This window comes from Vicugna pacos, chromosome 11 (assembly GCF_048564905.1).
Source record: "Vicugna pacos chromosome 11, VicPac4, whole genome shotgun sequence".
NCBI lineage: Eukaryota > Metazoa > Chordata > Mammalia > Artiodactyla > Camelidae > Vicugna > Vicugna pacos.
Genome location: NC_132997.1, coordinates 8948469 through 9020557, shown reverse-complemented (window position 1 = coordinate 9020557; position 72089 = coordinate 8948469). Strand labels below are relative to the sequence as shown.

The 72089-nt window shown below is 39.1% G+C and overlaps 1 long non-coding RNA gene and 1 pseudogene across 1 annotated transcript; both read right to left on the bottom strand.

Annotated features, from left to right (window-relative positions):
- Positions 1 to 55467: 55467 nt before the first annotated feature.
- On the bottom strand, positions 55468 to 64651 carry LOC140699145 (uncharacterized). Its single transcript, XR_012077149.1, has 2 exons — positions 64582 to 64651; positions 55468 to 56817 (listed from the first exon to the last, which is right to left on the bottom strand). It is a non-coding gene; the product is annotated as an uncharacterized lncRNA (long non-coding RNA).
- A 5949-nt stretch (positions 64652 to 70600) lies between these two features.
- Positions 70601 to 71881, bottom strand: LOC140699667 (olfactory receptor 6C75-like; annotated as a pseudogene).
- Between the last annotated feature and the right edge of the window lie 208 nt (positions 71882 to 72089).

The window sequence follows — 72089 nt, the reverse complement described above, 5'->3', positions numbered from 1 at the left end:
TTATGTCAGGTCATGTCAGTCTCTCTACCACGCAGTCATGGTGTCTGCTTCTAACCGGTTCCTTTTTAGGGACCCATTTAGACAAAGTAAAACTCTTTGGAACTCCTTATCCTGGGTGCAGGTGTACCATTATCTTCCGGGTGGCTCCCTCACTGTCCTCTCCCCCCTGCCCAGTGCCCACTTGTATCTGACTGCCCAATGCATGCACTGGAAGAGTCCCAGCCAGGTCAAGGGAGGCAATCCGTTTTCCTCAGTTTTACTGATTCCAATATTAGTCTTCCCCATGGATACCAAGAATAATGTCTGGCAAAATGTCTGGGCATCTCATAGCCCAGTCAACTTGATGCTTAAAATTAACCATCACAGTGTCGTGCCATGTGGGCATTTCTTATTGCTGGACTGTTTTATTTCCCCAAATATATTATCCTTTTAATAAAAAAAAATGGGGTGGGGGGAGATGGATATGACTGATGTGGAAAGTTTATTTAGATGTAACTTGAACTTTTTTTTTCAGGTCTCTGATAATCTAGGTGGCGTTGACTTGCAAAACAATCCTCTTGCCCTGGGCTCTTGTCTTTTTTCCAACAGGGGAACGGCGTTCAGACTTGGTCATGTGACACTTCAGAGAGTCTCAGTTGCAATGGTTTTCCACCATCACATACCTCCTAGGGGTCTTCTGAGAAGATCACAGAACCTGGGTGAACCCCACAGACACATCGACTTCCCCAGGTGCAGATGTGCACTAGATGACCTGTTGTCTTCAGGATCTTCTTCCAAGAAAGGGAGCATGTGAGGGAAGGAAGGAAAGTCTGAGACAAATCCATCCCGAGTGGGAACAGCCCCTACTTGGTACTTGGGGGAGTGAATTCTGACAGTGTTAAAAGCTGACGTTCAAAATGATCATTTAGAGAAACATTTCTTGGTCAACATACACTCTTTTTATCCTCTGTTCTAGTGTTCTTAAATACCAGCTTTTGGAATCTGTCTCCCTATTCCTTAAATTCCTAACAAACACATGAATACAATGTTCTAAAGTGGTCCTCAAGGCATGCAGAAAACAGAGTTTCAATCAGTCATTGAATTTCAAAATATTAGAATTTAGCCTCTAATCAGAATATTTTTTGAACATTTTTTATTGATTTATAATCATTTTACAATGTTGTGTCAAATTTCAGTGCAGAGCACAAATTTTCAGTCATACATGAACATACATACATTCACTGTCACATTCTTTTTCACCGTGAGCTACCATAAGATCTTGTATATATTTCCCTGTGCTCTACAGGATAATCTTGTTTATCTAATCAGAATATTTTTGATTAAATTTCCTGATTTAAGATAATTGGGATTAAACAAAATATTTTCCACCCATGAATAGATGGTGTCTATCCTTAGGCACCCAACATATTTTGGGGAGTGAAAAGGTAAAAAAAAAAATCAGTGTTTATTTGGCTCATGTGATGTTTAAACCATTTATTTTCAGCTTTGAGTAAACATAATTTTGAAACAGGCATTAAGGCCGACCAATTGATTTGATGAGATTTTCAGCCTGATTGCCTGTTCACTGGAATTAATTGACAGGTATGAAAATATGATTAATTTTTAACCCAACATGACTGGGCTATTTATTTTTAAGTATAAATCTTGTCTATGTGTTTATAGGAGGCAAAAATCTTTACTGGTAATAAATTTCCTTATTTTTCCCCATGTAATATGATTAAAATATCAATTTAAATGTCTCACTTTTTTTTATTATTTTTGGTCACAATGAAGTTTTATAAGATTATTTCATTGATAACTTCATAGTTTTTCTTTTGAATATTGATGGAAAGTTTTTATGGACATTTAAGCACATGGGAAGCTAGCAGGTTTCAAGTGGTACCAGCTTTTGAATTACCAAAAAAAAAAAAAAGGCATGAAGCTCAAGCTGCTTCTTTCTGAAAATGTTGCACACAGAGTGACTAAATTTGAAGAAAATGGTTTGTAATTTAAGTTCAGTCTAGAATTCCTAAACTCAAGTGGTTATGAAATTATACTGCACACCTTTAGATCAAATTAACCAAACCAGTGTAGCTGATAAGTCTAGAAAGTTGCCCACTAAGAGTTAAATTATGCTGCCAGCAAATGGAAGAGCTTAACAGATACACACAAACCTTGTACTTGCTTCTGCTAACTTTATAAATGCTTACTGTTTTCCATGAATCTTTCGATATTTTATCTATAATCTGCCTGAAAAGCCAGCATCACAGGTCTTGCCACCCACATATTCCAGGTGGAAAGTAGAAATCTCCAAAAGTAGAGTGAGTTCCATCAAACTCTACAGACAGGGAAATCGTAAAATTGGTACTAAATTTCTTTTATTTGAATTTGTGTTTCTTTCCATTGCAACGTGTGGCTTCTAGAAGGCAGTAAACATTTTACGAGATTATTGTTGTTTTTTATAGAGGTTCCTTATAGTCTTTTAACTTTTTAAAAGCACAGAAATAAAGATCCCACTTGATAAGAAGTCAAACTTCCTTGGTCCCCTATTTGTTCACCACATAAATTTGAATGAGTCGATGTTTTGAGCCATTTGCCTCAACTATAAAGATCGAACAAATGTAGCTCACTGCCTGTCTCGCAGAGATGCTGCGGGACTCATGTTACAAGTCATGCAAAATGCCGGGTGTAACCAAGTATGACACTGTGCACACACCACTTTGGTTTAAGCTTTGATCCCAGAGGTGGTTGGCTAATAACCAGCGATGATTTTGACATCATATCAAAAACGCGACTCCCCGGAGATGCTCAAACAAGAACTTCTCCTGATCAATGTTGAGATCCAACAAAACACTTTGCTAATGTGCATGATGAGAAGCAAAAATGGGTATTCATGGGGAAGGGCAGTAATTTATCAGTTGAAGTGATGAACGCTAAAAGTGGGTTCTCATCGCTGAAATGAAGGCTATTCAAGACACGTGGTTTATTCACTCTAGTTTGGACACATACCCACTCTTGTTGGAACACAATACTGTAGTTTGCTGAGTCCATCCCATGCCCTTGATCAGCCATTGATTGAGTTGGTGGTTGCAAAATATTGTGAAGGAGCTAAATGCTAACTAATGGCTCACTGTAAAATGGTGATTTTTATGTGATGTGCATCTTCCCTAAATTATATGTGCGTGTGTGTGTGTGTGTTTTGTTTGGCCCTAGTTTGGCGCCAGTTTAGGGCAGCTCCCAACACCCCAAATAATATAAAGTGTGTTCAAAACGATTTGCAAAAATTAAAATACTGGGAAGCAGAAAGTAGGGAGATCTTGGTATTTTCCACATTTTCTGATTTACCAGCAATCTAATGCAGATAAAAGTTTGCTTGCCTCTCAATGAGCTGGTCACCTGGCACCACTCAATTAGCACTGCTGGCGTGTTCACGTACTCCTGAACACTTCTGGTCATCCCCATTTGCAGGGGCAAAGAGCTTCTCGTGATTAGCAATGGTCACACGTGCCTCCTTCAGTCCTGCGCGATCCACATTTCTGGAGGAAACAGAGTATGTAGTACCCTTTGTCAGGTACTCACCATGCCCTGGGATCCATCTGAGTCATATTCTTGTTACAAATAACATTCTCATGGAATGGCATCTCATGGTCTTTATTTCACAGATAAGAAAGTCAAAACGCACGCAGATTAAAAAATGAGGGTGCATGCACCGAACCAGAACTCGGATCCAAAAAGGGACGTCTCCAAGCTCCGATGCCAGGTGGCCTCTCGCACAGAGCAATCTCCTCCTAAGTGGTGAGCTCGCCCCCCTGAACCAAGGTGTTCTGCGCTGTAAGAGTTGCTGCTGCACAGGGTACCCGGAGATTTGATGGATGCTCAGTTTAGCTGGAAAACGTTCTTTCTCGTATCCGGTGGCATTTTGAGTTTCCAGATTCTGAGTGCCACTGAAAAGGAAACCAAACATCTGAGAAATGCAGCAAGAACTCTGCTCCACATCCGATGTGCAGTGAACAGTGATGGAATTGTAATGAAGAAAAATATCCAGAATCTTTAAGAAATTAGGACAAATGGCTAGCAAACAGAGGTCCTTCAGTAGGACCAGGCTGTCATCAGCAAATAAAAGAAATGGGCAGATCCAGGGAGTCCGGTGAGCTGGGGCTTGCATCCCAGGACCTCTTACCTGCCCACCATAGATCAGAGATGCTAACAGGATCCAGATTAAAAGATGATGCATGGAAGGTGTAGTAAGTACCACATAGAAAATAGATGAAAAACCAGATTTCTTCTGCAGGGCACAGGGAACGATATTCAATATCTTATAGTAACCTCGAATGAAAAAGAATATGAAAATGAATATATGTATGTATATGTAGGACTGAAACCTGACACAGTACACCAGAAATTGACACACTGTAACTGACTATACTTCAATAAAGAAAAGTTACATTATAAGTACTGACTAATAAATGTATAAATGCTCAATAAACGGCTCTGTTGATGGCGAAGATGGTTTTGAAGCAGTTTGACGTGGCTCTGGGTTGCACAGAGGACTGGAATCTTCAGGACAGAAGTGCGTCCCCAAACCCCCATCTGCTGAAATCCACCAGACCTGAGAAAAGCTGATGGCGTTGGGCCTGGAGGAGGAGGGTGGCCCTTGGAGGAAAAGGAGAATTTTAGACATAGTTCTTTCATACCCCTTTCCTCCTATTCCAAACAACGTCCTGGGGTGAAACAGGAGGCATTCACCCTCTGCATCTGAATCACTCCCGTGTCATTCAACGGAGTCCAGAGTCTGCAGTCCAATTACCTCTCTCAAGGACATACAGGTCAATTGATTCTCCTTCCCCATAAATACCCAAGTCAAACCAAGATGATTTCTTGGAATTTAACTGGAAATATCTCCAGCAAGATTAAGAGTTTCACATCAAGGCTATGACTAATGACATCAATTCATTCTGAGCTCATTACGCCAACCCACATGCAGAAAATTTATCTTTTCTGTAAAGAACAATGAAGTGCCTGGAGGAGAGAGGTCTCTGTGCACACATGGAGATTTACAGAGGAGTGAAGGAAGAAATGGAAACGGCTTTAGCTTTTCCCTTGCATTTGCTGAGGGTGGTTCATAATATAAATACTCCTTTAGCAAAGGCTAATTAATTGTGATGGCTTGCCGGAGAACAACTGAGTGATGGATTGCTTTGCATTGTCAGAGGACAAAATGGTACAGGGAGAGCTGGAGAGTGGCTTTGTTCGAGAATGGATTTCACATCCACCTGCATGGCCGGGCTAGAACGGAAGACACGATGCTCGGCTCGCTCTGCTGTAACTGGGCTCATTTGTTACACAGCATCCACTGGCTTCACAAGCAGATCTCTGTTCCTTCTTGACAGACCCCATAAAGTATTCATTGTCTGGGGTTTTGGAAAATCGTGGCATGAGTTACTCAAATCTATTAATGGCAAAACAGGCCACCTGCACTCCCCTGAAATCACTTCGAGACTTTGACTTGGCAGTGGTTTCTGGGTTAGTGAGGCAAAGGAAGAAACTTATATAAGGGGATGCAGTTAAACGTTTTGTTTTGATCCTAGAGATGTATTGCTTTCTGTTACGCACTGATCCCTTCTCAATCCACAGAGAATATTACCCTTGGAGAAATTTTTCTTTCTTTCTTTCTTTGAACACCCATGAAGCTTACTTATTTCCCCTTCAGTTTACATTTATGCTTATGTATGTTCATCTTCTTAGAAGAAACAGGAGAGGAATGCTTATGGGAAGCATTTGATGGTCTCACATTCAAGATGGTGGTTTTGCCGATTTGCCAAGGACTCTGAGTCACCAGGGTGTGGTGGTCACTGCACCAAGTCTCCAGCGCCTGCACCCCAGCTCAGCGATGGTTTTGTCCCCACCCCTCAGTAAACCACTTATCTGATTATAGTGCAGATATATTGTAACCATCATTTATATTTAACAATCTTATCTTCTTGGTTATTCTATTTTTTCATTCTTCACCTTCGGTCTTGGACCTTCACAATTTTTCTGTAAAAACTGCAGCCAGGGCTCCCAAGTCTGAACTTTTCAAAATGAGGGTCTTTTTTGGAGAAAAATACCAAGAAAAAGCTGAGTTAATTTTGAAAACAAGTAAACACACACACACACACACAAAGTCTTACTTCTTTGAGTTGAAATCATGTATCTAATAACAAGTTCTAAATGAATGGTGACAGCTGAGCCCTTGACAAATCCAGTTTAATTCTTGGTGGCCTCCAGAGAACATTCCAGGGCTCCTTCGGGACACACATAGCAGTGATGCAAAGTCCATGCCTGGTGGGAATTGGGCAGCTATGATTGGCTCCCGTTTTCCAGGAGATGAATTTCACTGAGCTCATTTAAAAACCAAGGGCCAGTAAAGGACCCTCAGATCCATCCTTAGCCCTGGCAAGAGAGGTAAGACCTCACAGGACTTCTCTGGCCCTTCCCTCTGACCTCATCTTTCTTCCCCGAGACAGATCCTGCACGACCAGTGGGATTGAACCATGCAAGGCCCCAAAGTCCACCGTGTGGACCACGCACAGGTCCAGGTGTGCTCCCAACATGGGCAGCTGTGGTGCAGAGGAAGCAGCGAGCATTCATGCCTTGTGGCACCTGCCCAGGTCTCCTTGGGCATTGCCAACCCAAGGAGGTGGGGGGAAACTCGGCTATAAAGGAAGGAAAACTCTGACCACGATCCCTTCCCCTCCATGAATAGGAGGGTATAAATGATGAGGAGGGGCCAAAATCTTCTCCTAAGGAAGGCTGGCATATCTGTGCACCTGTTCAGGAATCAGGCCCTTTCTCCTTTGCATCACTTGGGAATGAGCCTGGCAGCAGACTTGGTGGGCTGTCCACTTCCCACAGACCCCCAGGCTCTCCATCCTGCAGCATCCTGGTACCAACCCGGGTCCCAGGAACCCACGGCCAACATGAAGTTATCAGCATCCCCAAAGGACCTCTAATTGGAGCACTAGGCACCAACTCCCACTCTTCTTTGGGAGTCCAAAGACAAAGTTCTTCTTTCTTGTAAACGGGCCGGAATGATCCCTCTGTTATCATGTCATGTGAACCCGGAGGACCTCACGGCTGGGGGCGCAGTCCTGTCTGCAACTCCCCTCGCATCTCTGATGCTGACCAGTGACAACGGGGTACCACAGCGTCTGGAACCGCAGGAGTGCCCAGTGCCCTCCAGGTCCTCATAGTCTCTCTTGGGACCTCCGTGCTGTTGCCGACCAACACTGGTGGAAATGTGATGCTTGCAAAGTTTTCGCGGTATAACTTCAAAAGGAGTATGACTTTAGGAAAAAAAAATAGAAAACATAAAAGCATTAGAGAAGATACTGGTAGTAACATATTAGTAAGACTATTACCATGGTTACCGAAGGGTAACTGGAATCTACCGCTCAAAAACTAACCTAGAAAGGATATTTTGATGCAATCTTGTAGCTTCTACATTTCACTGATTTTTGAAATTGAATGCATTCTAAATGTTTTAATAAATAATGTTAACTGCAAAATAGCTTTGAAGAATGTCTAGTGACTGAGATAAATTACTTATCATTTTATAATAATGAGAAAACATATCGCAATTATTATGATTAATTTTGTATTCTATTTAATGTATCTTCTCATATTTCAAATCTTGTTTTCAAATTTGATGGAGTTGTTTATGGATTTCTGAAACTTTTTTTTAAGCCAGTATTTTATTTTATTTTATTTTATTTTATTTTATTTTATTTTATTTTATTTTATTTTATTTTATTTTATTTTATTAATTTTTTTCTGTTTGTTTCTGGTGTGTTTGGGGGAGGCAATTAGGTTTACTTATCTCTAGAGGAGGTACTGGGGATTGAACCCAGGACCTTGTGCATACTAAGCATGCACTCTACCCCTTGAGGTATGACATCCCCCCAAATTTCTGAAACTTTGATGCACCTTAGGTATGATGTATATAAGCATGATAATGTAGGGTTTGCTGTTGTTTTTTTAAAAAAAAACTGTATTACAATAGGTATTCAATCTTACACAAATGGAAAAGACGCTAGCTAAAAATTGACATAAGATCACACCCCACATTGCTAAAAGTAGCGTACTTTCATTTTGATTTTTTTTTCTATAAAAGATTGTCAAGAACTACATAGTATTGTGAGTAACCTTTAAACAGTAAAAACAGAAGCTGCCATTTCTCACTGCAGGTTTTCTTTTGGCGGATAATTACATTTCTCAGAATGATAGTTTCTACATGCGGATAAACACTCTTCACTTCTAACGCTGCTCTGAATCACGAGGTTGAAGATCCACTGAAGTCAATCACCCAAGACATTCAGCAAATCCTTCATAAATACATTTTGCTCCTATGCCATTCATCATGTGAAAAATACTGAAAGTCAAGTTGATTTTGTAGTCATTGTGGAAATGGGCATGATGGAAAAGACTTGTTTCTGATAAATTTCTCTGCAGAACTTTCATTATATGTTAGAGGTTTCCATCTTAGAGGCAGTGAAGTTGATGTATTTTGGCAATCTGAGCCGTGTATTAATTAATACAATTTTTCAGTCAGATGGTTAGAAACATTATATTAGTGTTCAAAAGTCAGCTACTGGTACTAACTTTAGCTGAAGCAACTGTCAAATATTCCATTGTCTAACTGGAAAGCAACATGCAATTTGAAGCCCAATGATGTCTTTGTTTAAATGAGTTTATGTTTAAACCTATAAGCAAATGTGAGAGAAAATTTTTATGGGAAATTTTTTTTATTTTTAATGGGAAAAAAGTAGTTAAAGTGAATATTCATTGTGATGCTTTTTTTGGATACGTTAAATGCAAACAACCAAAGTAAAATATGATATTGGATTTCTGAGCTGTAATTCACCAACCTATGCAAGAGATGCCAGTGCATTCAGTCAACAATATTAAAATCACTGTAGTGTAATTTATATCGATGCTCCTTCCTGAACCCTGAGAATTTTCCCTTAGCACAGAGGGGTCTGAGAGGTCGTCTCCTGCAAATTTCTATTCACAATGAACAAACTATAAATCAGGGAAAGGTTAGCACCTTTTAATACCATTCTTTTCATGAAAATATATTTCACATTGTCTGGGGATTAATTAGTTTACTGCTTAGAAAATATATCTCTGCAGGAAGGAGATAAAGGCTGAGCATGAAATACTTATAATCTAGGGTAGGGAAAACGTTAAGTATTTTGGCAAAATGTGGAGTGGAAAAATATTTAAAAAAATCAGCATTTGTTTGAAGTTGAGGCTGACGACAGCACAAACAAAAATTAAATTCTGGAGTCTGAGAATGTATCAGATGTTGTAGCTAAAATTCATGACGATGATAACAGTATTACTAAATTGTCATAAGTTTGAATTATTTTTTCAATTCTCTTTTACAGTAGGCAATGCTAATTTCTCAGTGCCTTCCACTGAAGTTCTTGGAAAAGAAATATATATTTTTGGCTAACGCAGTCTGTGTATATTACTACTGCTAAGGTTGCCACCAAAAGACTAAGCTTCCACTTTTCCTGTAATTCCACAAAGTAAAAATGTATTTCTTCTTCAACTGCTTCCAGATTTGAATGCTTGGCTGATGGAAATGATGGAATATCGTCAAATCAGTCACCGAACCGTGTGCCCACGAAGGATTCTTGATGAATACTTTCAAATTCAAGTTTAAGTTTGCCGACCTCAAATATTTTGATTTCTAACATGATCATGACTGTTTGCTGTTCACAGTCCTCTGAGAACAATTTGGTTTTGGCTCAAGATTTGGACAAACGTCCCAGAGCTATGTGACAGCCTTTCAAGACAACACGGTTATCCGTTACTGCACATCTGAGCTCAGCTACCCTTCCGTGCGTGCTGACTTTAGTAGATGCCTAGAGTGGTTGACAGGTAAGAATCCTAAATTCTCAAAGCATCCAGATTTGGTTCCTTTTTTGTTTGCTTTATATTTTTATTGAGATATCATTCACTTCCCAGACAGTTCATTCTCCCTTTTAAAGTGTACAGTATATTGTTTGAGTATATTTACAAAGTTGTGGAACCATCACCAATATCTAATCACGAAATATTTTCGTAACACAGAAGTCACTCTCCAATTCCTCTTCCCACTGTCCTCTGGCAACCATTTATCTGCTCTCTCTGTGGATCTGCCTGCATTTTATTTAAATGGAGACATAGAATATGTAATGTTTGTGACTGGCTCTTTCTCTTAGCAAGCTCTCAGTGTTCATCTGTGTTGTAGGATGTCTTAGTAAATTATTCCTTTTAATTCTGGAAAAATATTCCATTGTACGGATTCACAAAATTTTGTTGGCTCATCTTTTAGATGATGGCTACTTGAGTTGGCCCCCACACTTTGACTACTATGAAAAACGCTGCCATGCTATCTAATATTCACGTGAAGTGTTTGTTTCTGGCTCTCATTTCTAGATATATTTGTAGGAGAATTGCTACATCATACAGTCACTCAATTTTGAAATTTTCTTGGAATTGCTACGCTATTTTCCTACAGCGTTGCACATGTTATGTTCTCACCAGCAATGCTGAAGGCAATGTCGCCACATCTTCAGAAAGTTTTCTTATTGTTCCTTTTTTAAAATAACTATCTTAGTCACGGTGAAGTGGGAGCGTATTGTGATTTTTAACACTGATTTCTATAATGTTAATGATTTGGAGCATCTTTTCATGTTCGATTAGCCATTTATATCTTATTGGGAAAAATGTCTATTGAGATCATTTGCCTGTTTTTAACTGGGTTGTCATTTAATAGTTAAGTTGAAGACTGTAAGAGTTTTTTTTTTTTTCTGGGTATTTTAGCCACAATTTCTTTACTAGATATGTGAATTTCAAGTATTTTCTCCCGTGTTGTGAATTATTTTTTCAATTCCTCTCTGGTGTCAGTTGCCACACAAGTTTTTAAATTTTTATGAAGTACAAATTATCTATTTTTTTCTTTCTCACCAGCACTTTCAACAGTATGTCTAAGAAACCATTGCCTAATCTAAGGTCCCCAAGACTTAACACCTATGTTTTCTTCTATAAGTTCTTACAGTGTTAGCTCTTATAGTTAGGTTTGTGATCCATTTTGAGTTAGATTTTTTTAACATTTTTTATTTATTTTTTAATCATTTTACAATGTTGTGTCAAAGTCCAGTGTAGAGCACAATTTTTCAGTTATACACGAAGATATATATATTCATTGTCACATTTTTTTCACTGTGAGCTGCCATAAGATCTTGTATATATTTCCCTGTGCTATACAGTATAATCTTGTTTATCTGGTCTACACTTTGAAATCCCAGTCTATCCCTTCCCACCCCCCACCCCTTGGCAACCACAAGTTTGTATTCTATGTCTGTGAGTCTGTTTCTGTTTTGTATTTATGCTTTGTTTTTTATTGGATTCCACATAGGAGCGATCTCATATGGTGTTTTTCTTTCTCTTTCTGGCTTACTTCACTCACAATGACATTCTCCAGGAGCATCCATGTTTTCTTTCTTTCTTTTTTTTTTTAATATGGTGAATTTGAAGGATCTGACTTCTTTATTTTGCATATGTGTCTTAGCATCTTTTGTTGAAAAGCTTACTCTTTCTGCTTTGAACTGTCTTGGCATCTTTGTCTAAAATCAATCAGCTATAAGTGTAAGGATTTATTTATACATTCTCAATTCCATTTCATTCATCTCCCCCCCTCTTTATAGTATCTCACTCTCTTAATTACAGAAGCTTTGCAGTAAGTCTAGAAATAGGCTCTCTCTGTCTCTATTTTTCTAACTAGATGAAATCTAATTAGAAATCTAATTAATATGTTGAAATCTTTCTAGCTTATATGGAAATTATATATATATATATGCACACATATAATATATACAGTTAGCATATATAACATAATATAATATAATATAATATAATATAATATAATATAATATAATATAAATATTAAAGGGAAATTTGGTGAAGTGTGGCATTGTGTTCTAATAATAATTTATCATTAGGTCCTTATTGGATAAATATGAAGTATGTTACTTTGTATTTCTCATCTATGAAATAAAGGCAGAGATTTTAATAATTACTCAGTTTCTTTTAAAGCTCAGATTTTACAAATATTTAAAATTGATATATACTTACTTAGCATTAAGATATTATTATATGTCTATCTTGGACTGAAACAAAAATGTTAACCTTCAGTAATTCAAATTTAGCACTTACCAGGATATTACATTTAGCTGCCGAAGCGTATCAGAGGTTTGTTCCATCTCACACTCATGCATCAGAAATTCTCCACCAGGCAGGTGAGCTGCATCATATGGGAAGGGATACAGAAGTGAATTGGAGGAGGAAATATTTACCCACAGTCCTCAAACATTGGTATAAACAATTTTGTATGTTTACTTTTACCTAAAATTTATCTTTTAGTCTACGTTTAACATTTGGGATAATACGTATAAAATTGATGTGACTAGTGTGTGGAAGTGTTTACTATTTAGCCTTCAGTGAGTCAAAATCTGGATGTTCCAATAAGCCTGTAAGGCTCTCTTTTAATCTCTGTTGCGAAAGTCTCCACTTCTTTTGAATATGATTATTTTTTAAGCTCCTGCATATGGTAATGAGTGTCTGCAGATTCAAGATAAAGCTGATCTCTTAAAATATACAACGGAACATTCCAGTCCTCTAGGCACAGAGAGGAAACTGGGAGGTTCCAGACAGAGCCCTGGCACCCTGCGTACCAGAAATCTGCAGTTGGACATGCAAAGAAGCATTAGCGATGCCTTAATCCAATTTTCCTTTACATCCATCAACGTTTAAAGGTTCAAAGGATCATCGGGACCACTTTATTCAACAGGGGGAAGTGGGCACATGAAGGGATACAGAAGTTTGCGAAGAAAAGCAAATGACTGGATCCTTTATAGATGGAAGATAAGGCTCATATGTTGACTTTCTTATAAGACAAACAGAAAGGGAACACTTTGCTTTTCATTGGGTAAAATATGTTTATATAACTGGGTACTTGGGAGAGGCATTTTTAATGATTCTTCTAAAATGTCACACATATTTCCAAGTAAGTTGTATGAGAAAAACAAATACAGTTACTAAAGTTTTACACATGTAAAGGTCAAAAACAAGGTTAGATTGAAGATTTTTCTTATTAGTTACATGTGACTATTTCTGGTGTTCACAGCAACTTTGCATTCAGTCATGAGTTTAGTATTTATCAATTTGTCGATTATTTGATATCATCAAACCACTAATTGAGTCAGGCGCAAAGGAAGATAATGGCTCAAAAAATGATAATGACTTTTTAGGTCTGCACCCATTTTAATAATTTACAGAAAAAAAAAGACAAAGTACATTGTCTCATTTAATGCTCTAACAATGCAATCACTTAAATATTTATATTTCTGTTTTAACCCATCTGTCTTCAAATCCTTTTTTTTTGGGGGGGGGTCCTACTCCATGGTATGCTGTGTATGCAAAGGAAGAAAACGGGAGAGAAATCTTGCCTGAAATTGAGCAAACCATTCTATAAAAATATGGCCGTGTTGTCGTTCTGGAAATGTTTGAATATGTTCTGCCCAGCTGTTCCACAGAGTAAGATGGCTTAAATTGCTCAGTCCCCCAGGGTATCTTCAGTACCTATTTAAGACTTGGCATATATCATGTAATCAAACACGGTTATTCGGGAATGTGCAAGGAATTGAAGTGTGACCCCAAATGTGGAGTGTGGCAGGCAGGAAGGTATAAAGTCTAGCGTGGTCAGCCCGGCTTGTGCGATGACGGGGCGGGATGGTAGGTAATTTGGTTGAGAGATGACCAGGGCCAGATTCTGCCAGACATGGAGACCATCCTGAATATCTCTCCTTTTACCCAAAGGACATAGGGAGCCATGGCAGGGTTTTGACAGGAGTGACGTCATGTGATTTTGTCATCAAAAGATCACTCTAGCATCTGAGAAAGAACAGGAGAAAGGCAATCCTTTGAGATGAGAAGAAAAATACAAGTTATCCACGCCAGACAGCATTCTGCAAAAACGAACAATTAAAAAAAAGTTTTTTTTTTGAAGCTAGAAACACCATTTCTGTGGGCCAGCAAACTCAGAATAGTTTTTAAAAATGGAACTTTTGTCTCTTAGCTCTCTTGCTTCATTTCGTCCCAAGCCAGGAGCACAGATCAAAAGGAAGACAAGAGAACCAGAGGCAGAAAGTAATAAGAAAAGTTACATTCCAGGCTCGACTACACTTACCCCATGGAAACCTCATAGAAAGTTCACTCAAACCCGCCATCGAAAGAGTGAGAGGCAAGTTCATGTATTCAAGATGGAACTACTTATAATCCTGTTTCCTGGCGGTTGGATTTCTGATCGCCTGTCATTTCACTGTGTTTTCTAAGCAGGTGTGGAACCACTATTTCAAGGGCAGTGAGGCCGACAGTACGTCTGTGACCAGGGGAGGAGATGGAAATACAGTGGGACGGTTTTTAACCATCTCTTGCTAGAAATTCGCAACATGATGGTGACCCCTGCCGCGATGGGGGTTGTGGTCCTGTGTCTGTGAGGTTAGTCACAGAGTATTTTTTCTCAGCCTAAGCCAGGTAGCTAAGGGTGCGGTGGATAAATTGGGAGTTCAAGATTGACAAATATTAACCATTATATATAAAATTAGATTTAAAAAAAGTCTTCTGTAGAGCACAGGGAACTATATCCAATATATTGCAATAGCCTTTAATGAAAAAGAATATGAAAATGAGTATGTGTGTGTATGTGCATGATGGGGACATGATGCTGTGCGCCAGAAATCGACACATTGTAACTGACTCTACTTCAATAAAAAATTAAGAAATAAAAATAAAAAATAAGTGTGACTGAATCCCCACCCTGAAGTGGGCCCCTCTAACTAGGAATGGATTGCCCACATGAGATATTACATTGATTTCATGCCACAAAGCCATCAGGAGCCAATACATCAATGTTCCCCTATAGAGCTCGTGGGAATTTCCTCCGACTCTAGAATTTCAGAATGTAGATCTGTCATCTTGTCTGACATTGGTTGGTTTGCTGCCTGTAAAATTGCAAATACGGAGTCTCAGAATTGGAAGGAGCCATTGCAGGAGTCACTAGCATATGTGGTTCCTTTTCATTTTGTGTTTTATGCCAACTTTATTGAGGTACAATTGATATACATTGAATGTGTACAATTTGATGAGTTTGGACATAAGCCACACCCCTGAAACCATCCCCCCCCCCAAACAAGGAAACAGACATCCAACATCTCCCAAATTATCCTTGGGTCAATTTTTTTTCTTTTTAGTTTGTGATAAGAATACTTAACCTGAGATCCACTCTGAACACACTTTGAGGTGGGCAATACTGCGTTGTGAATGCCAGGCTGTCTCATATGGCCGACTTCTAGAACTTACTCATCCAGAATAAAGGAAACTTTATACTCACTGGTTGCAGGGGGTGTATTTCCCTGGTCTGCACCCTGTCTGCCCTCAGTCTTCAGCTGGTGAGGGGACAGGGGCTTCGTTCCCCACTGTGGGAAGGAAGCACTCCATCTTCAGAGATTCTAGCATTTGGACCCAGTTCTTCGCTGGTCCCAACTCAAGCTTCAAGATCACGTGCAAACATTCAAGTCCTCCTTCTCCCGGAAAGCTCTTCACGTCTTTGTATTAGAACAAGGATGCAGAATGAAATGAGTGAGCTGTCATGGATAGAAATCAACATTTTTTTTCTTTTCCAAATGGTTTCTTCTTTCTGTTCTATCCCATGCCTACACTGTCCTCAGACTCTGGGTCGTATTTTATCTCCCACCTCATGTGGTGTTGGCATTTCTCTTTTGTTTAGGGGCAGATATTTGGTATTGTGCCATTTTTTATATCTTTTGGAAAACAACTGTGTGTATTCTGATTAAAGGGGGGAAAAAAAGCAATACACAGCCATTGCTACACATATGGGAAAAACAGAAAAGTCTGTCTCATTTGGGAGAAGAGACGTTGCTCACCATCTTGGTGTTTCCATCCCCACCTGCTGCCTCCCCTCCTTCCCACCTTCCAATGTCGTCACGGCCACCCCCAAAAGGAGCTGCCCATATTCATCCTTCCCATTAAATCACGCCCCTTAACCACTAATTTCCCCCACTGACATGTTCTAAACTCAATCACAGTCTTTGATTTTTTTTTTAATTGAGGTATAATTGACATGGAACATGACATTGATTTTAGGTGTGCAGCATCATGATTCGATTTTCCGTGTAGATTGCGGAAAGATCACCACCCTGTTTAGTGAACATCCCTCACCAGACACAGTTGCAAAATTTGTCTTTTCAACCACAAGGTGGCTAAAACTTTCTATTCTGGTGACATATGACCTTCCAACTTAAGACACTCTGACCTTTAAAAGACATGGCGTCTTTGGGCTCTGCCTTTTCTTCTGTTTATTTACCTATTCCAGTCTGACTTCTCCTTGAATGCAAACAAAGTCTGTCCGTGGTTCTCCTAAGCATTTCTGGAAGCTGCCCTGGGCTGTCTGGAATGCACATTCTTTGCAATACTTTCAGCTACCCCAGCAACCTGTCCCCAGACAGCAGCTTCCATGAGGATGCTCGAGATCCACTCTTCATCAGAGGCACACGTGGCACACCTTCCCCTAAGCTGGGGGATGTCCCGGCCCCCTCGCTCCACCACAACCAGGTTTTTCCCTCTGCTACTTGGCACACACTCCCTCCCTAGAGGGTCTCCACACCTGCTCCCTGGGGCTCCCTCTGCCTGCATCCTCCCCTCCCCCGTCTTCTCAGCCCTATTTATGCTTCAGATCCCAGCTTCCTTAATTAGTGGAGCCTGCTCTGTGCGACTGGGTGGGACATATCCCTGCCTAGTAGAATGTTCAAAAGTGCCAAGGTCCTTTGATTCATTGGAATTATTCAGTGTGTGAGCTTGACCTTGAGTGTGGTTCCCTAAGACTTTAATTTGCAAATAAATTTAAAAGGAATGTTGCAAAAAAAAGGTAATATAAAAATCACCCATATGCCCTTTGCCAAATACAGCCAATGCTAACATTTTATCTCATTTGTATACACACGTATATACTATGCATCATCTGAGAATATATATTTTGCATGTATCTTGACTCTACGAACTTGAGATGCATTTAAGAACAAGATAAGATCTTCTGTAGCCACAGAGCAGTTATCGATGTCAGTAAATTTAACACTGATACTATAACATTATCTTATCTAATCAGTTTTGTCATTTACTCTTTTGTAATGTCTTTTTCCTGCTGTGCAAAGATCAGTCTAGGGCCTGGTATGGCATTTGGCTGTCAGCTCTTTTTAGTGTCTTTTAACTTGGAACTTTTCCCTGGTCTTTCTTCTTTCTCTCTGTTTCTGTCTTTCTTTCTCCCTTCCATTCTTCCTTCCTTCCTTTCATTCTTTCTCTTTGTCTTTCTCTATTTTCTTTCTTTGTTTCTTCCTTCCTTCCTTCCTTCCTTCCTTCCTTCCTTCCTTCCTTCCTTCCTTCCACTTTGTCTTTCTTTCTTCTTTCTTTCTTCTTTATTTCTCTCTTTCTTTCCTTCTTTTATACATACATTTTTTATTGACGTATAGTCAGTTTACAATGTTGTGTCAATTTCTGGTGTACAGCACAATTCTTCATAGAGGAACATACATATTATCATTTTCATATTCTTTTTCACCATAAGTTGCTACAAGATATTGAATATAGTTCCCAGTTTGATACAGTATAAACTTGTTGTTTATCTATTTTATATATATTTGTATCTGCGAATTACAAACTCCCAATTTATCCCTTCCAACCCCCTTCTCTCCCCAGTGACCACGAGTTTGTTTTCTATGTCTGTAAGTCTGTTTCTGTTTTGTAAATTAACAGGAACAAAATGGAAACCAAATGCCAACTTGAAATATGTAAGCACACTGTTCATATCCTAAGAAGTTAATTACAATTTATACATTAATACAAAATCATTCAATAAAGAATTGCACATCTAAAAAGGACATAAACAATTTCAATTAAAGAAATATATTTAATAAAACTTAAATCAAATACACAAAACTTAGACCAAGAAACATTATAATTTAATTCTTAAATTAGAAAAAAATGAAAAAAATTTTTAACACTTGATGGAAAGTGTTTGGAAGAAACAGATCCTCAGAAGTAAGAGGTGGTTAAGTGCAAACCTTTACAAGGCATAAATGATTTGGCAGTATCTTCACTCTTTAAGGGTATTTCCATCCTTTGACAAATTGTTCAAATTCTATAATTATCAGAGATATGCATGAGGATTTAAGACAATTATATTCATTGCAGTGTTTATTTACTGAATGTTTTATTCTGTTTGATTTTGATTTGGCTTGAGTAGTTTTCATGTTTTTTGATGGAATTAATTCCATCTAGCACAACCTGGGGTCTATACCCTATAGAGAATATTTGAAAATATTTTAATGAACCCATCCGTACCTGGGACAAAAAAAATAGGGAAGGTGATGAAAATATGCCGAGGGCTGTTTGGTAGGGAGAGTGTGTGCAAGGTAACTGCAAATGTCCTTCAATGACATTGCAATGTTGTCTCAAGAATCACGTGATAATTTCCTTATGTAGAGGGACCTAGTGTCCAGCAGTGCTGTAAAAATGCTTTGAGTTCCCCAGCAATTGAATCGCAACCATTTATTAATTTTGAACGTCAGGACAAAAGGAATTATTTCAAGGATATACTAGTGCACTTGAAAAACCGACGGAAGTGTATTATACTCGACGTAACTCACGCGATAGCCTTTATCTCAGTCACTTCCATTGCTTACACACCAGCTTCCAAACTAACTTTAATTCATCCACTCTTTAAAACTGAATGCCTGTAACAATCTGATTTTCTTCTTCTTTTTTTTTTAAGCACAGTAAAATCTGTATCAGGTTTTCCCTTTGCTGTTATTTTTGGAAAGAACTTATAGCAGGAAGAGATGGGGCAGAGACCTCTCATTTCCTTTTATTTTCCGCTAACTCTTTCTTCCTTTGTTTTTAACGAACTCTTCTAAGCAATGCTGATTCATCGTAGATGTGCAAAACTCCTTCAAGTTGCTGTCACTGCTTTAGGATGCTTTAAAATAGATCTTCGTTTTGCTAGAGCTGAAGGGGGGCAGGGATGAGGGATATATATACAGGAATTTATTATCAATAAGATTAGGCAGATTACAGCTATCAAACGCTCTGACAAATAACCAAAAAATCCATATACAAATCATCAGTCATCAAATCAAAGTACTTAAAACTGACGATATATTAGAATTTTTTATTGCAATAACTTTACTTAAAACAAACAAACAAACAAAAAGCCTGCAAGACACAGTGTGACATTGTAGATATTCAAAAAAAATAAGGCTCACTTTTGCCCCTAAAATCTCTGAGCATGTGGAGGAAAAGCAATTTATATTTGACTAGCATGTTGTATTTATCAGACAAGAGGGTTTTTTTGTTCTTGTTGTTCATAATGGTGGTATTATCGATATGATTACTTTGACAGATGAACAAATTGAAACTCAGAGACGTTTTAAGTGATTTAGGGTCACATAGTTAACTAGTATAACCGCTGAAGAAGAAACCTGTATTTTTATTTATTTTTTATTTTTTATTTTTTTAACATTAGTGATTTATAATCAGTTTACAATGTTGTGTCAAATTCCAGTGTAGAGCACAATTTTTCAGTTATATATGAACATATATATATTCACTGTCACATTTTTTTCTCTGTGAGCTATCATAAGATCTTGTGTATATTTCCCTGTGCTACACAGTATAATCTTGTTTATCTATTCTGCATTTTTGAAATCCCATCTATCCCTTCCCACCCTCTGCCCCCTTGGCAACCACAAGTTTGTATTCTATGTCTGTGACTCTATTTCTGTTTTGTATTTATGCTTTGTGTTTTGTTTGTTTGTTTGTTTGTTTTTGCTTTTCAGATTTCACATATGAGCGATCTCATATGGTATTTTTCTTTCTCTTTCTGGCTTACTTCACTTAGAATGACATCCTCCAGGGACACCCATGTTGCTGCAAATGGCGTTATGTTGTCATTTTTAAGGCTGAGTAGTATTCCATTGTATAAATATACCACATCTTCTTTATCCAGTCATCTGCTGATGGACATTTAGGCTGTCTCCATGTCTTGGCTATTGTAAATAATGCTGCTATGAACATTGGGGTGCAGGTGTCATCCTGAAGTAGAAACCTGTATTTTTAGAGCAGTGATATAGTTCCACTTCTGTAGTTGCTTCTTTCAAAAGTTAAACTTATTCACAATATTATTTTTTTAAATTAACACTATGATAATTAGGTATATCTAAATAACTAAAAAATAATTAAATATGCAAATACTCTGATGGGGTGCAGTCCAGTAATGAAATGAGTCATTAATTCAAGGTCCTGAAAGAGAGATTTCCCGACAGTGTTCATGGTGGGGGTGCTTTGAATCTCTGCACTTTGGGGTCAGAGTTCCTTAAAAGGGCTGGTTCTTAAAATAAAATAATTCCTGTTGTACATATTCCCAAAATAATTGTCACCCTCACTAGTGGTTCAATTAGATTCTCCTAGTGACTCCCCAGGTTAATAAAGCTAAACCAGCATGCCTCTGGGAGTTCCACTTTGACAGTAAGTTGTAAGAAGATAAAGATGGTTTCTGATTAAAAAGAAAAAACAAAAAACAGCTCCCCAGCCGTACCTTTCTGATGGGAACACAGGACATGCACCACTGCCTAGCGATTGTCTTTACCATCTTAACAGCCAAAGTGGGTCAGTTCGCAGGTTCCCTGATTGATTGGGTAAGGATTGTTTAAGACAGCCAAAAAGAAACCAATTTGGTCAAAAAGAAAATCAATTTAATGGCCATTGAGCAAGACAGGTGAGAAGGCGGGAGTTCCTGGAAGGTGTGAGACTCACTGCCCTGTAAGGTCGTCCTTTAAATCTTTGTGAGTGTGGTTTTAAATTAGATTCACTGACTTGTTTACTTCTGTCCTGGCGGAGGGTGGAAACTTCCCTGTGTTTCTGTCTGGCTGCAGGATATGGGGTTCTCAGCTGTGGTCTCAGGAGATGGCTCCCAACCACTGAGGTGACACAGGGCAGCGTGAGACGGAGCAGTTACATTTCCCAGTCCCGTGCCCCTCCCACGATGATGGCTGGCATGAAAATGGACATGTGGGTCCACTTTCCTGACCCCAGCTCTGAACCTTTGTTATGCTCTGGATTCCTTTGTTAAAATGTGATTTTTCTCCTTTCAGTGTAAAATTTACATTTCCTCAGGTCTACGTTTTCTTGCCACGCATAAGGGAACCTTTTGTATAATTGTAAGACTGTATGATCTCCAGATTATAGCTACTTTCTGAATATGTATTTGATAAAAACTAGACACTAGTGTAACTGAAGAAAGCAAATTTCTTGGTAATATAGAAATTGAGAAGAATTAGGTTTTTTGTTTTTTGTTTTTTGTTTTTTAGTAAAACTGGACTGTTCTTATGAACAAGGACATGATGTCAATTTAGTAACCTACAAAAATGCTTCAAAAATATTGTCTGTTGCAACAAAACAAGGCAAACATTTTTAGAGACTTCTGAGCTTCAAGAGTAACCTCTTATGGAAAGCATCCTTCAATTTCTAAAGTTCTATTATAATTATCAGTTATTATAAATAGGAATCTTGAAATGCATATTTATAATTTTAGAAGGTATATATTTGGTCACTTTGCTTATCAGCCAGAAAAAAAAATTTTAGAATTTTTCTTCTTCCCTTCTCCCTTTATCATGGAAATAAAGAAGGCAATAAAGTTGGTCAAATTATCTTAAAACGACTTGCAAGTCATTATTTTTATATCACTGCATTATGATTCCAGGAATATAGGTTATATAATATTATAATATAAATTGTATGCATTATAGTATAATACAAATTGTTTAAAAAAACCTTGGTATTTCCTTCTCATCCCATTTACTTTTTTATTCTATTACATTTCTGGTATTAAGCAGACCTGTTTGAGTTTTCAGCGGGTTTGTTGTTCTCTGAATGACCTCCTCACACTGGAAGGAGTGCCACTTTTTCTTCTTATAAATACGAGATGATTCACCAGCAAATAGTTTTACAAATCTATTGTTTGTCCTTTAATTGATTTGTGATGTACTCTGCTTTGGGTTTTGCATTTTTACAGGTTAACATATTCCAACTTTTGGAGGAAGATGTGTGTTACATGCACCCCAAAAAAAAAAAAAAAGGTTCTATTTCAGCTGGACATTGGAAATAGAATGAGTTTACTGGGAAGAAATGGAAAATTCAGAGAAAATATTTTCAAATGTATAGTATGTTTTCAATATTTTTGTATAAAAGGTGTATAAAGATGTATATATATATATGAAATACTTTATGTATACATATGTATAAACATACTTTGTATTTGAACACTTATACATTTGAAAATTATAAAATATGCTTTGTGAAATATAAGCATATTGTGTATGTTCACTTTACATATACTACATACTATACATTTGAACATGTATAAAGTGTACTGAGATATATATAGAGAGAAAGAGAGATATCTCTTAGGAATGTTTTAAAACATAGGGGTAGAGACAAACCCAGGAAAATTCACCCTGTTAACAAGAGTCCAGGCAGGCTTCCTAAGGGGGTGGCATTCAGCTATCAAGGAACTGGGTTCTTGAGTGATGAAGGCATCAGGGGGACCCAGCCACTGAGCAGTTGCCTGAGTCCAGACCTGGGGTTGGGAACTCAGTGCTTGTGCAGAAAAAAAATGATGAACATAGACGCAGAAATCCTTAACAAAATACTAGCAAACTGGCTCCAACAACACACTGCAAGGATCATACGATCTTTAGAAAGCAGAGCAAAGCTGGAAGAATCAAGTTTCTTGACTTCAGACTATACTACAAAGCTACAGTATAGATCAGTGGAACAGGATAGAAAGTCCAGAAATAAGCCCACATACTTATGGTCAAAAAAAGGAGTCAAAAATATACAATGGAGAAAAATCCGTCTCTTCAGTAAGTGGTGCTGGGAAAACTGGACAGCTTCTTGTAAAAAAAAAAAATAAAATAAAATTAGAACATTCTCCAACACCATACACAAAAATAAACTCAAAATGGATTAAAGACCTAAATGTAAGACTGAATAATATAAAACTTCAAGAGAAAAACATAATCAAAATACTTTTGAACATAAATAACAGCAATACTTCTTTTTGATCCATCCCCTCGAGTAATGGAAGCAAAAGCAAAAATAAATAAACGGGACCTAATCAAATTTAAAAGTTTTTGCACATCAAAGGAAACCACAAACAAAACAAAAAAAGACAACCTACGGAATGGAAGTATTTGCAAATGATGAGACCGACACAGGATTAATTTCCAAAATACAAAAACAGCTCATAATATTTAATATCAGAAAAATGAATCCAATCAGACAATAAATAGCAGACCTAACCAGACATTTCTTCAAAGAAGACATACAGGTGGCCAAAAGGCACAAAAAGATGTTCACTATTGCTAATTACTAGAGAAATGCAAATCAAAATTACAGTGAGGTGTCACCTCACAGCTCAGAATGGCCATCATCAAAAAGTCTACAAATAACAAATGCTGGGGAGGATGTGGAGGAAAGGGAGCCCTTGTTCACTGCTGGTGGGAATGTAAATTGGTGCAGCCACTATGGAGGACAGTATGGACGTTCCTTGAAACCCTTAAAATAGAATTACCATGTGATCCAGCAATTCCACTCCTGGGCATCTATCCAAAAAAGACAAAAGGTAATTCAAAAAGATACGTACACTTCAATATTCATAGCAGCACTGTTTACAATAGCCAAGTCATGGAAGCAACCTAAATGTCCATCTACAGATGACTGGGTAAAGAAGATGTGCTATATATGTATACATACATAGAGATACATATAGGAATATTACTCAGCCATAAAAAAATGAAATAATGACATTTACAGCAACACAAATGGATCTAGAGATTATCATATTAATTTAAGTATAGCAGACAGAGAAAGATGAAAATCATATGACATCACTTATATGTGGAATCTAAAAATATGATACAAATGAACTTATTTACAAAACTGAAATAGACTCACAGACATAAAAAACAAGCTTACAGTTACTCAAAGGGAAGGGGAAGGGATAGATTAGGAGTTTGGGACTTGCAGATACACACTATTGTATATAAAAGAGATAAACAACAAGGACCTACTGTACAGCACAGGGAACTAGATTAAATATCTTGTAATAACCTATAATGGAAAAGAACATGAAAAATAATCTACATATATGTATAAATGAATCACTTTACTGTCTACCTGAAACTGACAAAACATCATAAATCAACAACACATCAATTTAAAAAAATAAAAATTTTCTAAACATCAAAAAAAATATTATGCAATCTCTTCTACCCTGATTCACTCTAATGGACAAAATTCACTCTGATGGACAAATATTTTAACCAAATGTATTTTATGTTTCACACTTTTTTAGGACCGTCAAGTCTCTGTTAATAATTCTGCCTCTCAGTCCAAGTGAAAGAAAGATTAATCATTTCACTCTAAATATAACATGGTATCAATCTGGAGCTCAAACAAAATCTAAAATTAGCTTTTAAATTAAAATTTCTCTTGGTTGTCTGCCTTTCTCATGGAAATTAGGTACAATTATTCATATGGTTGTACAGTTAAATCCCCTTCTTCATCTATTTAAGGTTAGCTAATAAAACCAGCATAAAATATAGAAAACAAGGAAAGAACAGAATAAAGGGATCTAAAAATAATTACTTATCAGTAGGTTTTGAGGCAATATTTGCGTCTTAAATTTTTGGTAAATTTTTTCTAAATGTCAAATTTGCTCCCATTAAAATCTATATTCAGACACCCTCACTATAGCATTGCCCTGATGTTTCTTTGCATAGCTAACAGTTGTTTGACAGTGAAATCATCATAAAATGAAATTTCAGTAGTATTTTCTTAACTGTATTTAATCCACCCCACCTTCTGAAAATTGAAAACACAATCTCCACCACCTCTTTAAATGCTCTTTGAAATGCTTAAATAAAGGGTGCCTTTAAAACCCAAATAAAATTAAACTCAAACACATTCACCACCTGGTCCCACTCTCTTCTCCGCCAGGGACAAGGCAATGCTATCAGATCTCTCTTAGTCTGAGAATTAGGCTGAGGGTTGCAGACTAATGAGAGAGAAAGAAATTCAGTTTCTTTAATGCTTGTCCAAGAGGACAATGTCCCTACTTAAGCTGCCAATGTGTGTTCTGTTGTTGACACTTCAACATAACCCTTCCTTCATTTTAAACTCAAGGATGTGACCAGACCCAGGCAACTTCTGTCCTTCAACTCTGCCCCCTCAGTGCAGTGTGCTTGCCCCAGACTTACTGCTTCTGGAAATCAAGGAAACGTTCACAGTCCCAGAAACCAATTTTCTAAAATGATGTTTCTACAATAGGAAGGGAGAAGAGAGAGATAAGTGGGCTTCCTCGTTACTCATCATCCTCTCATTGTGACAAAAAAAAACCTTGCCGGGAATCCCCAGCGATGCCCACTACCTCTTCTTGGCTGGATGTGAACCTTATGGGTACCCCTAGGTGCAAATGATTTGAGAAAACCATTTAGCAGGGTTTTTCAGCCTCCTTAACCTCTACATCAGTGGATGTGAAAGAAAAACGTAAGTTGAGATTATGTCATCATCCAACAAATATTCACATTTTGAAGTTTATAAATTTCCTCTGAAATCATCCATGCTGTGACCATGTTTTACCCTTTCTCTTGCCCTGATGTCAGTTAATTAGTTGTTATTGTCTTGTCAACTATTTTTTATTCTGATGTTGCAAATCTAGCTGAATTAGATGCTGTGGTTACCAGATGTTCGAAGGATGCAGAATAAGTTTATATTTTTGTGCAAGGCCAGATGCTTACCAGGTGCTTCCAAGGTCAAGGGTGTGTCCCTTTAATGCACAGATGTTTCAGAAACAAATTATCACAGGGGACTCAGCTCTGCCAAAGAATGGAACAATGTTGCAATAAACTGGAGGGACCTAGAAACAATTCTTCATTACCTGTCCTTATTTCCAGTGACTAGAGAACCATCAATGATTCAGTCCAACAAAAAGTATTAATGAAATTATGCACAAGGAACAAAAAAATTTTTTTCACGGAGGTACAGACGCTAGAACCCAGGACCTCGTGCATGCTAAGCATGCGCTCTACCATTGAGCTATTACTCTCCCCCTGGAAATTAAAAAAAAAAAACTTGTTTGTTAGTGATGCTTGAAAATGCTGTTTATTTAATGAACAAATCACTCACATGACTCTTTTGTTTAAAATATTGAACTCATAAGATGGACTCAACAATTTTTTTAAATGAAACAATGATCGACTTTGACAATGAAATTTATTTTTTCCTTACATGATTATGGAGTAAAACTGTTCAATAATTGCTCTATAACAGATTAATTTTTGTCAGTGTCTCTGGGTTTATGGACTGTGTGTGTGTGTGTGTGTGTGTGTCCAATGTAACAGTTTATGTTTCTACAACAAAACGTTTCAAATGATCTTCAATCAAAATGTTCGCTTAAGTGTGTTTTCTGGTTGACTTTTCTTTGGGGGAATACCTATTTCAAGAAGTGAGCACAAACTGAGAAAAATGAAACAAAACCCAAGAGTGACAGAATTCTAAGAATAACACAGAAATAAAGGATGTGATCATGTTGGTTCCTGGTCCGGTTCCAGGCAACACGTCTCATCCAAAGAGAGCCAGAGTGATGGTAGACGGCTGACCCAGGACTCAAGGACCTGCCATTTTATTGCTTGGTGGCTTCAGGTGACAAAAGCATGCTGGGCATTGAGGGTGGGGAATCTCCCATTTCTCTGGAAACACTGTGTTGCATAAACTGTTCACTGAGGCTCAAGGGATGTGCTGTTATCATTTTGTAACTCGGACTCTGCAGGTTTGGAGTGTTTTTGGTAAAAGAAACGATTTTCCCCGCCATTGCAAAATGGCTCCACCAAGCGGATCCAACAGTATGGGCCTCAGAAAAGATGCCATGTTGAAAGAACTTGACAAGAGTGGTTGTCAATGTAAAGAGACAACCTCAGCTCTTCCAGAAGCAAAGGGAGGTTCTTTGGTGCACTGTGGTTCAAGTCTGCAGGTGTGAATGCCATGTAGTCAGCGTTGCATCTCTGTTGATTTGCATTCTAAATTTTTCAAACATTTAGAACAGTGCATTAATACCTCAGTGTAAAATTTCCTCTAGTTCTCCATATTTTTCTGATATACGTCGATTTATTTGTTTTGTGCTATGTTGATTGGCCTCCAAATTTCATATCTATTTAATTTCATTGTATGCTCATTATGAGATGCAACCACTGTTTAAAACTCCCGACTCAAACTGCTCCACCCCTGGGAGACCAGCGGGCAGTCACCTCATCTCTCCGTATCTCAGGTCTCCTGTGTATAAAATGGGCATGATACAGACTTCTTCACAAACAAAGAAGGAAGCAAATGCTTCGCACAATTCTTGCAAGGTTTAAACAGAAAAGAGCACTTAACAATTATCAGTACTGCTGTTTTGATTGCTAAGATTGTAGGACAGCAGACATTAGCTCAGGGAAAGCCTTGTGAGTCTTGTTTCAGAGAAAAAATTTCCCACACTGAAACCTGCAAAAAACAAAAACAACAAAAAAAAAAACTCAAATGCTGGCATGAGACCTGCATTGCCTCCTTAAGTGATGAGCCCAGGGGACCACAGTGTACCCAGGTAACCCTCAGGATGGTTCTTGAAAAAGACTCAGTGAGCTGTGTGTGTTGTGCTTGGCCTACAGGCTGTGTGAAGTCCTGCCATTATGGCTGTGAACCACGTTTCCACCACTCCTTCTCTTATGCGGATAGACGTTGCATTTTCTGGAAGAGTGACACTCATTGGTGCAGTGCCAACTGGTGTCTGCCGAGGCCCTGCAACCCCCATTCCCGGGATCACCCACGTCCCTCAAAAAAACCAAAATGCATCCTTTCCTGACGTGCATTTGTCTTAGCAGAATTTACAGCCCTGGGAAATGGCTAATCTCACACTAGCTCAGGCTGACTTGCATCAGCCCCTGTCTTCATCTTATCGGAATCATAAATCCCAGTGTCTCTTCCTGGTCCCCAGCTCTCTTGTCTCACCCACAACCAATCAAGAACTTGTGCACGAGCTGATCGTTCAGTCCCCTCTGCTCAGCAACTGACCCCTGGGGCTCACACAGTCACCTCTCATCTGTGGGGCCTGCTGTCACCTCCTTTGTCTCTGAAACCTTCTTTGTTTCTGCTAAATTCTTTTACCGCCCACGACATCAGCCCGCCACGCTTCCCAACAGCTGGCTTTGTCTGCCCTCTTTCATGTTCTGGAGGGTGATCAACTATTGATCAAGGAGCCATCCGATTAGTGATCTCAAGTTCAACCATTCACACAAGATGAGCTGCAATGGCCTTTCGTTCAGAGCCTTAAAGCTTGTGACCTGAGAGCCTTAAAGCTTGTTACCTGAGAGCTATTCTGATGAACAGAAACAATTCAACAGTGCACATTTCCAACAGATGAAACAAGCTATAGGTCAACATTGAAGAAGAATTCCATCTTCTTGTAGTTCTCATACAGGGTGGAAAAAGAGCCCGTGAGAGTGTGTAACGGGGAAATAAGAGAGAGAGAGACAGACATACAGACACAGAGACAGAAGGAGAGAGAAAGGAAGGAGGAAAGGAAAGGAGGGGTGGGAAGGGAGGGAGGAAGGAAGGGAGGGAGGGAGGGAGGGAGGAAGGAAGGGGAAAGGGAAGAAAGAATAAAGAAATAAAACCAATAGAGCAAACAAGGAAATGATCTGTGTGGGCTGATACGGAGAAACATTCATGACTTTGTGGGAAAGCAGCCAAAGTGGCTTATGCTTCAATGCTTCACGCTGGAACCAGAGAGAATGTGCCAGAAATGCCACTGCAACTGCGAGGAGAGATCTGCGCCATGAGAACCGCAAAAGATAATTGTGATTGAGACACTTAATGGCAATTCAAACAGACTAATTATGAATGAAGGTACTAAAAATGCATGTGATGTCACGTCTGAGACAGCAAGCAGCTGAATTTTTATTTCTAAATGCAATATTTGCTGCTCATCATAGTGTGATTGGGACCATATAATTTTATAGCGTAAGTAATTTTGTGCCGACAATGTGAAAGCTGAATTGTAGAGCCTGCTTATATGCAAAGCATTCAAGCTATGGGTTAGACCCTCTTGTCTCTTTAGCGTGTGTAAGCAAATCACAGGAAGACTTAACGTTTTTCGTGTTTTCCTTATTGTTATTGGACAGCATTATTCACACAAAAGTAAACACACCGGTCTTGACTACGTGCGCATAATGGGTTATGTTCAAATTTAGTTTTCTTTATGGGGAAAATTCCAGAAACAATTGTGACTGAACGAAGCTTAAAGCAAGAACAAAAATTGAAAGTTTAGAAATTCATATTTTTAGATCCCTTGAGATGATTTGTTTTTGTGTAATGTGTCTTTGAGATAAAGAGATGTGCAAATTTACATAGGATGTATTCAGTCTTGTGATTAGCGCAGATTGGTGAGGTAGGAAGTTCCTGTGTTGGATGTATTATGAGTCTGACTGTGACGTGTGCTAATTTTTAAAACTGAATTTTGCCGTCGAGTTCTAAAAATTCTTCCTAGGCTTCATTTAGAAATAATTCTACATATTCTTCTAGTTTTCTCGCTTTATTTGTTTTTATGCACTCATCTAAACATCGCAGGTTTTCCCTTTCTCCTGAGTTACAGAAATGCCCGAATCAAAATGACACTTTATCAGATTTCACCTCCTTACACTTTCAAGACAAATGAATCAAAGCATGTGCAGTTCTAAAGGAAATAAATACAACGAAAGAACTCTGAAATTGGTGTGGAAGGCTGTTTAGAGCTTATATTTTTGCCATTGATTTGAAAATAATTAACTTCAATTTAGTATCATGAGGTCATTTTCAAATTAAATGCTAGAATCTACAAAATCCAATTTTAATAAAGGGACAATAGAATCATTGTTCTCATAAGGGTAACTTTTTTTGTTAAATGACCCCATTAATGAGCCTTTATTTTTAAAAAATATTGAAAATTTTATATAATTTACTGTTCAGGCATTGGTAAACACATCTCTTGTATATCATAAGCTGAAAATAAACATCAAATTGTATAGAGAATTTAAATTCATCTTTCCACGATAAATTAGGAACAGTTTTTGTGTATAGTACATTACATGGTTAACTCCAAACACATATTCAAGTGTCATAATTTCATAGGAATAAATCTAATTACAATGCAATATTTCCCATGAAAACAAAAAATACATTTATTTATGTATGTATAGATTTTGGAACTTTCTGATTCACCCAGTTTTTAAAGAATTTGATAAAATCTAAAAAGACAAAAAATACATTTATTTATGTATAGATTTTGGAACTTTCTGATTCGCCCAGTTTTTAAAGAATCTGATAAAATCTGAACACACAGAAAATCATGAGTGTCTTATGCCAAAATTAATAAATGTTATTATAATAAGTATATTTAAAATAATTATTCTTACCATTACTGTGTAAATGACCATGAAGACTAAAAGAAGCCCCATGGCTCTAAATAGTATGAAACATTTAGCTGCAAATAAAAGAAAAATTACACCAATCAAACATGAGTTAATATTTTCGAGTACCTTTTCATTGACGAAGATGGCTTTTCTCACCAAAAAATATTGACTGTAAGAAAACCAGGTCTCATGGGAGAATTTTTCATCCGTTAATAGGATGATGAAGGAAAGAATTCAAAGCTGTGGGCAGTCGGTTCCGATTAGTGAAGACATCACGGTGCTTTTAAAATTTTGCTCTATTATTTTCCAAATGTACACCCTGAGGCATGCCTCTTGCTAATTAAAATTTCTGAAGTTTTAACATTCTGAACTCCATTCTGAATTCCACTCCTGAAATTTCCCCAAGATGCTGGCTACAACCAGCCAGTTTCCAAGATAATAAAATAGAGTCATGAAAATGGAATGCTTTGGGATCAAAAGACTCCACCTTGACATTTAAGATTCATTCCTTAACAAGACCCTATGGTGGTGGGGGTGGGTGGGGAGACTTTGCACCTTTGCATTTTGTCTGTGTGATGGAATCCTATGGACTCATTCACTGTTTGCTTGAATGCCACTTCCTTGAAGACCCTTTCCCTGACTGCCTCTCCCAGCCTATGCATCAGAAACCTGCAAGTTTGCAAGTCCTGAGAGACCCCGTGGAAGGAATCAACCCATGTGATGCCCTGATCGTGAACATCTAGCTTCAGAACCAGGAGAAAATAAATTTCCATGTCTTAAGCCACCTGGTTGTCTGCGGTCCTTGATTTTGGCAGCCTTGGCAAACACGCAGATTTGGGTATCCGACATTGCGGGGTGTCACTATAACAAATGCCTAAAATAAGTGTGGATGTGGCTTCAGAACTGGGTCACGGGTAAAGGTTGGAAGACTTTGGGTGTGCAAGTTAGAAAATGCCTTGGTTGTCTTGCAGAGAATGTTGGTAGAGATACAGATGCTAAAAGAGTTTCTGTGGGAGCTCAGGCAGAAAGGAGGAGGGTGCACAGACGTCTTCCACCATCTTAGTGACATTCACATGTCATCGTGACCAGACCGTTGGAAGAAATTTGAACCTTACAGTTGCTTCTTGTGAGGTCTCAGATGCAAGGAAAACTGTGTTATGAAGACCCGGAGAATCAGTGGTCCTGGTTATCATGGGGCAAACAACTTGGCCAAATTGTTTTCTGGTGTTTTCATGGAAAGTAAGACTTGTAGATGGCAAAGTGGAATTATCAGTCACCTGAGGAGAATTTCAGCCTGGTTTCTTCGTGCTGCTTAGAGTAAAATGCAAGAGGAGGGAAAGTGAGGAAGAAATCGTTAGGTGAAAAAGAACCAGAACTTGAAGACTTGCGGAATGTTTGGCCTGTTTGTGTTGTAAAAAAATTAACGTGGAAAGGAAACATAAGGGATGTAAAACTGGACAACCTTTTCCTAAAGTGATTATAGTGTGTGATGTGGATACAATCATATACAGAGAAGGTGCATGGAGGACCTTCTTGTCGGATGGCTTGACCCCCTGTGAATTAGACCAACACAGTTTTTGAGAAATTTTTAGCAGCAGAAATGCTGCCCATTGGGACTAAAGGAGACAGAAAATGAAGGCAGGCTGTCGGACCTCCAGGGTTTTACAGATGGGTGGGCCAATAAAACCTGATACAAACATGAGTTATCTCTCAAGGTCAAGGAAGAATGACCCAGAATTTGGCTTAAAGGTTGGCCAGGCTGCCGATCCCACCATAAGCCGGAGGGCACTGGTCCAAGTTCTCAAGACTTACAATCTGATGGAATCTGTCAAGTTCATTTTCAGACTTTGATCTTGAACTTCTAGCTTCCAGAATCCTGGGAAAATAAATCTCTATGTTGCCCAGTTTGTGGTACATTGTCATGGCAGTCCTTGCAAAGTTATTTTCTCCAGGATGCCTACCTCCATACTTCTGTTACATGAAAGAGAAATGCTTGAAGGCACTTGTGTTTGGGATTTCTTCTAAATCAACTCTCATACACTGATGCAAGTTGGAGAATGAGATAAATCATGAAACAATCATGAGATTTCTCAACGGAAACTTAAAGCCAAAAGAAGGATTTATTCAAAATTATGGGGGGAAAACATTTTCAAACTAGAAATCAGTATTAATCAAATTAAGAATCAAGAAAAATAGAAGTGAAAAAAAAAACTGTATGTTTTCAGGTATGGCAAGGAAGCCTTTCTCAAGGACTTGCAGAAGGCGTGGTCCACCAAAACTGGGGTGTTAAATAAGAAACAAGCGGTGGGGTCAAGTAGCAGGAAAAATTTGTTAACTTCAGACTTAGATGAAATCAATTTGTATGGAGTTAATTTTGTTTTTAAGAAAAATTGTTCCATAAGAACCATTAGCTGTCTCTTTATATTAAAATTTATCCTCTCAAGTCATTTATCAGAATGTATTGCAATGTTTCCATGTCACAGAAAAGGACAAATCCAGGGCAAAATGCGAATTAAACTTGCCCAGCATCACAGAGACAGCAACTCAGGACCAGACTCAAATTCACAATGTGGCCCGTGAGTCCATAGTTAAAACAAGTTACCGGGGTTTAATTTTAGACAAAGCCTTTTTATTTTACTGTTTGTGGTTAGAACATCTTCCTGCTAAGAAACACAGGCTCACATGCAAATAACTCAATTAGCATTCTTTGACCCTTTATAATCCCAAATGCATCTCCGTGTCTTGGCTTAGCTAGAGTTTCCATCAACATGTCACAGAATATAGGTCACATGCTAACTGCCACCTTATCTCCTTCTGTCAAACCCACCAGATGTTCACCTTAGTGATTTATCAAGATGTTTTTCATCAATTCCTTTTTTAAAGCTATCAAACCCCTCGAAAATCACTCTCTGTAAAACTGAGGGAGATTGACTTTGTCAAAATAATTACAGAAGCTGAAGGGAGAGAAGGCTGATCCATCTTTCTTTATTTCTTTTCAAAGTGCCAGTTTCACTTGGACCTTTCAACTTCAAGAGAGCCTTTGTTCACCCAGACTTTCTGGCTGGCACAAAATGGGATTCGCAGGCCCCAAATAAGCATCGTGGGAGATAACAGATTCCTCTGTGTCCCTCGTCCTGTGATGGATTTTCAGACGCTCTTCAGCAAACCACTTCCCACTTAATTGGAAAAAAAAAAATTCTCCATTCCTTCAGACTCTGTAAGGTGCAAACTTAGAGACAGGAGACTGTCTCCTGATTAGAAAGAATCAAAATGCATCGGAGAACAGGTGTGAAAAGGAGACAGTGGCTGAATATAAACCATTTAACCCCACTGGGGTAGCCGGTATCATAATTTTCTGTAGCACAGTGGTCTCCAGATTTAGGGACTTACAACCAGGAGAGCTTCAGTGAAATATATGAGGATTAATATAAGGTTGCCAACATTTTATTTCCTAGTGAGAAAATTTCTACCACACACACGTCCACGTGGTCCACCACCCACATACCACAGACACACAAATATTACCATCCACACCCTAGTTCTGAAAATTTCGCTACAACGTTTTGATTTTTCTCATTTCCCCAGGAAAACAAGCAACTGTGGACTGAGAGTGGTCAGAAGAATGATTACTTTGTAGATCACACGCTCAAATGAAGTTTCAACTTCTGCTGACAGGAGCAAGTCGATTCCTGGGTGTTAGATGTTTGGCCATTTCAGACGTCCAGACATTTGGACATCTGTTCGCTCAATAAATGTATGTTCAATTTCTGGTGTGCGTCAGATCTAAGTCAAGACGCGACAGCTCTATTACTCAGTAAGAAGTGCAGAGACCGTGCAATGAGATGGATGGTATATAGTCGAGATCTGCAGAGTTTATCCTGCAACAAAAAACATCCATTCAATGTAAAAAACAAACAAACAAACAAAAAACAAAAAAACGCAATGAGTTTGACAAAGCTCACATGTCATATTTAATTAGAATCCTTTGGATGGAATGAGATACGGGAAAAAAATAGTGGGGAGATAGGATATGGTTTTGTTTAATAACATGTAACTCAGCTGAGAAATGTGTGAGAGCCACGATGTCAGGGGATTCTTGTGCAAAGAACCCCGAGGGTTTATTGGGGGTCAAAGAGAGACAGAGTCCCAGTTATGTCACCTAAATTGACAAGAAGATACAAGGAAAACCTTTCTAATGCTACACCTCAGAGGAGGTCTGATGTAAAGCTAGAGAGATGGGGTGGGGACAGGGGGAGAGACAGAGACAGAGAGAGATGGAGATGTGCACATGTCTGTGTGAAAATTATTGGATTGAGCATCAACAGTTAAGAATTCTGGATCCAGGCGCCTTGTCTGTAAATCACCTGTTCCTCAGTTTTCCTTTCTGCAAAGGGAAACAGTCCATCTCGCAGGGACATCATGTTAATAAAAATGCCTATAAAAAGTATGCACACACACACACACACACACGTGGATCAATGTGTGCTGTGCTCAGAACAGGTGTGGCGAGTGGGCTGCAGGCAGGCACACATCAGCATCCTGGGTAGGTATATGCAGACAGCAATCCAGGACCTAAATCATCAAAAAGCTCAAACTCTTTTTCCCAGGATAACAAAAAGAACGCATCATTGCGGAGTTCGCTGGCAGAGGTCAGTGCCACCCACTTCCAAATGCAAAATCCTTCCCAAGTACGTTCCGTTTGACCTTTCCATGGGTGGTGACAGTTGTGGCTCCTGGCTTGCTTTTTTTGTTTGTTTGTTTTTAATGATGTGATGGAACCCCACTGTCTTCTATTCAGACTTATTCCTCACTGTTTCTTTTGAGCCGCGTACGTGAGATCTGATGGAAGTAGAACCAATCTTGTTGCTAGGGGCAACCGAAAGAAATAGCTTCTACTGTGTGTGAAACAGGCTCTCCCCTCAACAGGACCGTCAGGAGTGATGCCCAGCGATGTCCCTAAGAGGTAGACGGTGGCTCACGGATAGATGTCTGACTCCCGTGTTCTGAGTCTCAGAGCATCTTCAAGCCACAGACAGCTAGCTGCCCGTGAACCCGAATTCCCCTGGATCTCTGCCCTCCCATCCTCTTACTGGTCATTAGATTAATAATTAGGAAACCTCAGTTTGCACCAGGCATCCATCAAGCACTGTACAGGGACTAACCGACAGCTTTGCAAAATAGGGACAATTATTATCTCCAAGTTACGAAGCTGAAGGCAAGAAACACGGTACATAATTTGTCACAATTTGCACTAGAGTTGCGATCTGAACCCAGGTGATCTGTACGTGAATGCTAGAAATGACCGTTGAATGCCGTTAGATGGATGACCGAGATCTGAGGTGAGGACGTGTGCAGGATGGGTGATAAATTCACCTGATTCTATTTTAAAGTGATTTTTATTTCTTTAAATTTGGGGGGAGGGGGTAATTAGGTTTATTTATTTTAGTGGCAGGACTGGGGGTTGAACCCAGGACCCTGGGCATGCATGCCAGGCATGCGCTCTGCCACTGAGCTCCCCTCTCCCCACCTTTTAAAGTGATTTTTAAAATCCTCTGAGGAGATATGTGTCTTCTGTTTTCCTTTTTTGCTTCAGTGTAGCTGTTTTTGATGTAACTACATGGTGTCAAGTCCACAAGGAACAGAGTTTATTGCAGGTTAAGAGAGCGCAGGACCTCATCTGGACACACATCTCTCTAGCTCTGGGTCAGCTTCTAGATTGCCAAGTGACATCCCCGGGGGCTAGATCTGTGCACTGGTGACGGTCATTAAGAATTTCCTTGTGGCTCAAGAGGGACTTGCCAAGGTCTTCTGGCAAAGAGGGACCCACCCCCGCCATCCTTTCATTGCAAGCTGCCTGGATGTGTTGTAACAGTGCTGAAGGCTGAGTGCCTTTTCTGGGACCCCCCCCCAGCCCCACCCTGTGCCTGCCTGTGGCAGGGCTCTCCTGCTGGGCTGCAGGCCATGCTAAGCTTGCCTTTTGTTTACTTCCAGCCAACTGTGATCAAAAGCCCCGAACATAATCTTAAAAAGATAGCTTAGTGGCACCAACAGCTGGAAGATAATGCTAAATTCCCTGCAACCTGCTTTTACATCCTAGTGGGGTAAAAATCGATCTTCCCTTTACTGGGGAGAAACACAATAAAGCTGTAACTTTCCCAGTGTGCGTTTGTGGGTTTCAAACTTTAAAAAAACTAAGTCATGTTTGTTTTTTGCAGAAACGTCTGGTAACTTTTGAAAGGATTTGTCACGTCGTTGGACAATCTGGGTCTATGATGGAAATCTGTCAATATATATATTTTTCTGACTGCTGAATCAAACACGTTTTCAGTTGAGAAACAGGATCTTAATAAACTTTTAAAGCAGCGTGTTTATTTTTATTTCTGAAATGATGAAAATAACACAATAAAAATGAAATGTAAAACAGAATTTATTTCCTAACACTGGTATAGACAGTTGGGTCCAAATTTGACGTTGACAATAAAAAAAAGACAATAAAATTATATTTTATGTGTATTTTCCTGTAATTAAGTGGATTTGAGGCATTTCTTATTTTTAGTGACGTGGACCTTTCCCATTCTAAAATAATTCTGGACAACTGAGTATTATTACTATCGTGGATCACTGCCACTGATGAAATTGTGTGAATTCAGGTGTCTCGAGGTGAAATGATATTTGAGATTACTAACTTGGATAATATTATATGTCTTCACTATAGATCATTGAGGTAACGCTATACAGACTTGATAAATGTATGAATCACGGGAGAAAACGCAGATTGGAAAGAAAATAGAGCCTTAATTAAATAAATATGTTATCTTGATCTTCTATAAGTGTAATCTTGCACTCAGAATTTTACTCAGACGTATATGATTATAAGAGTATACAATTTGGAGTTTGAGTTCCCCCCAAAAATCACCAAACCAAACACTTCTTTTAAGATGCAAGAACTGAAATTAATATAGCATAAAAGGTAAATGGTAGATTAAAAAAAATTAAAACAAATTTATTTCCCCTTTATGACCTCAGTTATAAAATTAAAGCTGGTGGAATGACTACACCGTTCTAGAATATTGTTCCTTTCCAGATGTACGAGGCTCTCTTAAAGGTCCCAACTATATTTTGTTTAAAGATTAACATTCAAGCTTAAACACATAAATATTGTAGATTGATTTCCCTTATGCGTTATTATTCCGAATCTGATCATTAAAGCTTAGCTTACCTCTCTGACAGACACTAATCTCTCTCTCTGAAGTATGTGCACTTATTTGATTTCATATTTACTGGCAAATATATGAGAAATATTTAATTTTATTCTAAAGTCTATAATTCTCACTGTTTGTAAATTTGCTTAAATAATCAGCAGTAGTTCAAATAAGAGTTGATAAGATTCTTCTGTTCAAATTGAACTTTATGTAATTACTATTTCTACCACTGGTTAAGGTAATATTTCTAGCATTTCTGTTGCATAATATAATATCTTGTGGTGAATTTTGATTTCCTGAAATAAAGAATTCTCACATTAAATTTTATGATTTGCATCAAGTGCAATGTGATAAACCTCTTAACGTGGAGACACTGAGACACCTGCCACTGTCCATTTGGTCTTTTCAGAAGCAAAACGGACAGGTGTTGGTTTGACTCTCATGACAAGACAATTATAGACGATTCTGAGAAATAAGACTGCTTTGAAATTTGTTTGAATAGTGCTGAATTCTTGTAAAAAATATTATGAGGTGATCATTAAAATGCAAATTCTCAAATTTTCAGAAACATAAAATGTACATGGCAAATTCTCATGAATTATTTTCCAATTTTCAACATTAGAAGATTTATCTGAAACCAAGGTCTTCACTTTTTCCAGTAACTTCAAGTTCTAAAGATACACAAGTATCTAAATTCAAATAAAATAACGTTTCCCTAAGTCTCTGACATGATGATTATTTTAAGAAATTTATGTCTGTGTTATTTGGTCCATTGTGGACAATGTTGCTATGTATATCCAAGAACACCTTTAAACTGCTATTAAAAAAAAATCAGTCCATAATCCTATACATTGTGAAACCTACTTTAGAAAAGCCAAAGAAAAAAAAAATTCATTCCCAGCAGTTGTAAATTTCAGGATATATTTCAGGAAGGATGTACTGTAGGACAAAGAAAAATTATACCACATGGAAATTTTGATCGAAGCATTTAGTCACCTGTTACTAAAGGTTTTCCAAACTATGAAAGTCGAAAGAGAGTCCTCATGTCATTTCACTCATGGGGATTTTTTTATCTAGTCATGTAGGCCATCCCAGTCTCTGGGAAATTCACCTATATTTGACATTGTTACTCTTTTATCAGAGCACAGACATTGGCTGTGTGGTGTTTTTATCTCATTGAAAAAATAACCCAAGACAACTATTATGGTTTCATTGCCCTGTAGATTATTTACCAGTTTTGTATATAACCAGCAATCTTATTCCTGCTGCCGCCATAACCACAAGTTTGTTTTCTATGTCTGTGAGTCTGTTTCTCTTTTGTGAATAAGTTCATTTGTCTCTCTCTCTTTTTTTTTTTTTAGATTCCACATTTAAGTGTTTTCATACGGTATTTTTCTTTCTCTTTTGGCTTAATTCTCTTAGTATGATGATCTCCAGGTCCATCCATGTTGCTGCAAATAACATTCTTTTATTCTTTTTGATGGCTGAGTAGTATTCCATTGTGTGTATGTATATTCTATATCTCACATCTTCTTTATCCAAGCACCTGTCAATGGACATTTAGGTTGCTTCCATGTCTTGGCTATTGTAAATACTGCTGCTTTTTTACACTAGTTTTAGTTTCACAGTACAATTGAGCAAAAAATAGAGTTCCCATATACCTCCTTACATAGAAGATGTGGAAATCTGAAAAATTCTTTCACAATCTTTGCATTAGATGTGATAAATTGCAAGCCTCTAACACTCCACTATGGATGAAATTTGTAACTGTTCTCGTTACAAATTTAGTTTCTGGGAGCATGAGAAGGAATGTGTATGGAGGGAGCCAAGACCTTTGGAAAATTGTGAAGTGTGTAAATGTGGCTTTTTCTGATGCTGGACGTTGCTATGGAGCAGACAGAAAACAACTGAAAGCCAATTTTCCTAACTTGTTCATCTCAAGAATCCCCCCCTTCATATTTTCTTTTACAGGTTTGTTTTTCCAAACAAGTGACATTTCTCTTTCTGTTCTTATCAGCAGATAATAATCATCTCATCTCATGCAGTGGATTTGAGTCCAGCAGAAAGCACAGACCCATTCCAGCTTCATCAGCCTGTCCTATCTCATTGAGCCTCAATGCATGACTTCAACTTGGCTCGAGCCAAGGAGCTTATGATTGTTCCATCTCCACTTTCTGGGGCTCCTGACAGGCATGGTTTCCTCTTCACGTATTATTTTTCATTCTGAAAAAAAAAATACAATAGATTTTAAACATCTCACTTTGTTCAGAGGTTTAGTCTTCATAAATTCCCCATGAATTCCCTTTTTAAAAAATATTTTACTGAGATAAAATTTACATAAAGCATGTTAGTTTCAGGTACATCCACATAAAGATTTATTTGTATATATTGTGAAATGATTACCACAGTAAGTCTAGTTAACATGTCACCACACACAGTCACAAAATTGTTTTCTCATCATGATAAGAAATTTTCTCTTAGCAACTTTCAGATACACACACAATATTATTAACTGTAATCACCATGCTGTACATGACATTCCCATGACTTTTTTATTTTTTAAGTGGAACCTGTGAATTCTCTTACTTAAGTCTTACATAGTACTATTACAATAGCCCTGGGACAACCTTCTCAGCCTCTCATCATCCAGAGAAAATAAGCAATGTTCTAGTGGAAAGAAAGGACACAGCTAAAGCTTAAGTTCCTTGATTAAAAAATGACTGCACCTTCTACTTTGGGATTTTCAAGCACAAAACACTTAATGGAGCTCCACAGCACAGTGAATCTATTGTATGAATATCTGTGATTGAGTCCATAAAGGCATGGGTGAATCTCTAGCCCTAAGGAAGCCGGGGTGAGGTGAGGGCTACCTTAGAGGTGGGCATCCAACTAGCCTATTTTAAAGTTAGCCAGATGGGAGAACTAGCCTTTCAGGTGAGTTGATGAGAACATCTAAGTCTGAAGGAAGAATACAAGTAAGGCTGAACAGATTTGTTATCCTTTAAGATAAAACCAAACTAGTTAAGAGACTTCAAGAACTGTTTAATTGTGTACAGCAAAAAATAGCCTTGGACACCTGGTTCTTTTCACAGGGGTAGAGCTGTTAGGGAAAAGTCAGTGCTTTGCCATAATTACTGGTTATCCAATACTTTGCAAAAGGCCTTGCTGTTTTCAGTGCCAGAGTCATTCAATATAAAATACAGCTTCGCTCATGCTTTGGTACAGGTGACAAAAAACACAGGTGCTCTTTCAGGCTCCAGCAACACTTCTGCCCTCATCCAAGTCCAGAGCAAAGGAAGAGGGTGACCTAGTGAACTGGTAAGTCCCAGGTCCTTGAAGATCCAAGAATGTGTCCTTCTGAGCCCAGTGACAAGCATCCACACAGAACAGCACCGAGCCCTTTTACAAAAGTTCCACCACCTTCAGCTTTAGCTTAATATTCATCCATCCATATAACATCTCTTGACAAAGAAGGAGAAGCATTACAGTTGAGGGCTTCTGCTTTCTGTCTATCATCCATCAAAATTGCCTTTACTTCTAGCAACAGGCTCATACTTTCCTTGAAATTGAGATGCAGAATATCCCTTTAAAAAAACAAGGAAAGGACTTATTGACATCTTCAATGTAGTGGTCACTGCCTCAAATTATCAAAAGTTCAATACGGCCCATGCCATTCTGGTGGGTCACCCACCTCACAGTTGGTGTCTCATGGAAGAGAATCCCACAGAAGCTCTTTTTCTGTCCACAGCCTCAGCCTTGAGTTCCCAGCCTCCTTCATCTGGCACCATCCTCTCATCCAGTTCTCTTATTTCTCATACCTTCCAGTCTTAACACACTTTTCTTGTGTAAGACTTAGTTCTACCTTCCTACTTAACACCCTCCCAAGACACATGCGTGCACGCTCACATGCACTCACACACACACGCGCGCGCACACACACACACACACAGAGTCCTCTCTGAACCCACCATTTGTGAATGTCCATAAATATCCAGAATGCATTATTATGGTGATGCCTGTTCCTCAGAGAAAGCTGTCACTGGTTTATCCAGGCATCAGATGCAAATCTTGGCCAAGGCATCTTCTTCTCAGGTGGCGCTCCCATACACGGTTCCCTGTACTGAAGACTGGGCCCCAAACAACACAAGCATTGCATGTTACTGATGAGCACAGATTTAGGAGCCAGAGAAGCTTGTGTTCTGATCATGGGAGCACTGCACTGGATCCATGAGACTTCGAATGGTTTCTCAGTCCCCTGGCCCCATTTTTGTTTAACACAAAGACAACTTACTTATCCAAAGTGTTGTTAACAAGGATTAAATGAAATTATCCATGCCAGGACCTGACATGGTTATCCTCCTTTTCCTTCTGTGCAGTCTCAGCCTCCTGTGCCCACAGTCAGTGTGGCACTGCTCAGGGGCAATCTTTTGTGCTTTCTCTTCTCACCCTGTGGTCTTGTCCTGAGTGATGCCATCCAGCCCCACAGCGTCACATACAACCCACAATCAGGTGATTCATGGATGTGAACCTCCAGCCATGCCCCTTCTCTAAGCTCTGTCTCAAGGTATTGTTTAATTTCCTCTTTGATTTCCTTTTTGACCCATTGGATTTTTAGTAGCATGTTATTCAGTCTCCATGCAGCCACTTTTTTTTCTCATTTTTATTTCTGTGGTTGATTTCTAGTTTCATGCCATTGTGGTCAGAAAAAATGCTTGATATAATTTCTATCCTCTTAAATTTGTTGAGGCTTGTTTTCTGTCTGGAGATGTGGTCTATCCTAGAGAATGTTCCATGCACACTTGGAAAGAATGTATATTCTCTTTTGGGGGAATGTAATTTCCTGAAAATATCAACTAAGGCTAACTGTTCTATGGTGTCATTTAGTGCTTCCATTGCCTTATTAATTTTGTCCCCTTCTCTGAGCTCTGGATGTGGACATGGTACCACCACCTTGATGCCTCCTCCCAGATCACCCAAGAGCTGCCAAATCAACATTTCCAACATTGAAGGCAACATCCCCTACTCCTTCCAGTCAGCAGTCTCTCTCTCTCCATGAATGGCAGCACCCTGTACCCACTTCTACAAGGTACAACCCTCATCTCATCACCTGCATTGCTCACTGCCTCTCCAGACACAACTAACACCACCAACTGTGACCTACTGTGATAGCAAAGGAGACCCTCAAGCTGTAAATGGCATCCAGCTCCCCACACTTTTGTTGATTTATTGACTCACTTCATCCACTGATTCTTTGGATACATATTTATTGAGTGTCTACTAGTACACTGTTCTTTTAAAATAAGTGAAGCTATATTTTGTCACTTTGATACTCAGTAGTCTTTAACACTTAATTGAAACATAAATTACATTTGGATAGCATTTTATAGTCTCCAAAGATTTTTTCATTTCTCATAACAACACAGTGGAGTCAGGAAATTCTAGAGACCAATAGACTCATTTTTCATGAGGCAGCTGAATCCAGCCTACTCAGTGTTACACCAGAAATTCCCATCACGTGTAGGATGGAACCCAGATGGCGGGTCTCATGTGCACTGTACTTTCAACTCCACCCTGCTCCCTCCTCCAACTCACCAGGGGCCAAGTTAATGGATCCTCCCTCAGAATCCTGGCCAGTGGTTCTCAAACTGAGCAGACATCAGAGTCACAGGAGTCTAGTCAAGGTGCCGAGTGTTGGGCTTGCCTGGAGTGAGCCTGAGAATCTGCATTTCTAACAAGTTCCCAGTGATCCTGATGCTGCTGGTCTGGGGCCTACACCCTGAAAACCACTGAAGTTGTAACAGGGAAGAACAAATCTGACTCCATGTTGGATCTGTTTCTCTTACTTGAATCTCTGTATTCTATTGCTTTTGCTACAAGCTAATCACTGAAGGGATGTTGTCAATGAGCTTAAATTATACATAATGGCCCCTCAGCTCCCAGGTATGAGTGTTAAGCTAAAATGCCTTTGTTTAGCTCACAGGAAACATCCTGACTAGGCCCACCTGTGGATAACTGCAGGAAGGAAGCAGCGAACACAACCCCTTCGAAGGCTGACCAGAACCAGGAAATATTTGACTTTACTCCCTCCCTCTTTTAGTATAAAAGAAGGCTGAATTCTGCCTTGGGCAACATCATTCTCTGGGACAGTAGTCCACCATCTTCTCAGTTTGCTGGCTTTCTGAATAAAGTTCCTTGGCCCAACAACTTGTCTCTCAATTTATTGGCCTGTCATGTGGCGAACAGTACAAGTCTGGACTCAGTAACAATGTGGGCTAGCTAACTCTTTCACCTGTGTTCTTTACTCTGTTTCTTTCCACTTTCTTTGAGGAGAAATTTGACCCTATGTTTTTCTCCCTTGACTCACTTTTGAACAGAAAGGAGCACATTTCTTCTGTACAAGGACCATCTTTTGCATCCTTGATGTTGACAAGAAGATATGAAATTGTGCCCACATGGAGGCTGCTTGGTTCTCCATGCCTCCATTTGACCACCTAGGTGCCTGTCAAACCGTATGGTTATAACCTCAGTACCTGTCAGAGTCATTCAAAACATGGCTGAGAAGAGCAAAGTTTGTGGAGAATTTAAAGACTCTTGTCCATCTACTTCTCCAGATACTCAAAAGATTCATTCCTGGATTGGGCCAAATCAGCTGACACTCCCCTCTACCACCATCAGCATGGCCCCACCTGCTCCCATTGGTATCTCCTCCTCTTCACAAGGCCCTAAGAAATACTGGTTTAGTGACTCGAGCACTGGGCTGGGCCATGATGCACACCTGGGGCCCTACAGGAAACTGCCTCTGAGAGGTGTGCTACACATGCTGATGGATACAGCCCATAATGATTCATTATAGCCTCGTCGCTGGCATCATGAGGAAAGTCTCCTGTTTGTACCCAGCATTGTAGTGCTTTTTCTGAGCAGACGGCTTGGCTTTGCCTCAGGGACACTGCAGTTCTTGTAACTAGTTGTGATTGAGTCTTCTTTTTGGCTGCTAGGGGACTTCACACCAGCTCTGTGACCCTCCCTGGAGGTCTATGGACCACAAAGTTTCCTGACTTAAATGTCTTAATTTCTCCCATGTTTCATTATCATGCTTATTTGGGATGGGTGGTGTTTTGCTATGCTATAGGACAACATTTGACCCTTCCTGAGGCTTGGCAGATAAAGGAAGGTAGGTGGAAATGTGCACAGATAGCCAGACAGGCAGAGAGATGAGTGCATAGAAGGCTCACTGCTGGTCAATGGCACACACTCTCCCCAAGATGCAGGAGGCAGCACACACAGCAAAGAAGAAAGTAAATGATCCACTGTCTGATTTGGTTTCAGAACTTCAAGATGTCATGTTGCAGGGAGGATATAGCTCAGTGGTAGAGTGTGTGATTAACATGCACAAAATCCTGGGTTCAATTCCCAGAACCATCATTAAAAATTTTAAATTAAAAAAAAAGTGAGTTACCCCCCACAAAAATACATAAAACATACTTTAAAATTTTTAAAAATGATGTTATGTTGGAAGGGGCTTTCAAATGTTACAGACACCAGATATGCATTTTTTTCTAGCTAAAATAGCTTAATAAGTTGTTAATTCATAAATAAACCTAAAACTGGCTCTGAGCTTTGTGTTCTAATATTTTCTGGTAACTTTGTAATTGGTCCAATCTTTTCCTAAAGAAATCTGCCAAAATATATTATAGCAAATACAAAGGTTTCTACTGGCCTTAGCCTCTAATGTAAATATGAAAAAGAAAAGAAATAATTGTATGCTGTTTATCATAGCCATATTTCTCACAATACGATGAAAAGCAGAATAAATAATGACACATACTTACATGGAATATTAGGAAGTAATCAAAAGTATTGGTCAACAAAACTATAGAGCCACATGAAAAATATAATTTAATATTAAATAAAATCAAAGACATAAAACTAATTGTTGGATATGAGAACCACTATGATAAGACAAATTCCTGGAAGAAATGATGATGGTGTTTATTGTGATGAGATTTAGAGTGATAATTTCATCTTACCTCTATTTTCCAAAACATTATGGTATGGGGTTATATTCATTCACTGTAGACAAGTACATTAAATAAAGTTTTAAATGTTACCATTGAGAGCAGAAACTCAAGTTGTTTTAGAGCATAAACAGGCAACCACAGGCCTGGACTCAGGGCACATGCAGGGACGTCAGAGGCAGACAGATGTAAACAAAAGTATAAACTGTGGCTCCTGTGGGCAGCTGCCACCAGGCCCACAGGAGGGTCGGAGGAAATGATTGCCCAGTGTGCCAGAATCTCCAAGTGTTCATGGGTCACATCTCACATAGCAGCTGTCATCACAGTCCATAACCTCACAGAACACTCGGCCCTGCCCTCCAGGCTGTGTTCTATAGACATTTACTGGCTGGAATTCTCCATCTAACACAGAAATCAGCCAATGGCAGCCAAATCACATATTTGAACATGGAGCAGAATTTATCTCATCCCAGGTGGCTTTGATTTTCAGAATTCTGAGAAGTAAACTATGACTGACTAAGAAACATTGTCTGTGTGATGGTCACAGCAAGATCTTGGAGAGCCATCCCAGCCTTCAAAACCATATCCAGGGAGACAGGTGGTGGGCTGGGGCCTCCTTTTCCCCCTTAGGTGTCCTTCTGAAAGTGACATTTTGAGGCCAAGTGATCCTGGGAAGATCACACACTACATGGAACACAGATGTCTTTAGGTTCCCAATGATGTTCATGGACACCTCTCTGAATATTTTCTCCTACTTCTCACCAGTAGGGTAGCCTCTGTTATATTTCATTTTAAAGGGAAGATTTCTGCTCTGTGGAAAACTCAAAGTTGTGAATCGGCTCTCCTGGACAGTCCTGAGTGGGCTGGAATCTGCAGAATCCACTAGGTCCAGCAACGTCCATCCATGTAAGGCAATCAGAGAGCCAAGATTCCTCATCAAGACCTCACTTTTGATGAGCATCCTCGGCTTGGGAGCTCTTGGAAGATCAAGTCAAAGATAAACTCCTAGCAAGGGCTGTGCTTTCCAAGGGGAACCCCTTCTCCTGAAATGAGAAAAGACTTGGAGGCTCAGTCAATCAACATGGGCCTGGTACTGCCTGACCTTGGGAAGGAATGGAGAGAATATTTTCACTAGGACTTTCTGAGCCAAGTCCGGGCTCCATGAGCCTATTTCATTCAGTGTTTACTCAGGTCCTTTGCAACCAGAGGTTTATGTTCCAAGTTAAGAATTTTGAAAGCAAAATATCAAGCATCCACCATCTCTTTCTCATCCTTCCTCTGATCCTCAGAGCCCCATCCCCAGAAGTCAGGTATCAGCAACCCACATTGCCTGTAAAGCAGTTAATACTTAAACCAGAACAAAGGATGGGTATTATTCCTGGTATTCAACACCTGTAGGATACAGCCTTACCTCCTGCCTGCATGCTCCAAGGTCCCTATATCCTCAAACAAACTATGCAGCAACCAATGAACTCTCTGGACAGGGGAACACTGATTGCATTTTAATTCTGAGTTTTCTTGAGGGAGAGTGACTTTCTCCATTGTCCCTAATGAAATTACTGAAACCCTCTTGCTTTTTTTCTAAGCTACATCTTTCCAGGCTCTTAATCATCTCTGGGACCATTCCCAAGAAGATCTCTGGCTTCTCTAAATCTCTCCTAAAAGCCTTCCTTTTGACCTAAATGAAAGCAAGCTGAAACATTCCTTGGACCCAGAAGTCTCTAGCTTTGCATGGCCTACAATTTTTCAAAAATGAAAAAAATTAAAATTAAAAAAAACAGACACACACATTTTTGAGGAATGAGCCAGAGGCATTAAAGTAACTCCCTTTGCAGTAAGTGGATTGTCTCCACAGGATTGATACCTTGGCCCTGCGCTAGACATTTCACATGCTGGGAAAAGGTCTGAAATGTTAATGCCTTGGGACTCTGCCACAGTTTACAAAAAGCACCTTCGCCTTCAAAAGCTTCTGTGTTAACCAAAGGTGATTAAAACCAGGTCCTTGCCAAGGGCATTCTTTCACAGTTCTGAACAAGTAAGGGAAAGCAGAGGTGATTATCTGGCCAGCTCAGTGAAGACTTGCTCCTTTCTATAAAAATATACATGCTGACAGAACAACACTTGTAGATTTACAGTTTGTCTGATTTGATCACCTTTCAGCACAGGAAATCTGGCTTGTATACTCCATTAGAGGGGCTGCTGTGGGAATTGTCATGGGAGACAAGACCCAGCTTGGGACCTGGACCAGAGATCAAGCTGGGGTGTCATCTGGAACATCACCTACAAGATTTGGTTGGAACATCTCAGCCCCTCAGGCAGAAAGGGCCCCTATCCTTTGTGTTCTTGCAGCTCCATGGTGGACTCTTTCACAGCACATTGTGTGCTGTGATGTGTGCATCTGTTCACCTCATCCAATAGTTCATGAGTTCTTTGTATTTCAGTGGGAGTCCCATTAAGCCTTTCCTGAATCACTAATGGGCTTCTCCCTGGAAAACCAAGAGAGCTTCTCTTTCTTTTAAAGAGACATACAATGGGAAGAATAGGTATCTTCATTTCCCTCTAGACACAGCACTGCCTATCCCAGCCACTGACAAGACAGTAATAGGCATGCCTTAAAGATGTTGCAGGTTCAGTTCCAGAAAATGGCAATAAAGTATTACAACAAAACAAGTCACACAAATTTTTGGTCCCTGAGTAACATATGTTTATGTATGTTTATATTATACTGAAGTTTATTAAGTGTGCAATAGCATTAGCTGTAAGAAAAACTCAGTTGAAAAATACTTTATGGTTAAAAAATGCTAATAATCATTTGAACCCTTGGCAAATTGTAACATTGTAACTTTTTTGCAACAGTAACATCAAAGATCATCAATCACAGATCACCATAACAAATACATACTACTACTATTACTACTACTACTACTACTAATTATTATTATTATTATTTTGAAATATTGTGAAAATTACCAAAATGTGACACAGAGACACAAAGTGAGCAAACGTTACTGGAAAAATGGTGCCAAAAGACTTGCTCAATGTAAGGTTGCTACAAACCTTTAATCTATTTTTTTAAGTATATCTGTGAAGCACAATAAAGAAAAATCCCAATTAAATGAGGAACACCTGTAATTATAAGACACATCCAAAGACATTTCTCTTTATGGGCAGAGTTCAACTAATGGAATCTAAGCTCACAGATATGGAAGATACACAAACACCAGCAGGGTGAGAAGATGCTCTTGCCCAGGACCTTCAGTCATCCAGTAGCACCAACCTTCCCCAGAGAGGCTTTAGGAAAAGGATCTTAGCCAGATTAGAAATCAAAAACATGCAAATTAAAACAATGAGATGCTATTTACAATCTATAAAACTAACATAATTTTAAAAAATAACAATTTTCATATAGCCAAGTTCTAATGGATACTCTTATACTACTTTATGTGGGGAGGAGGGGGCAGGGAGGAGGTGTACTGGTCCACATTTTCCAAAAATCAGAACATATATTCAATGATTTTGGTCAGAGATATAAACAAAAATATTTGCTTTAATATGTTCAGAGGAGCTCTACTGCAAAATAAGACACTGAAAACGAACTCAGCTATGTAATAAATGTGGCGGTTTATTAGTATATGCTAAGTTCTGCAGAAGTAACAAGTACATGCTTACTTTTTAGTGGCTCAATGCAACAAATATTTATTTCTTACTCAGAGCCTGATGTTATGTTGAGCCTCTCCAAGCAGTTTGTCCCCCAAGCAACAACTCTCAGATCCAGGCTGCTTCCATCTGCCATCTGCCATCCACCGTCACTGATGAGGGGACAGATCAGCCTGGGGAGCACATTTCATGGCTGCATGATGTTCCCTCATCTAAACATGTGATGTTTCACTAAGCCATTTGTGGCAAGGCCAAGTCATGGGTTCTCCACAACATTTCTTCTGCCTGAGCATTTCGGAGATGGGTTTCCAGAACTCCTCTGCAGTTTGATTTTAGACAAGCAGGTCGAATCTCAGACAATGGGATGTGGGCAGAAATGAGGATGGTGATTTGTCCCTGGGACAGCACTACATGATGATCTGTCTGTCCCACTGCACCCTGAATTTCATGTTTTTAAAATGAGTTTCCTCTTGCTCACCAAGCCCTCAGAGTTATTTTTTATTTCTCTATTTCACATTCCACATAGTCCACTGGCATAGCCTCTCACATTTATTTCCAAAATACCTCCTGCATCTCACCCTTTGTCATCACCTCTACTCCGGTCCAGATACTGCCACCTCTTCCTGGATTTCTGCAGTAGCCTCCTAACTGGTATCCCTGCCCTTTGCCCCCTATGCTCTAATCCCACACAGCAGGCAGAGTGAACTTGTTAAAACAAGAACCTGGCCATGTCACTCCTCATTCAAAAGTCTTCAGTGGCTCCTCATTAGATGCAGAATAAATGTCAAAGTCATTATAGTTTCTGAGTTGTTCACTGATGTATTTCCAAACCAAAGGGGAGAGAGAGAGAGAGGGAGACCTGTGGAAGGAGTGGAGGGGAATAAATAAGCAAATTTTCAACAGTGTGCTTAATCACTGAATGAGAACACATAAAATGGTCCAAAGGATAAAGTTCTAGTCACAGACAAATCACAGTGAGATAGCTCAGAGGGGAGGAATCAGGCAGAGGGAAAGTGGCATTTTTCCTGATGTGAAACTGTCTTGTTCACAACCCTCCATCTGAGTGTCCCCCTCACAGCTCTGCAATCAACTGAGATTCTCCTACTGTGAAATCAGAGGGTGGATATCATAAAATATGAAGATTTTAAAATTCTTCAGGAACTAAATTTTATATATATAAGTGAGATACTTCTATTTGGAAAATGGACTCCATGGAGATGAAGCAGATGCATTGCACTAAAGCACATTTTGGGAGCAGTCTCTTGTATACTGCATTCAACACAAAAATTACATCAGACAAGCAAGATGGATATCACAAACCCTTTGCTGATGCTGGGATACTTTTCAATATGATTTCTTAGTTAATCTTGAATTGTTGACAACAAATTCTTGAGAAGGACATTGGGGGACAGAAAGGCTAAGTAAGCCTTTGGAGTTAGATGGGGTACACACCTAGCTAATATTCAATTCCTTGCATCCTGATCTAACGTGAGTGAATATTGGACTTGTGAGGCATGGCCTCTTGGGAGGTCATGCTCCTTCAGAAAAAAACAAAATGAAAAAGTGCCACAAGTCTTTGCTTTTCTTCACCAACTATGGCCTAAATACAAGGGTTCTTTAGAAGACAACAGGAATGACAGACAAGAACCAAATGGAAACAATTAACCCAATATCCTATCAGACCAGGTGGCTCCAGGCCCAGACACTCCATCTCCATCCACCAAACCATTATGATGGATAAAGAAGGCCAGTCACCAAAAGATGGACCTTTGAGATTCTCTGAGATTCTAGGTCATGACTTCATGTCACCTTTTAAAAAGAACCAACTTGAGACCAGAGGGTCTGAAATTAAGTTTCTGTCCAAAGTGGAAATTAAGTTTCCTGTCCAAAGTGGACTCTCCAGGCTTCTGGTGGGGGCTGTGATCAGCAGGTTCATTGAATACAGAACAGAATCAGATGATGATGGTGTGAGGTTTTAGTGCTGCCATTGCCTTAAGAGGTGGGACCTGTCATCCCACCCAGAGAAGACAGCTACATCCGAAGACCCCTAGAGTCAGTGTGGGCCAGCTCCTCTGCATCCTGCCTCCACAACTTAGCTTTCTGATGTTCTCTCAGAGAGACTGAAGAATGCAGACCTGCTCCAAAGAACTGATGGAGAAGCCACAGCCTCTGTGCTCCTAGATGAAAGCTGCCCCAGGATCTCAAAATCTCACAGATCAGTAGAACTCTGCACACATTAGCTGTGGAACCCTTCAGAGGAGAAGCCACTTCGAGTGCAATGGAGGTGCATAAGGGAATATCCAAGGTAGAGAGACTCAGGCACAGGGCAGAAGAATAAAACTTTACCTGACTAGATCAACACACTAAGGAAAGACAAAAAATCATGACTAAGTACAAAGGTAGTAAGCAAAATTGAAGAAATTGATTGATCAGTATCTGTCTTTGAAATCAATGTTAATGAGCTGCAACTCCTTAACCAAGCATAAAGACATTAGGATAGTATAAAATTAAAATTGAGCAGTAAGCTATTTAGGAAAAAAAACATTAAAAGCAAAATAACAGAGGACTTCCATTTCCACAATGATAAATATATTTATTCCTATTCCTCCTGCTGAGTACAGCTAAAAATCTGGTCATTATAAAAACAAGCATAAGAAGTAGAGAGAAAAAGGCAAATTGCCTAGAAACCTCAGAACCCAAAATATGATTTGGTGGTGAGTTTCTTGGGTCTTCTTTTGGTTTCACATATCCCAGACTAAGTTTTAGAGAAGGCAGCAATCTGGAAATGCCAATAGGTGCAGAAAGCAAGGGAATCCCAAGGAAAGCCTTTTTATAGCCAAAGGACCAGAATTGAGGTAGCATCCCAAGAAAGAAAAGTTTTTGACAATAACTGTTTTACTCCAGACAAACACCATAGAAAAGACTGCAGCTCTAATCCATGCCAGCACAGGCTAAGTGGACAGCCAACATACCCACTCTCACTCGAGTGTAATAAGGCTCCTCCCCAACCCCCTAAGATGATGGCAAAGTAAACTAAGTAGGGAGCATGGAATTTCATCTTTGCTGAGCAATAATGAGCTCCTTCCCACTCCCTAGAGTCCGTGGACACTACATCAGAGCCTGAACTTTAATGCCCACCCAGCAATAGAGGCACCCGTCCCAGTCATGACTGGGATGGTGTCAGAGGATGCCTACAAAAACACAAGATTTAACACATATCCAGAGTTGCATAACACAATAGCTAAAATGCCCAGGATTTGATCAAGTACACCAAGATTCAGGAAGACCTGAACTTAAATGAGAAAAGACAATCAACAAACACCAACTTTAAGATGACACAAATGTTGGAATATTCGGATGAGGATTTCATAGCAGCCCTCATTAAAATGCTTCAAGGAGCAATTACAAAGATGCTTGAAACAAATGAAAATGCATACATGAAGTCTCAGTGAAAACTAAAAGATGTAAAGAGGAACAAAATGGAAATTTTAGAACTGAAAAATACATAAACAGAAACAAAAATACAACAGATGAGCTCAACAGCAGAGTAGACAAGACAGAGGAAAGAATCAGTGAATTTGAAGGTAAATAAAAACTATCAAATCTGAACAACAGAAAGAAAATACATTGAAAAAAATAAGAAAAGAGATCCTGGGACAGGTGTGTCTATAACTGAAGAGTTAGTATTTATGTCAATAGAGTCAAAGAAGGAGAGGAGGAAAGGGTTGGGACTGAAAAAATATTCAAGGAATAATGGAAGAATATTTCCTAAATATGGAAAATATATAAACTTGCATATCTAAGAAGCTGAGCAAACACAAACAGAATAAAACCAAAGAAATTCATAGCAAGATACACCATGGCCAAATTTCTGAAACTTAAAGAAAAAGTCTTAAAAGCAACCAGAGAGGAAGAATGAGTGAGCTGGAGGGGAAAAACAATTCAAATGGTAGCAAATTTCTCATCAGAAACCACTGAGGCCAGAAGGAAGTGGCATATAATATAATGTAATAACTAAGCAATCACTAAAACAATCTGCATATAAGATACACTGAAACCCACTTTAGAAAAGTCAAATGGAATTATAAAAAATGTCAACTCTCCCACAGAAAATAAATACAAAAAAAAGAACAATCATAAAATTAAAAAATAAAGCGACAAACTTAAGTCCTAAGATATCGATAGTTATCATAAATATAAGCAGTCTAAATACAACAATTAAAAATAGATTTGCAGGGTGGATTAAACAAAAAATATGATTTATACACCATCTACAAAATAACTCACTTCAGATACGACATAGGTAGTTTGAAAGTAAAGGGTGACCTGAGCAGGTTCTCAAATGTTAACAGTCTATTTGTTGAAGAAAAGTGCTGCCTTGAACACTGTGCTTCCTGAGGATTCAGAAGATTCTGAGTTGGAAGAGGAAGTGGAAGATGAAATGAAGGAGGTAGAATGACCACTTGAACTGAGTCCTCTGACATCTTTGAAAGGAAGGTATTATCAGGATGCTGGAAGAATAATCAGGATGCCAGCTGAGAGCTGTGTCCCTCCCAAGCTTATTGTCTGGCCCACCAGAAGTAAGTACAAGTTAAAGCACAGTGAGTATGAGCACATCCTTGTGGTTTACAAGGTGAAATGACAGGATGGCCGTGACAGCACTGGTGGCAGGCTCTGAAGCAAACACACCATGACCAAGCAGGAGGCACTGGAATCTAAAAGAGTCTCTCATAAATCAGCAAAATGCCTCTGACCTCATCCATCAAGAGAAGGAGCACTCTGGCCAGACTTCCAATAGTGGGTGCTTAGCAGACTGTCAGCTGTGGGGATATGGAAAGATCTGACTCACTTATCAACATCCTTCAAGGATGTCACCAACTGAGTAACTGGATCCTGGAGGTTTTACCATTGACAGTGCTGAATACTACCTGAAAAGAAGGAGGGTAGAGAAATCTCCTTTCATGACCTGGAAAACAGCTTACAACAATAAAACACCCTTCCCCAAATGACTAAGGTAACACTCAAGGATGCCCCATTGTTGACCAAAGACAAGGCTAGACATTGATCCTACAAAGTCTCATTCTTTGCCTCAAATGATTAGCTGAACTGTTTCAGCCCCGTTGATCAGTTAGACAAAATGCTTGCTAACCAAAGTGTAGTTAAGCTTCTCTCCTTCCTCTAGGCCTCTGAACATTGGCCCCCTCTCAACCTGAGCCAGCATACAGCCTCTCCTGAAAATTGCCTGGGCTCAGGGTAAAAAATTCTCTAGCCTTGTTACTCCTCTATCAAATAAGCACTTTTTGCCTAACTCTACACACTTGCATGCTTCCTATGGCAATTATCCCTTTCCCCTTGCAACAATCCTTTCAAATAAAGTCTCTTCTTGAATGAATGAATGAATGAAAAAGAAAGAAAGAAAGAAAAGAAAGAAAAGAAAGAAAGAGAGAAAGAAAGAAAGGAAGGAAAGAAAGGAAAGAAGGAAAGAAAGAGAGAAAGAGAGAGAGAGAGATGGGGAAAAAATGTATCATGCATATATCAATCCAAAGAAATCAGGAATGATTACATTAATACCAGACAAAGCAGACTTTAGAGAATGAAAATTCAAGGGACAGAAAGATACATTACATAATAATAAAAGAGTCAACCCACCAAGAATATCTAGCAATCCTAAAGTGTACATACCAAATCACAGAGCTGCAAAACATATGAAGCAAAGGCTGATATAACTAAAAGGAGAAATTGACAAGTCTACAGTTATAGTTGCAGGCTTCAACAGACCCCCACCGGTCTCAACAACTGACAGAAAAATTAGACAGAAAATCATCAAGAATATAGAAGAACTCAACAGCATGATCAATCAACAGAATCTAATTGACATATGTATAGAACACTTCACCCCAAAATAGCAGAATATACTTTCTTAAACTTCTTTTTTTATTGAGTTACAGTCATTTTACAATGTTGTGTCAAATCCCAGTGTAGGGCAAAAAAGTATACATTCTTTTCAAGAATCCAAAGATCTTATACCAAGATAGACCATAGCCTGATCCATCAAACATAATAAACAAATGTAAAAGAATTTAAATTATGCAGAGATTATTGTCTGATGTCAATGGAATCAAAGTAGAATTCAATTTAAAAGAAGATAAGAAAATCTCCAAACACTTGCAAACTAAACAGCATACATCTAATTAATCCATGAGTCAAACAAAATAACACAAAATTTTGGAATAAGTGAGCTCAACAAGGTCACGAGGATAAAAGATAAACACAAAAAATTAGTCATATTTCTAGAGACAAGCAATGAATACATGGAAGCAAAAGTTACAAATACAATACAATTTACAATGGCTTCCCCCAAAATGAAATACTTAGATGTAAATCTAACAAATCATGCACAGGACTTGCATGCTGTAAACTACAAAACACTAATTAACATAATTTTTAAAATGAGCTAAATATATAGAGAAACACAATCTGTCATGGATTGAATGACTACATAGTAAAGATATCAATTCTCCCCAAACTGATAAACAAGGTTAATAAAATCCCTACCAAATTCCAACAAGAGTTTTTGTAGATAGAGACAACCATATTCAAAAGTTTATATGAAACGCAAAGGAACCAGAATAACTAAAACAAATTTGAAAAAGGAGAATCAATGGGAGAAATTTCTCTACATATGATATAGCCTTATTACACAAGAACATGTTGTATTTTCAGAAGGACTGACACATCAGTAAATGGAACAAGATAAGAAGACCAAAAATAGGCTAACAGTGCAGCCAACACATTTTTGACAAAACTAAAAAGGAATTCAATGGAGGAAAAATCATCTTTGAAATAAACGCTGCTGGAACAATTAGGCATCCTAGGCATAAAGTTAACTTCAACTTAAATCTCACACCTTATACAAAATTAACTCAAAATTCATCATAGATTTAAATGTGAAATGTAAAACTATAAAACTTAAAGAAGGTGGAATAGAAAAAAAAAATCAGTTCCTGATCATGGTGAAGAGTTCTTAGATATGACAACAAAAGCATAATCCATAGAAGAAAAGAATCAATAAATTGTTTTTTTTTTCTTATTAAGTCATATGAGCTGCTTATATATTCTGGAGATCAAGCCTTTGTCGGTTTCATTTGCAAAAATTTTCTCCCATTCCGTAGGTTGTCTTTTTGCTTTACTTACGATTTCCTTTGCTGTGCAGAAGCTTTTAAGTTTCATTAGGTCCCATTACCAGAATTAAACAGTTTAGCTCTGTAAAAGAATGAAAGGACAAGATATAGACTTGGAGAAAATATTTTGAAACTGCATATCTGACAAAGGTATCATATCTGGAATTTATAAAGAACTCTCAAAACTCAACAGTAATTAAAAATTTTTTTTTACAATTCAAACACAGGCAAAAGACAAGACATTTATCAAAGATACATGGCAAGCAAACAAGCACATGATAAGATATTCAACATCTCTAGTCCTAGCAGAATGCAAATTAATACCATTTCAAAACATACAGCACACCTCTGAGAACAGTTAAAACAAAAAATAATAGCAATACCAAATGGTGGCAAGGTTGCAGAGAAACTCTCTCACACATTGCTAATGGAAATGTAGGAATGTGCAGCCACTCTGGAAAACTGTTCAGCAGTTTAAAGAAAAAAACTAAACATACCCATTTCACATAATCTAGCAATTGCACTTCCGAGCACTTATCTCAATGAAATACATACTTATGTTCACACAAGTATTTATACATGATTGTTTATAGTGGCTTTATTTGTAATAGCCCCAATGTCCTGCAGTCAGTGAATGATTAAACAAATTGTGGAACACCCATACCATGGAATTCTATGCAGGGAAAAAAAAACTATTTATACATGCATAACTTGTATCTCAAGGGAATTCTGGAAAAAAAAAGTCAATCTGAAAAGGTCATATACTGTAAGATTTCATTTATTTAACAACCTTGAAATAACAAAATTATAGAAATGGAAAACACACTAGTGGCTGCCAGGGGTTAGGGCTGGTGGGGCAGAGGGCAGCAGTGATGAGTACAGAGGTTCAACATAGGGGTGATTTTTATGGTAATGAACTGTACCTGCCATAAAGTGACATAAAACCATACACACACATTGTATCAATGTCAATTTCCTGATGTAAACATTGTGAGAAACTGGATGAAGGGTACAAAGAACCTCACTGTATTATCTGCAAATTCCAATGAATTTATGATTCTCTCAAAACAAAATGTTAAAAATAGCAAAAAAAAATAACCCAAAAACAAAGGTGGATTGAAAATGAGGGGATAAGCAAAACCATAACAAGTAGACTACAACACAAAAGAAACAGGTTACTCAATGTTAAAATCAGATAAAGTAGAAGTTAAAGGCAAAACCTTTAAATTGATAAAATTAATAACAGCACCAATCATAAAATATATAATCCCTAAAAATGTATACTGGTCATTAACCTTTTTATACCAAACAAACCAGGAGTTAAATAAATAAATTAAATAACACTTTATGTAAACAATTTTAAAACATTTAAAAGTAGTTCAATCATACGAGATTTTGATATATTTCTTTCTGTTCAGGTAAAGAAGATTTTAATAATAATCAAGGAAATTTGATTATGAATATATAGAATGGTGTCTGTCAGAGTCCTACAGAGAATGTTTACTTATCTATTTTCATGAAATATTTACAAAAGCAAACCAGGCAATTGATCACAAAGAAAATCTCAATGAATTTCCAGAAGTAGGGGTTGCACAGTAGTGTTCATAGTCATTATTCAACAAAATCAAATACAACCAAAAGATGACTAAAATACCATCTGAAAATTCAAAAAGAGGCCCTTAAGCTATCCCCTGAATCAAAGAGGGAAATTACATATAGATGATTACCTATAATTCAGTGAAAAGGAGACTGTTTCATACCAATGTCTACGTCTCACAACTAACACCATATTCAAGTACAATGCTTGGCTTTAAATATTTTTATAGTTTTAATAGGCTGACTAAAAACAATTCAACCACAAAATATCATTCTGTATCTATATGAAAAGGTCTAGAAGGGAATACACAAAACTCTAACAGTTACCTCCCTGGAGGAAGTTGGGATTGAAATTGATAGTTGAAGAAGACTTTAGCTAATCTACAATGTTTGAAGTTCAACCCTGTGTACCCCCATGATTTATTCAACCAATCCATAGATTTTTTAAATAAGATAAAAGTTGATTAATACATTGCACACTTAAGGGAAATGGAAAATAAAAGATTAAAAAAATTAGAAGGAATACATAAAGCCATAGGTGATATTAAAATAATATAAAAGAATATCAAATATAGGTGAAATCAATCATAGTCAAGTAGAGTGTGGTGGCAGTAGAGCCTGGTGTGTCTCCCTAGTCCTTTGTCCATGTTTGCCAAGGTTTTTCTTAATTCCAGTAACCTGAGGACCCTTGTAGTCAAACAATGGAGCTGCAGTGCCATAGGAAAGACAGATAAATTTGGATAACTCCTGGGCATATATCTGGAGGGAACTCAAATTTGGAAAGGTACACACACCCCAGTTCATGGCAGCACTATGTATAATAGCTAAGATAAGGAAACAAACTAAGTGTCCGTCGACAGAGGAATGGATAAAGACGTGATATATTTATATAATGGGAGAGTACTCAGCCATAAAAAGGAATAAAATGTCATTTCCAGGCAACATGGATTAACCCGGAGATCATCATTTTAAGTGAAGCAAGCTAGAAAGAGAAAGAAAAATACCATATGATATCACTCATATGTGGAATCTAAAAAAAAGAAAAGAAAAAAGAAGAGACTAATGAACTTACCGACAAAAAAGAACAGACTCACATAGTAAATAAACTTAAGGTTACCAGGGGGAAGGGATAAATTGGGAGTTTAAGATATGCAAATACTAACTACTATATATAAAATAGTTTAAAAAAGCAAATTTCTCCTATATAGCACAGGTAACTATATTCAATATCTTATAATAAACTATAATGACAAGGAATATGAAAACAAATATATATGTGGATATGTATGAATAAAACATTATACCATACATCAGAAATTAACACATTGTAACTGATTATACTTTGATTTAAAAAAATGGGATAACTCTACCTAGGTTTAAATCCCAGCTCCAACACTTAGCAGTTTTGTGGCCTGGACAAGTCATTAAACACTCTTCATTTCAATTTGCTTTTTTTTTAAATTAAGATAAAAATAATACTTCACAGAATGGCTGTGAGGATGAATTTTGGCCACTTATATGAAACCATAAGGTATATATTTACACACACAAACATGTGTTTACGTGTGTGTATATATATAAGTGCTTCAAGATATACATGAAGGGTTGGCTTGAGACTATTAGTGGTGATCATCTTGGGATGGTGTGAATTCAGGTGTTGCTTACCCCTTTATAGAAAACAGGAGCAGGATAACTTTCTGGTTGTCCCTGTGTCCTCTGAGCAGTAGTTCCCGGAAAGTGATGCCTGCAGTTGTCCTATGGGCTCTTGCGAGTGGAGGATGCTCTAGGGAGAGGCGAGCACACTTTTCTGTTGGCACCACTCAAGCGTCGCTGAACTTGCCCCTGAGAATTGTCCCTGAGAAATGGCATATTTTTTTCCCCACATCTGGGGTCATGTCAGAGGCACCCATGCTGTACTCTAAATACCTCGAAGGCAGCCTGGGACTCAGTCAAGCCAGGCAAATGGTTGTTTTGGTGCCAGTCTCCCTAGGGGTATTCTTGGAAACTCTGGCTGAGTCCTCAGAACCTGGTATCCCCTGTGACCCAGAACCAGGCAGGAAAGACTGTCGTCTGAACCCTGGTACCAGTACAGGCCAGAGGTCATGCAGAGGCTGGAAGAAAGAGGCCAGGATGTGGTGGCTGAGATTGGGTCCTTTTTAACCTTAAAAGAAAATCCAAGTGTCTTTCTGCAGGCCCTTGAAGAAGTAGAAAAAAACCCTAAGAAGCCTTCACTGACACAAGTAATACTTCAGTTAAAATTCAATTGTCAGTCAAATGTTTTTCCAACAAACCAAGTTCAATGAAATGGAAATATCCTACAAACAATCTATTGACTCTTTTGAGAAACCACAGACATCCTAGGAAGCAGACAGGCTGCAGGGCAGGAATGGAACCACCCTGGATGGGGAACAGAGATGTGGAATGTGCTGGCAGAGGACTGGGGATTAGTTTCCTGGAGCATAAACCCACCAGGTGAGTCACAATCAGCCAGCTCCTCAGTAATCAGAGGACCATCACACAGGACAAGAAATAAAACAGCACCTGTAAGAGAATGTCCACTTACTGACTCCTGTGTTCGTGTGGAGGTGACTATTCTTCAAGGGGTGTGCATGATTATGTGTGCACATGTACTATATGTGAATAATTTTTGTGACTCATTTTTTTCACTTAGTAGATCTTAAGTATCTTCCCTTCTGCATAGGTATAGATTAACCCTATCTTCCTCAGCTCCTGGGAGAATTAGGGGTTCCCTGCAGGGCTGAGTCATTGGGTTGGTGTTTCCTGGTTTATGGTGCACACCAGAGTCAGCCAAGATTCCCTGTGTCCCTGTTCACTAGGGCTCAAAGCCTGCAGGCACATCCTCCTCCTCCTCCACACACAAGCTGAACAAAAGGGAAGCTCAGCAAACCATTAGCAGAGTCCCCAAAGTCCTTCCCTCTGACCCTGTTTTCTGCATGGTCCCCAGCACTCCCAGCCTTGTTGCTCTAAGCTGGGTGGTTTATGGGCTCTCTGGGGAAACCCATCCCTTCCCTCTCAGCTTAATCCTGAAAATCTGGAAATCACTGGCTCCAATGCCATCAGTCTCCTATCATCCAAAATTTCCTTGATGTCTTGGGACTATCTACGGCATCATTTTCAGTCTTCAAACTGCTTTGCAGACTTTTTCCAATTTCTTCATCTCAAAGATAAACACATGGACCTAATTTACTGTTACCGAATCCAAGCTCCTACTGCTTTCTGCATGTCAGGCTGATAAGTTGAGAGACAAGTTGTTAGGACAAGGAATAGCGACTTTATTCAGAAAGTCAGCAGTCCAAGAAGATGGTGGACTAGTGTCCCAAAGAACCATCTTGCCTGAGTTAGAATTCAGGATTCTTCTATATTAAAAGAGGAGGGAGTAAAGTCAAACATTTCCTGTTTCCAGGCAGCCTCCAGAGGGGATGTGTTAATTTCTTCCTTCCTGCAGGCATTCACAGGTGGGCCTGGTCAGGATGTTTCCTGTGAGCTAAACAAAGGTATTTTAGCTTAACATCCATTACCTGGGAGGTAGGGTTCCCAGGGATGGGCCATTATGTATAACTTAAGCGTACAGGCAACATCCCTTTAGTGATTAACTTGCAGAAAAAGCAATAGAATACAAAGGTGAAAGTAAAAGAAACATCCAATATGGAGTCAGACTTGTTCTTCCCTGTTACATTACGATTGTGAAACTGGAAAATGTGGATTCTTAAAGCAACATGGGAAGACAGAAGAGCTAGTTCAAAGATTCAAACTCATGAAAGAACATGATGTAGCCAGAGAATCTTAAGAATGTGGGATTTGCAGATACTAACTACTATCTATAAAATAGATAATCAACAAGTTTATACTGTATAGCACAGGGAACCATAGTCAATATCTTGCAGTAACATATAATGAAAATGTGAAAACAAACATATATACATATGTATGACTTAAACATTATCCTATACACCAGAAATTGGCATAACATTGTAAACTGAATACACTTCAATTAAAAAAAAAAGTGGGTGACAGAAAGAGCAGAGGAGACTGGGAATGTTCATTCAATAAGCATTTACAAAGCACCTTGTGGGTGCCAGGCTTCTGCTGCGTAGCAGAGGATGAAGTACAAAGGACAGCCAGGTGTCAGACGGTGTAGGACTTTGCATGAACCAAGTGACATATCTTCTGCGGTGTTAGGGTCTTCTGGAGTGGCCCTTGTGACATGATGATAGATGTCTCTGACCAGACCCTGCAGCACCATGGGGACCAGGTGCTATTCTGGTCCAGCTTTACAAAGTGGGAAAAGCAACCACAGAGGTCACAGTCCTTGGCCAGAGAAAGAGCTCAAATAAGTGAGAAATCTGAGTAAATCTCAACTATTAATTTTTTTTAATTTAAAAAAACTTTCATTTCAGTTTTATTGATATAATTGACATACAGCAGCATATAGATTTATAGATTTAAGGTGTACAGCATAATGATTTGACTTACATACATCATGAAATGATTACCACAATACATTTAGTGAACATCTATCATCTCATGTAGATACAAAATAGAGGAAAAAGAAAAAAATTTTTCCTTGTAATGAAAACTCAGGATTTGCTCTCCTAACAACCTTCATATATAACATATAGCAGTCTTAATTACATTAATCATGTTGTACATCACATTACTATATTTACTTTATAACTGGAACTTTGTACCTTTTGACCACCTTCATCATCAAACAAAGATATCACACTATTATTGCCTGTATTCCCCACACCATATATTTTGCCATTGTGACTCATCAGTAAAACTCAATTTTTAAATAAAATTATCAGATCAGTTCCAAACAGCGAGCACTTAAGAGCAAGAAAGTTGAAATAAGAAAATGCTGCAGTGGGCACTGTTTTGTATGGATGAGAGTTATGGCCATTGTGTTTTTAGTGCCTCAGAAGAATTATCAATAGCCAAGGGGAAGGGATTTTCCCATATGCTCTTTCAAGCACAAACACACACACACACACACACACACACACACACACACTCACACTCATTTTAACACTTGATTTTCAAGATGTCCCAAAATTTAAAACAAAGCAGTTACTTGGATAGAAATGTGGAATGTGCCAAGTTTTCACCAGCAATGAGTTACACCAAAGGAGCCAGAAGTATGAACATGTAAAGCAGCTTCAGGACACAAACCAGGAGTCTGCCCCTTGGTGGAGACAGCAGGTCTCCCTCAGAGTCAGGTGCCTGGGAGGACAGACACGTGAGGGTTCCCATGGAGGAGCCCAGCTTCACTAACTGGACAGAATACTCAGATGCAGGATTATGAACAGCCACCCTTCCTGGTGTGCCCAGATGGCTCCTTCCATGGACAGGCCCCAGTACCCAGCTGTGAGGAGGGGGAGCTCTGGAAAGTCAGGAGGGCATTCTTGTTTCTCATCCAGGCTGGTCTCTGGGGCCTGTGCAGTGGGAGTCAGATCTGGAGGAGCATGTCTTACTTTACCATGAGTCTTAGGAGGAGCCTTCTCCAAAGGAAGGCGAGGATGGTCAGGGCTAGAGACCAAGTCCCTGGAAGGGAAGACAAGAGGCAAATCTGGAGGCAGATCTTGGTGGCTAAGTAGCACGTCCCCTTACTTCATCTGGGATCATTCCTATCGCCACTTACCTCCCCTGGTGTATCACTTGACAAGCTTCCAGGCAGCTCTGGCCTCATGCTTGGCTCTCCCTGAGACCCACTAATTCACAGAATCCCCCAACTGGAGAAAATGCACAGGAGTAGAAAACCTAGTCAGAGGTATGACCAGGTCAGGGATTCATTTTCATTTTCATCTATACCATATACAAGGAAAATCAGAACTTTCTCTCATTCAGGGTCCCCATCCACAGGCTCATTTCAGAAAAAAATAAAACGTCAAGCTAGGAGAGAGTTCAGGATTCCACAGTCATGATGTCTTTTATCTACACATGATTCATTCTTGTTCTGGAGATAATCAAAGGGAACCCACTTATAAACAGTGCTGCCATGGGAGCAGAACCAGGAGGAAGTGTGGGAACAGGTGTTCTTGTGCCCAGGTGCTGCTTCACCATGCTTGGAGGGAATTTGCAGTAGGATGAACAATCAAAATACATACATATTTATCAATTCACTTACATATTTATTGTTCAATCAATAGCTATTTTCCAAGCATGTTGGACACTGAGGGCAAGGGAACAGACAATTAATTCATTTGACAAATACACATTGAGCACTTACTATGTGCCAGGCTCTGTGTTATGGGCTGGGGATCAGAGGTGAGTAAGGCTAACAAGCTTCCTTCCTTCACACAGCCTGCATTCTGTTGGGGAAGACAGGCAATGGAGAAGTGAACACACAACTAAGCAAGATAATGACCAATGGGGAAGTAACAGGGCAGTGAGAGGATATTAACTGGGAGAGGCCACTTTGGAAAGGATGACATTGCCTCTAAAATCTGATGGCTGAGAGGGAAGTAGTCACATAAAGAGCCAAGATGAGCATTTCAAGCCTAGGGAACAGTACAAACAGATGTGGGAAAGGTCACAGTGTGTTCACAGTAATGAAGGGAGCTGGCTGGGTACCAAGCAAGGAAGAATGATGCTTGCATGAGGCTGGAAAGCAAGGGAGTGGCAGGTGTGTAGGTCTACTGTAGGGGCGATGGGCAGTGTGACTGAGCTTTAAACAGTGGAGAAATGGGCCTGGAGGCACGGTGGCAAGGTTGCTCTGCTGTTGTATGGTAAGTGGTTAGAGGAGGAAAACAGAGACAGGCAACTCAAGGGAGAAGGGGAGACAAGGCGGTGCTTTTCCATGGAGGCTGGCGATGAAGGCAGAGACATGGAGGAGCATGGTGGGTATTTGGATCTGACCATGGATTCTTTGTGGAAAGAGAGGTGAAAGAAGACTACGGAGCCAAACTCTTAGATGCTTCTATTGATCAAATAATCGATAGCAGTGACCCTTCCTGAGATAAGGATGCCAGGGGAAGGCTCAGGCTGGAAGGTGGGGAAGGAGAGTTGTCAGTCCCTGCCTTGAAGGAGCTGAAATGTTAAGTTATGGTGCAAGACATCCTCTGTAGGTGGGTGTGAATGTGATGTGAGTAGATATTGGAGGAGCTGTTGTTCATTGGTCCACACAGCTTACATCCTTACTCCCAGTCTGGTTCATTCAGACTCCCACTAAAGACTAGTGGTACTTTCCATAGCCATCTGTCAAAAGCAGTGACAGAGAATATGGAATGGGGCTCTAAGATTCTGCTTCTCAGAGCTTCACCCTGGACTTATGAGTACAGCCAAAGGGAAACTGGAAGAGCAAAGTCTGTACTCCTTGTACAGACTTTGTATTTTCCCATGTATTTTCCCTTAGTTCTCCACAGTAAGAAAAGGACCCACACACTGACTTCTTCCAAGTTAGATCACAGACCCAGCAGCAATAGGATGATTTATGACATTAAGGGGCATTGAAAATGAATATTAACTGTTTTCCAGGAGATGGGGCTGCCCATGCCTCACCCTGCAGAATAAGGTATGGCTTCAGAGGTGGTGATGTCTCCAGAGCCCTGCAGTTAGTATATGAACCCATCCAAGGTTCTGAAGGTCTCTCTGTGGTGAATAGACCACCATATTTTACACAAAGCACAGTGTTTACAAGGGAATCTCAGAATAAATTGTAAAGCATACACTTTTAATATGGGTAGGATCTTGTTTGCTGAGACAAGGGGAAAAAAACAATATTACCAATGTCACTAACACAGGATTACTACACCTCTTTGACCTCCAAAAGCAATTTTGAGTTATCACAAAAAAATGTTCTGGCAACATAAAAGACTTACACTCCCCCATCTCCCATATTTGTGCCCCCAGGAGACACAACCTGCAACTCTATCATGTGAAAATTGGGATGTTTGGAGTCTTTCATTCAGAAAAAATGCAAAGTTGGTATCCATCCTGGTCAGATGATGAGACTCTGTGCATGAAATGTTAACCATGAAGTTCACTTCTTTAGAACTAATTTTAATAAAATTACAAGTAATTTGCATTTCCAAAAAAATTAATTATTATTATGTGTCTTCATTTGGACTCCAGTCACACCTAGGGACTGTCTAATGCTCCAGGTAGTAAAGGTGCACCTGCATTTGTGAGGTTATATCTGGACCCCCAACTTTGGGGGACCTCATGCAGATTTAGCCAACAGTCATTCTTTCATGATAAAGTTATGATGCTATGGAATTAAAAAGCCACTGCTGTGTTGTAATAGCTTGAACAAATTTGATGACAGAGGAACTTCCCACTACAGGGAGCAAATGCTGTGTTTGTTACCTTGCAACAAACAGAGAAAGTGCTATAATCTGCTCAAACACAAAGCACAGTCTCACTTGTGATGCAATTTGGAATTCTGGATCTACTGAACCTTATGTTATGTATGGATGTGTGCCTGCCAAAGAGACAATTTTCAACGTGAAATGGGATCTTGTGTTCTGGACCTGGTGCATTAGTCTTCATGGCCTTATATAAATGCTAGCTAGATTTTAAAATTTGAGGGACAAAGGCAATCATGGGATGTTAAAAAATGCAACCGTCTTTCTAAGCCTCTGATCCTACATCTTTTACTTGGTGCCCAGATGGAAAGCACGTTTTAACAGCCACACATACTCCCCAGTTGTGTGTTCATAATGGGTACAAATTTTGGTATTATGCTAGCCCTATACTGGCAACCACTTTTGGATGGACTATTTCCAATAAAAACAGTTTCAAGCAAATTACCCAGTTAGGAACGTACATTTGCAATGGTTGATAGATTCCCAGCTTTAAGAAATAAACTAATCACCAGTTCCAAGTGGCCTGAGAACAAACCATGCCAGAATAAGAAAATCACAACCAGGAAATGATAAGCCATTATCAAGAATGGCCCTTAAAAAATCAAAAGAAATATGAGGGTAAGAAAACTGCAGAGCAGGAAGCAGGAAGTGACAAGAACCAAGATCTGGCATCCACCCCTGCCCCACGGAGCACACCACAGACAGAACACTGTGTCTCAGTCAACATCTGGAGACTGTGAGACCGATGAAATATTCAAGGTCCTAAAGAAGAGTGGAAAGCAACTGAACCTTGAAAGAACAAGCAGCCACTGAAACAAGTCTAGAAAAACAATGACTTGGAGAAAACTTGAAAAAAAACAAAAATCACCCCTTCTGCAGGAGCTGAAAGATTTGGAATTGGTTACGTTGAAGATTCACAGAAGGCAAGTTGTTAGTGTAAATCAGTGGAAACACATCCTATGTGAAAAACCCAAGGGAGCCCCAAGCGTCACCTGGCCACCACATACCTACACTTACTGCTCATCTATAACTCAACAATTTATCCAAGCTTCAGCATATATCTGAAATTAGTTAATATTGTCCACTAAATTGGCTTTTCCTGTCTCTTAATACATGTTATTAAAAAAAAGATGAGAATTTCTTAGCTGAGCCTGAGAGTCAAATATCTTTACTCAGTATGATTTATCATATATGAATAAAGGCATTTTAAATTTAAATAAACGTACCTATTAGATTGGTTAATAGTAGTGCAAAACAAGCCAACTGAACAAAAGTTTGTTTAACTTTAGAGTGAAACTTAGTTTCTTTCTCCTGAATTTGTACTCAGCTGATCAGCATAAACTCAATAGAGTAATTTTGTAGAAAACTGAATTGTTTTATAGTCCACTTCCTTTGGAAATCTTTAAAGTTTTGATTTTTTAAACCAAGACTCTGGCTTTGCTCAATCCAATGAGGACCCCCAGAAGAGCCTGAATATATACATGCATAGGTGTCATTTCTCCTCACAAAAAGGAATCTAGGTGATCTCTTTGGTGGTCTGGAATGGTCAGAGATGGAGTTGGACAAGGAATTGGTGTATGAAGCCTCCCATTTATTTATGTATCTGTATTTGTGTCTCCCATGAGCTAAGCTTTGTCTAAACATAGTCAAGGTTTATATAAAAAAAATCTCAGAAGGATCTTAATAATATACATTTAAGTTTCTAGTAGGTAAAAGAACTAAAAAACAAACAAAAAATGGAATCCACTTAAAGTAGTAGAACACAGAGAAGAGAATATGATGTGGTAAGATAGGGACACTGGCAGACACTGGGGAAATGGGAGGGAGGGAGGGCTGCCCTCAGCTCGTGACTGGTAATGTCATTTGTAGAGAAAGCCTGAGAGAAGCTGTGTCTCCTCCGGCTTTCTCCAAGTTCACCGTGGTCTGGACAGAGATGCTCTGCAGAAGCACGTCTCTGGGAAGCATCTGGCAGAGGCTGAAGTTTGTGGGGAGGGTACCATCTGCCCGCAGAGTGGTGGGTCATCGGTGGTTTGCCTCTGTTTTCAATTTTTATCTTGAATACAAATTTGCACTGTTGCAGGACACAGGATTTGTTTTTCAAACTTTATGGGGCAGACCCAGGGTACTATCCATGTTGTACCTCATTCTGGAGAATGATGCTACTGTCCCCAGTGGGCAGCAGGAGGCTGTGCTCAAACTTCCTAACACAGAAGCAGACTGTGTTACACTGGAAGTGTGTTCCTACATTCCAGCTCTTCATTGCTGCTTTGATGATGACCAGGCAAACAGGATGCTGATGCCACAGGACACCTTCAGGCTGAGGTCACTGGGAACTAAATGGTTACTTAGAGCAAGAGTTGCTGGGAGAGGTGGGAATCTCTCCCAAAGGGAAAAGGTGATTCTCATGGATGAAATAAAGGCTCTAAGGGCAAAATTTCTTGCCATTGCCCAATGAGGAATAATAGAAGTAAGAAATAAAGAAATGAAAATATAAATAAAGATAATAATGTTATTAATAGTAATACATAAAGTTATTTGTTTATACTGTTATAATTTATATTATATAATATATTTATATATAATACTTTATTATAATTATATTTTTGTTTTATAATAAAGTAAAAAATAAAGTACAAATAAATAAAAATTAAAAATAATAGAAATAAAGAAATAATAAATTAGGGTTTTTTTCCCAGTATATCTTAGAATAAGCAAGCCAGTCACTGGCATTGGTTTCCCAGCACAGAACCTCTGATGAGGTGATCCAGGCACCCCGTGGAAAGCAAAGAGCAACTTCTACTGAAGGAAAACAGGCCTTTCCTCCAGTCCTGGAGAAAGTCTTGGAATTCCTCCTTGCATTGCTGTAGCTCTATGACCCACATCCTTTCCTTAATTCCTTGGCTGAAGAATGTGCAGGAAAAGCCTTTCTTTCCCTCAGCTCCTGGAAAACTATCTGACATCTCATTCCTGTCATCCCTGTAGCCAGATCCTTTCTCTGGGAGAACCTAATTGAATAGCATGAACAAGAGGTTTATTCTCAGGACTGAAATCAAAGATAAAGGAAGGGGCTGGGAATGCGAAGGACAGTAAGAATTACATTAAACTCAAAACGACATTGAACTTCATGTGTTCCATTTGTGGTTTGGAGGGGGATGGAGGTAGGGGAGGAGAGGAAAGGAGGAGGTTTCTGCCTTCACTTCTGCTCCACTCCAGCTGAGAAGCCATACAGTGGTCCAACATGTCTGACTCCTCATGCTGCCCAGGACATTGGTGGGGGCATGGCGACCCAGGCAGCATATTTGTCATTCATACTCTTTTAGAATCAACATCACACAATCTGAGGAATCTGCTCTCTGTCCATTCTGTAATTTGAAGCTGTCATTTTGTTCACATACTGTTTACAGAGTCCTTTCACATTTGTTCACTCAAATCAGTTCAGTGAGAGACAACCTGGGGAAAGCACCATGGGAGACTCTGAGGTCGTTTCCACTGATATACATATATGTTTTATAGTAACAGCTTTAGGATAAGAACCAAATTAAGGATGCATTATGCAACTGAGGGGGCCAGAGCTAGAATAAATTATTTAGAAACCAGAAGCACTGATCTGCTCTGGGATGCTATGGATATTTCCGCTCCTTGGAGGATGGTATGAGAGCTAATACAGTTTGATTTCTTTCAGTGTGGAAATGATTTATACATGTGTAGCTGAGCTATTCAAAAATAGCAACTAAGAGCACATCTGATATAAACCATGTATGTCCCAATATGAAAGGTACTATAACCATTATTTCCTTGGAGTACATATGGAGGGAATGTAACCCTGAGCATTGGTTACTATGCCCATCATTTCCTTCATAATCACAACCCAATATACGATTTTCCACCATTTAATTATATAAATGTCTTCTGGTAAATAGTTGCTAATTCTGTTGAATCATGTTTATGACCAGTGTGTAGTGAAATAGAGAGTATAAATTATAAAATATCAGAAACTTCAAGCACACGGTATATGTCACAGGGAAGAATAAAAATGTAGTAAAGGATTTTGCTATTAAAATCAATTGTCATCAGTATGTGGAATATTTAAGAAGATACTCAAGCATAACAAGGTGAAAAATGGCCTTGAGAAAACAGATCTTCCTTTGCTGGGGAGGTGCAAACAGAGACCAAGTGAGGTCTGCCACAGACTTTCCACTATGACCCTGTGGACTGCTACATTGCCTGGAATGAAGACAAATGGTTTTTTAAAGCTTTACACTCCAAGGTCATGTGATTTATCTTGATATTTGCATCCTGAATATCATCTCCTTTAGAGCCTGGTGGACCTGCTTGTTTCATAGAGTATAGGTGACAGGGTTCAGCAGCGGGGTCACCACTGTGTTCACAAGGGCAGCCATTCCTGTTGGAGCCCAGCCTGTTTGTTTCCTTTGGTTTCATGTATATAAAAACACAGCTGCTGTACATCAGAGAGAGGACAATGAGGTAAGAGGAGCAGGTGGAGACAGCCTTTTGTCGCTCCTTGGCTGATGGGAGTTGCACGACTGTGATTACTATGTTGCTATATGAAATGATGTTTATAAGGAGGGATTTCAAAAGGACACACAAATCAAGGACAAAGTGCAACATTTCAATAGATTTGATGTCAGGACAGGAGAGATGGACCATGAAGCTAAGGTCACAGAAGTGAGGGATGACGTGGGGGCCACAGAAGGATAACTGGGAAAGCTTCACCACTAGACCAGTGATGAGACTGAAGCCCAAAGCAAAGCAGCTGGTGACCAGAGGAAGCAAGTCCTCAGGTTCATGATGGTTGGGTAATGCAGAGCTTGCAAATGGCCAAGTACTGATCCAGAGATATCACAACTATGAGGAGGAAATCTGCTACTCCCAGAAATAAAAAGACAAAGTCTTGTATGAAACAAGCATCAAAGGAAATTGTTTGCCTAAAAGAAAGATGATCAACAATTTAGGAATATCAGTACTTGTGAAACAACACTCAATGAAAGAGAAAGTGCTGAGGAAAAAGTACATGGGTGTCTGGAGTCTGGAGTCAGCACAGGTGATGGTTCCTATGAGTGTACTGCCTGCAGTGGATGCCAGGTATGCCAGCAGGTGCACCAGGAAGAAGACTTTTTCCAGATGCTGGACAGCAGGAAACCCCTCCAAAGTGAATGCTTGGACAGCTGTCCCATTCCCCATTTCCATGGACATCTCTTTCCACAGCAGCAACACCTGTGGATCTTAAGCTACAATAAAGACATCACAGTGAGCACAAAGGATCTGAGCATAAGACCAAGCTATCTGACTACCTGAGAAGGTGGCTTCATGGATTGTAAAATAGTCCAGTCAGTTGGTTATTGAATCAGAAGGACCTGCTTTCAATACTAGTTCAATTCTGAGTTCTAATCCCTGAGAGAGAGGTTATCTT